General features: G+C 40.2%; 3 protein-coding genes and 1 long non-coding RNA gene across 8 annotated transcripts; 1 reads left to right on the top strand and 3 right to left on the bottom strand.

The window, feature by feature from the left end:
• Positions 1-14,104: 14,104 nt before the first annotated feature.
• LOC144710661 (uncharacterized) lies at positions 14,105-16,384 on the bottom strand. Its single transcript, XR_013583364.1, has 2 exons — positions 15,100-16,384; positions 14,105-15,032 (listed from the first exon to the last, which is right to left on the bottom strand). It is a non-coding gene; the product is annotated as an uncharacterized LOC144710661 (long non-coding RNA).
• Positions 16,385-19,932: 3,548 nt separating this feature from the next.
• On the top strand, positions 19,933-25,477 carry LOC144710375 (uncharacterized). The gene is made up of 9 exons (XM_078584116.1): positions 19,933-20,047; positions 21,246-21,875; positions 22,121-22,222; positions 23,454-23,672; positions 24,069-24,127; positions 24,230-24,330; positions 24,439-24,551; positions 24,649-24,708; positions 25,015-25,477. The coding sequence occupies exons 1-9, from the start codon at positions 20,027-20,029 to the stop codon at positions 25,081-25,083; spliced, it is 1,374 nt and encodes a 457-aa protein (XP_078440242.1). The 5' UTR covers positions 19,933-20,026; the 3' UTR covers positions 25,084-25,477.
• A 3,150-nt stretch (positions 25,478-28,627) lies between these two features.
• Positions 28,628-39,825, bottom strand: LOC144710421 (rRNA processing protein-like protein). Of its 3 annotated transcripts, XM_078584184.1 has the most exons (15): positions 39,667-39,825; positions 39,349-39,581; positions 38,937-39,009; positions 38,365-38,439; positions 38,181-38,291; positions 38,071-38,113; positions 35,154-35,220; positions 32,043-32,145; positions 31,861-31,956; positions 31,721-31,756; positions 31,537-31,633; positions 31,334-31,418; positions 31,051-31,233; positions 30,827-30,906; positions 28,628-28,817 (listed from the first exon to the last, which is right to left on the bottom strand). In XM_078584184.1, exons 1-13 carry the CDS (start codon positions 39,796-39,798, stop codon positions 31,113-31,115), a joined length of 1,272 nt encoding a protein of 423 aa, XP_078440310.1. In that variant the 5' UTR covers positions 39,799-39,825; the 3' UTR covers positions 28,628-28,817; positions 30,827-30,906; positions 31,051-31,112. The 3 variants fall into 3 exon arrangements, with proteins under 3 accessions (XP_078440310.1, XP_078440309.1, XP_078440311.1); XM_078584183.1 differs by lacking the exon at positions 28,628-28,817 and having other exon boundaries at positions 30,677-30,906; XM_078584185.1 differs by lacking the exon at positions 28,628-28,817 and having other exon boundaries at positions 30,677-30,906; positions 31,721-31,753.
• Positions 39,826-54,770: 14,945 nt separating this feature from the next.
• LOC144710184 (protein MOS2-like) lies at positions 54,771-58,065 on the bottom strand. 3 transcript variants are annotated; one of them, XR_013583234.1, is made up of 3 exons: positions 56,624-58,065; positions 56,437-56,488; positions 54,771-55,058 (listed from the first exon to the last, which is right to left on the bottom strand). XR_013583234.1 is itself a non-coding variant. In XM_078583873.1 (2 exons), the coding sequence occupies exon 1, from the start codon at positions 58,038-58,040 to the stop codon at positions 56,655-56,657; it is 1,386 nt and encodes a 461-aa protein (XP_078439999.1). In that variant the 5' UTR covers positions 58,041-58,065; the 3' UTR covers positions 56,321-56,488; positions 56,624-56,654. The 3 variants fall into 3 exon arrangements, 2 of the variants coding, with proteins under 2 accessions (XP_078439999.1, XP_078440000.1); XM_078583873.1 differs by lacking the exon at positions 54,771-55,058 and having other exon boundaries at positions 56,321-56,488; XM_078583874.1 differs by lacking the exons at positions 54,771-55,058; positions 56,437-56,488 and adding an exon at positions 56,507-56,552.
• Positions 58,066-63,749: the final 5,684 nt, after the last annotated feature.

The raw sequence follows: 63,749 nt of genomic DNA, 5'->3' as shown, positions 1-63,749 counted from the left end.
CCAACGGGAGGGGAAGAGGGGCCGCAGTAGGGGAGGCCTGAAGGGAAGACGAGGTGGAGGACACGTCAAAAGGCACCAGAGGAGGAACGGATGAAGAGGAATCAAGGGGAGAGAGATCATGGATGGAGGGTGGAGTGGAGGTAACGGGTTCCATGATCAGGCATGGCCCCACGGGGGGAGCCGAAGGAGCCTCATCCAACGGAAGGCGGGATGAGGTAGAGTAGTCCGCAAAGTAGGGTTCATGCTCGGCAAAGGTGACGTTTGCAAAGATGAAGAAACGCCGAGAGGGCGGATGATAGCACCGATACCCTTCTTGGAGGGAAGAGTACCCCACAAACACACACCCGAGGGCTCGGGCATCGAGCTTCGTGCGTGCTGGAGAGGTGTCATGGACGTAGGTGGTGCAGCCAAAGATACGAGGCAGGAGTCTCGTCCGCAAGGAAGCATTCGGGAAGGCCACCGTCATCCGGTCCCGGGGGCTGGAGAACTCCAGGAGCGGGGTGGGAATACGGTTAACGAGATGAGTGCTCGTCAAAACCGCATCTCCCCAATACCGCCACGGCGCCTTGGAGTCCAGCAGCAATGTCCGCGCCGTCGAGGTAACATAGCCGATCCGACGTTCAGCCATGCCATTCTGCTCTGGCGTGGCCACGCAGGAGGACTCATGTAGGATGCCCCGGTCAGCAAAGAAGGAGTCAAGGTCAGCGTTGAAGAAGTCCCGAGCATTGATGGAACGAAAACACTAGATGCCTCGACCAAACTGCGTCTGTACCATGGCGCAAAAATGGCGAACATTCTGCGCAACCTCCGACTTTGCAGTCAGGAGGTAAACCCACGTATAGCGGGTAGCTTCGTCCACAAAGAGGAGAAAATAGTGGTGCCCCTTCAAACTGGTCTGCGGTGCCGGCCCCCAAACATCACCGTGGACGCGGAACAGCGGAGTCGAGGTGTGAGATAGGGATGAAGCAAAAGAGGATCTGCGGTGTTTGGCTAACTGACAAGCTTCACAAGTAACAGTCTTAAGGTCCACGCCCGAACACAACGACGGAAAAAGATGCTGTAAAGTCGAGAAAGGTGGGTGTCCAAGTCGCTGATGCTCCATCAGAAGGCGTCCCCGACGCTGCTCAGCCACCGAGAGAAGAGTCCGGTGCACCATGAAGCACTGGGAGCGGCCTCCATCGTCCAGCATCAGCAGTCCGTTCTCCCGCCTAATCGGTGTAGTCCGGCCCACCTTGTCAAACAGAAACATGCCGTCAGGCTGGAGGTGGAAGGAACAGGAGACGGCATCAACTAAACGCTACGGAGACATAAGAACTGCCCGCAGGTCGGGGACATGCAGAACGTTGTGGACCACACCAAGGCCGTCCACATAGACTGCCCCGATTCCGGCCACACGGAGACGGCCACTACAATGTCGCTCGTAGGATACAAACCGGGCATTGCTCGGGGTCATATGTTCGGTGGCCCCCAAGTCAAGTACCCAAGTAGTATCGGAGACGACAGGTGAGTGGAAGGCCGTATGACCACAATACCATGCATCTGAAGAGGAAGGAGTGTGAGACGCACCAAAACCGCCGAAGTAGGCCATGGACGGGTTCTGTAGGGTAGCCATCTGGTCACGAAGGCGGGCCAAATCTGCCTGAAGCTGGTCCATGGTCACTGAGGAGGTGCTGGCGGAGGACAAATCAGACTGGGCCACCATGGCCTTGCTTTTTGCGGCCTCTTTCTTCTTTCTCCAATCATTCAGTCGCTTCTTGCACTTGTTCTTCCCGTGGCCCGATTTGCCGCAATACAAGCAAATCGTCGTCCCAACTGGTGGAGCGGCGGAGGTGGGCGTAGGGAGGATCGGCGGTGGCTTGCCGCCTGAAAAGAGTGCAGAAGATGCGGGGGCAGACAGCAGTGCGGTCGACTCACCCGGAGGGCCGGAGGAGGGAGTCCCATGGAGGAGGAAGTGGCTTTCCTCCTCTTGGAGCTCCTTCACCAACTCCTCGAGTGCAGGAGGACCTTCCTTGCGGTACAAGGCACGACGACATACGTCATCATACTCGCGATTAAGGCCGCTGAGGAAGCCCATGATCCGCAGAAGAAGCACATTCTAGTACGTCTTGGACGTCGGGTCGTCGGGCGGTAGGTAGTAATCCACTTCATCCCACATTTTCTTGTGGGCAAGTGCATAGTCAGAGATCGTCATCGAACCCTGACGGAGATTACTGGCCTGACACGCAAGAGAGTAAAGGCGCCACCAGTCGTTTTCCCTACCGCAGAAGGACCGGGCCTGATCCCAGAAGCCTTTCACCGTCTTCTGATGCGGAAAACGGTCGCAAAATTCTGGAGATAGGGTGTACGTATACAGCCAGCCGAGGATGAACTGTTCCTCAACATCCCACGCTGCATGATGTGGGTGGTCGACTGTAAGTGGTTCTTCAGTGCAGTGCTTGAAGAGTTGGCGTGCCTTCAAGTTGGTCTCGACGAAGCGCATCCACCGAAGAAGATTCGGTCCCCGTAGGAGTGTCACCTCCAGGACCGACGGAAGTGCATGAGCCACCATGTATGACAGAGGCTTCTCCATGAAATCATGCTCAGTGAGCGGCATGGTGGCTGCCGCGCGCTGCGGCGTTATGCCGCGACAGCGGCGCGCGCAGCTACGGCTTGTGGCTGCACGCAGCGGCATGCGCCGCGCGCGCGCGGTTGTGGTTGCGCGCGCAGCGCGCTGCTGCCGCGCGTGTGGCGGCGTTTGCGCGGCGACGCGCAACAGTTTTCGCGACGCAGCGGCGGTGGCTGATATTGCGCGGCGGTGGATTGCTGCGCGCGGCGGCGGCGGCGGGCTGCGCGTGTGGCGGCAGCCGCTGCTGAGCGTGCTGCAGCGGCTTGCTGCGGTGCGTGTGGCGGCGATTTGCTGCGGCGCGGGCGGCGGCGGTTGCTGCTGCGTGCGCGGCGGCGATGGCTGTTGCTGCGCGCGGCGCGCGGCCGCGCTGCGTGCACGCGGTGGTTGCCGCGCGCATGCGGCGGCGGGCTGCTTTACGCGGCGGTGGCTGCTGCCGCGCGCGTGGCGGGCCAGCTGCCGCGCGCTGGCGGCGGTGGCTGCTGATGCGCTGCGGCGGCGGTGGTTGCCGCGCGCGCAGCGGTGGGTTGCCGCGTGCGTGCGTGGGGCTGTTGCCGCGTGCGGCGGCGCCGCGCCGCGCGCGCGGTGGGGTTGCCGCGTACGCGGCGGCGGGCTATTGCTGCGCGGCGGCGGTGGCTGCTGCTGCGCGCGGCGCGGGCTGTTGCGGCGCTGCGCGCAGCGGGTTGCCGCTGCGCAGGCGCAGCGCGCTGCCGCGCGCGGCGGCGGGCGGCGGCGCTGCCGCTGCGCGGCGCGCGGGTTGCGCGCGCGTGCGGCGGCGGGTTGCTTTTGCGCGTGCGGCGGCTGCTGCTGCGTGGGCGGCGGCGGCTGTGGGCGGGCGATGTCAAACCCTAGGCGAGCACCAGAGCTCTGATACCATGTTGAGGAGGGAAGGAAGAACGTAATGACATAACTCAACTAGAGTACATAGAAGGGTATGTATACCCTAAGAGGGAGAGAAGGATAGTTGGGCTAATGGGCTTATAGAATAGGGCCCATTAGCCCATGAGGGATACTCTCTCACTAAAAGAGAGAGAGAGAGAGAGAAAGAGAGAGGGAGAGAGAGAGAGAGAAAGAGAGAGAGAGAGAGGGAGAGAGAGAGAGGGTCAGAGTTAGCTAGAAAGAAAAATACGGTGCGTAAGAAATGCGTAAACAAGGGGTATGCGTAAACCGTCCGTTAAGTGTCCGATCCAGGTAGACTAGAGTCCGGGGTTAAATGTCTGGTTAAAAGAGAGCCGTTGGGATTATGAATTCGCGCAAAACAATCCTAGCCGTTCAAGTCTTTCTACTTCTATACTTGGGGTACGTGTTCCAATCCCGTTCAACCAGAGTTAATCCTATCGATTTATTTCTTGCAGAGGGGGCTACGATTTATTTCTGATGGAATTAAGCTTCTGCGAGAGCGCCATGGCGGTGTTGCTTCATAACCTCGTTTGCTTGGTGACGCTTCTTCCTTCTACATTCGAAGGTCTGCCTTCTACTTCCTCTTTCCGTTTGTTCGATTTTCTCCGCATTTCCTTAAGGGAGATTGTTGATTTTTCCATTTTCTCGAAGCCGCTAAAACTCTCGTAATGGCTGTTTACTCTCCTGTTCATGAAAAATCCTCCGACCAGAACCGAAAATTCATGATATAGTCCTCTTCGGAAAATATCGAATTGCGCGGACTTCAATTGGTATATGAATTCAATACCAAGGTATGTCGGATTTACCGAATTACAGTACTCAGAAATCCAGAGAGAATTGATCCCCGTACAATTTACTGAGAAAGGCATCGCCCCCGTACAGTTCATGAAGAGAGAGAGAGAAATAGAGATCGAGAATTGAGTAGAAAAGAGAAGAGATGATGAGTAGGAGAATCTCCCGCAGACAAAGTTCAAGAATGCCCAAATGACTTATTTCCTCCTTATATGTAGTTGCGTTATACGTTGTCCGACGAGGCAGGGGTTAGCCTTCTTTTCTTCTTCCTCTTACAGACATGGCCACTAAGGCCTTCACAGAGATGACGCTCTCTGCCGAAGCCTTCCCTCCTTTGAACACCACTTCATTTTGGTGCAGCCATACCGCCCAGAGTACTGCTAGTATTCTCCTCCATTCCACTCTGCTCCGGTGTCTACCAGTCGTGAATGATGCCCAGAAATCGGCGTCAGGATATATCCACCCCTGAAATCTGCTGCGATGCCCATACTCCCGGGCAATAGGACATGTGAAGAACAGGTGTGAGCAGTCTTCCTCGCCCCAGCCGCACAGAGGACAAAGGACAGGCTCCGTCGGTGCCCATCTACAACGATAGACCAGCATGACCAATCTTCGCCTCCTCAGCAACCAACCAAAAAGTCTCACTTTTAGTGGGAGCTTTTTCTTCATTATTATATGGCATGTATTACCGGTTGTTATGTCGTCCCTCGCCTCCCCTCGGATTTTCAAGTATGTGTCTTTTACTGAGAAAGGCGGCCCCCTCCATACCCACCCGTCCCGAGAATCTCCCGAGGGGCTGAAAGGTAGGAGGATTTCTTGCATCCTCAACAACTTCGCGAACCAAAAATCTGATAGTGTCCCAGAGAGGTTTGGGACCCAAGCCCCGTCCCAACATTCACTGACTGTGACATTGGGGTTCCTTTCCAGAGCAAATAATCTTGGAAACTGCATCTTCAAAGGGCCGTGCTTTGACCAGTTATCGATCCAGAAACGGAAGCCTTCCCCGTCCCCCAACTTGGAGTCAAATAATTCTCGAATGTGAGGGATGGTTTGGCACAGGCTACATCAAAAAGGGAACTCCCCCCTCCTTCATGCCCACCCCCTCTCCCAATCTATCGCCTGGCCATATATGTCTCTTAGCACATTGAAGACCAGCCCCTCCGCCGATGGCATAATCCGTTCAACCCATTTGGAGAGCAATGCCAGGTTCATGGAGTCTAAGTGGAGAATTCCCAGTCCTCCTTGTTTCACAGGCCTACAGACAACGTCCCATGCAACCAGGGTTATCCCTCCTCAAACCCCTTCTCCATTCTCTCCCCAAAAAAACCGTCTCATTAGTCCTTCAAGACATTTTGCCACACCTAACGGCACCTTAAACACCGAAAGGTAGAAAATAGGGATTGCTGAGAGCACCGATCTCAAAAGCACCAGGCGACCCCCTCGTGATAGCAACCCTGGTTTGCCATCCCTCCAACCTCCGCTCCACCTTATCCATCACTGGTTGCCATTCTGCGGCTAAGAGCCTCCTCCCGTGAGAGGGAGGCCCAAATAACTCATCGGTAGTGAACCTCGGGGTGTGCCTAGCGCGCGAGCGCATTGTACCTCTTCCTCCGAAGATAGGCCGAACCCCACGAACGCTTACTTTTCTCTGTTGAGACGTAGGCCCAAGGAGTCTGCAAATAGTTCCAGCAGGGACGATATGGTATGAGCTTCTGTTCCTTGCAGCAACATAAGATATTGTGGGAGTTATCTTAGACATTGATTTTGTGTAGTCATCCATATTTCACCAAAGACATCACCTTGGTTTTTCACTCGCGAATTGATCCACCTACATAGAGTACTTAGGTGCACCATCTCCGTATCCTTCAATCAGAAGAGTATGATTCTATTCTCGTCAATATTGAACGCCTTCCCCAGTACAGTCTCTTCATTTCCCTCAAAAATCCATATTCTTCCAAAGGCATCACCTTGGCTTTCACCAGGGAAGTCATCGGCCAATGCAAAGTCCGAGGTCCACTGTTTCTTCACTATCTTCACAAGAAAATTATACCGAGCATTTGCTACAATGATCTTATCTTTTCCTTTTTAATTGCTTTTTGAATTACCAGGATATCAAGGGGAAACAAGTGAAAGAAGCACAAGTATTCAAGGAGAAATTATTATCATTTCATTAGCTGAACGAGCAGAAGGAATTGTGGTTTGCCATTTATTTGATTTTCTTGCATTTGGTACGATGCATGTTTTAGTTGGGGATGTGAAAACACCATTATATGAGCTACAATTTTTTTATTCCGTGCATCAATTCAAAATTTGGTGGGGAAGTAATTTGTTTAACGTATTAAATTGTTTCAAAGTTTTCCTTGATGAATTTAATCAAACCCCACCTTGGAGAGTCCATTTACTTTACGTCTAAGAAGCATGTGTATAAAACTTAAGCTCTTGTAGCGGATCAAGTGCACCTCTTGATGGTATAAGCCATGGGCCAAAATATCTCTCTCTCTCTCTCTCCATCTTCCTCTGTTTCTCCCTCCAATGTCTTCATTTCTCTGTCCATAGTTTTCTCTTTCTGCATCATTCTTTTCCTGCATCTCTCATTTTGTGCCTATTTTTCACTCTCAATGCACGCGTATATGTGTGCCTTGGTATTCTATTGTGTGTGTCAGTGCATGCAGTCAACCAGGACAGTAGATATTTCTTCCAGATGATGCAGGCGTGTCTTGAATGAGAGGATGGTATCCCTTTCCTTATATCTCTCTAAACTGTCTTCTTCTCTGCCCCTCTCATTTTCCCTTGCTCTCTCTCTCTCTATCTCACTCTCACTTGTTCTCTCTCCCTCACTCTTCCTCTCCATCTTTTTCTCTCTCTGCATCTCTCTTTTTTTGTCCCTCCCTTGGTCTCTTCTTCATCTCTCTCTCTCTCTCTCTCTCTCTCTCTCTCTCTCTCTCTCTCTCTCTCTCTCTCTCTATCCTTTGATTTCTCTCCCTATATATATCTCTCTTCGTCTCTCTCACTCTAGCTCTCTATCTTTCTCTTTATTTATCCATGTCTCCCTGTTTGTGGTTTGCATGTGTTGTGGCCTGGTGTTTTGGTGTTAATGTTGAGGGGTGTGGATTATGTGGGTACGCTCCCGCTCTTTTTTTCTCTTTTCATCTTATGTTCTTTTCATTTTTGTTTTTTTCTTCTCTGATTCTTTTATTCATATTTTTTCTTCTTATGTTCTCCTTTTCTTCTTATCTTATTGATTTATTCTTCTTTTTTTCTTCCCTTCTTTCCATCCTCGTTACGTCTTATTTTATTTTATTTTCTTCTTGTTTTATTTTATTCTTGTTTTCATATGCAGTTCTTTTCTTCCTCAATTATTCATTGTTCATTCTTCTTTTTTATTTTATTTCGTTTTGTTTTTTATTCTTCTTTTCATCCTATGTTCTTGTTTTCTTCTTCTGCTCTTTTCCTTTTATTCTTCTTTTCATCTTCCATGCTTCTTATCTTGTTATTCCATGTTTCTTTTATTTTAATTTTTCTTCTTCATTTATTTTTTTAGTTTAGTTTCTTTTATTCTTTTCATCTTTCGAATTTTTTTTCTTCTTTAATTATTATTTTCTTCTTTGCTTCTTCTTCTCCGTTTCATTTATTCTTGTTTTTGTATTCTCCTTTTCTGTTCTTCTTTTCTCTTTATTTTATTCATTTCTTCTTATGTTCTTCTTTTTTTGTTTAATTCTTCTTTTCATTTTCCGTTTTTTCTTCATATAATTTTATTTTTTCTTCTATTTTCCTTATATTTTTTAATTCATTTTTTATTTTCTTGTTCCTTCTTCTATTTTCCTTTTTCATTATTTCCTTATTTTATTATATTATTTTTTCTTCTTTCTTCTTTTCTTCTTTTATGTTATATTTTTTAATTTTTCCCTATTTTCTTATTTTTTATTTTCTGATTTTCATATTCTCTTATTTTCCTCTTTTCTTATTCTCGTATTTTGCATATTTTTATTATTACATTTTCTAGTTTTTTCTATTTATTTTCTTCTTACTTTCTTATATTATTACTATATTATTTAAATTTTCTTACTTTCTTACTTTCCTATTTATTTTCTTCATATTTTATTATTTATAGTTTCTTATTTTCCTATTTATTTTCTTCATATTTTCTTGTATTACTATTTTCTTATTTATTTTTTCATATTATCGTTTTTTCCTATCTTCTCATTTTCTTATTTTTCTTTTTTCTTATTTTCTTATTTTCTTGTTTTCTTACTTTCTTATTTTCTTATGTTCTTATTTTCTTCTTGTCTTCTTTTCTAATTTTCTATTTTTTTTATTTTCTTATTTTATATTTGTTATTTATTACTTACTATTATTACTTTTTTATTCTTCTTATCCTATTATTTTGTTAATTTCTTAATTTCTTATTTTCTTATTTTTCCTGATTTTGTTATTTTGTTATTTTGTTATTTTCTTATTTTGTATCTTCTGATTTTGTTATTTTCTTGTTTTCTTATTTTCTTAGTTTTTATCTTTTTAACTTCTTATTTTCTTATAATATTATTTTATTATTTACATTCTCTTATTTTTTATGTTCTTATTTTAATTTTTTATTTTTTATTTTGATGGTATTATTCTTATCTACTTATTTTTCTATTTTCTTTTTTGTTATTTTCTTATTTTATATTTATTATTAATAACTTTCTATTTATTATTTTCTTTTTTCCTTTTTTTCTTATTCTTCTTATCTTCTTATTTCGTTATTCTCTTATCTTCTTGTTTTATTTTTTTTATTTTTTTATTCTCTTATATTCTTATACTTATTTTCTTATTCCTGATTTTCTTATTTTCTTAGTTTATTACTTTCTTATTTTCTTGTTTTCTTGTTTTCTGATCTTTTAACTTCTTATCATCTAATTTTCTAACTTTCTTGTCTTCTTATATTCATATTTTCTTATTTGCTATTTTATGATTTTATTATTTATTACTTTATTATTTTTATTATTTATATTTTATTATTTTATTATTTTTCTTCTTTCTAATTATTTTTTCAACTATTTTTTTCTTTTCTTATTTCTTTATTTTTTATTTATTATCTCAATTCATTATTATATTATCTTTTTCCTTTTTATGGTATTATTCTTATATTCTTATTTTTTTTATTCTTATTTTCATTTTTAAAATTCTTATATTCTTATTTTCTTGTGTTCTTATTGTTTTATTTTCTTATTTCGGATTTTTATGGTATTATTCTTATCTTCTAATTTTTTATTCTTATTTTCATTTTAAAAATTCTTATATTCTTATTTTCTTATGTTCTTATTGTTTTATTTTCTTATTTTCTGATTTTTTGTGTTCCTATTTTTTTTGATTTTCTTATTTTCTTATTTTCAATTTTTCATTTTTTCTCTATTCTCTAATTTTGTTATCTTCTTATTTTTCTTATTTTTTATTTATTTTTTATCTTTTCTGTTTTTTATGTTTTTTTCTCTTTTCCTTTTTACTTTTTTATTTGCTTATTTTCCTACTTTCTCATTTTTACAGTCTTATTTTCATATTTTCCTTTTTCTTTCCTTGTTATTTGGTAATCTTTTTAACTTTTTATTTTCCAATTTTCTAACTTTCTTATTTTCGTAAATTCTTCATTTCTTTATCCTACTTTACTATATTTTCTATTTTTATTTCTTTCTTGTTTCTTGTTTTCTTATATTCCTAGTTTCTTTTATTTCTCTTTCCCTTATTTTATTTTGTTATTCTTTTCATTTTTCTTTTTTCTTATTCTTCTTCTTATTTTCTTGTTTTCTAATTTTCTTATTTTCTTATTTTATTAGTTTCTTATCTTCTTATTTTCTTAGTTTCTTAGTTTCTTAGTTTCTTAGTTTCTTATTTTCTTAGTTTCTTATTTTCTTATTTTCTTATTTTCTTAGTTTCTTATTTTCTTATTTTCTTATTTTCTTATTTTCCTTTTTTCTTATTTTATTATCTTTTCAATTTCTTACCTTTTAAAGTTCTTATCTTCTAATTTTCTAACTTTCTGGTTTTGTTATATTCATATTTTCTTATTTTGCAAATTTTACGATTTTATTACTTGTTAATTTTCTTCTGAATTTAATATTTATATTTTCTTATTTTCATTTTTATTTTTTTGCTTATTTCCTTATATTATCAATTTATTATTTATATTATCTTATTATTTATTCTATTTAATTTTTATTTCCGTCTCTCATTTCTGTCATTTTATTATTTATTATTTATTATTTAGTCTTTTCTTTTTTCTTTTTTCTTATTCTTCTTATCTTCTTATTTTCTATTTTTGTTTTTTTCTTATTTGCTTATATTTTTAACTTGTTATCTTCTAATTTTATGACTTTGTTATTTTCTTAACTTTTTTATTTCTTATTTTCCTCTTTTCCTAGTTTCCCTTTTTTCCATTTTTTATTTCGTTCTTATTTTTTATTTCATATCTTCTTATATTCCTATTTTCCTTTTTTTCATTTTCCCCTAATTTATTTTATTTTCTTCTTTTCTTCTTTTATTTTTTATTTTTGAATTTTTTATTATTTTTTATTTTTTGATTTTCGTATTCTCTTATTTTCCTCTTTTATATTCTCTTATTTTCCAAATTTGCTTATTTTATTATTACTTTTTTAGCTTTTTCTACTTATTTTTATTCTGATTTGATTATAATATTATTTTTTTATATTTTCTTATTATCTTATTCTCTTATTTTCCTATTTACTTTTTTCTTATTTTCTTAGCATCTTATCTTGTTACTTTTATTTATTCTTCTTTTTATCTTCGTATTTATTTTTCTTCTTACCTTTTTTTCTAATATCCTTATTTCTTATCTTTGTCACTCCTTACCTTCTCATTTTCTAATTTTCTTATTTCCCAATATTTTTCTTTCTAGTTTTTCTTATTTTGTTTTTTTCTTTGTATCTTATCTTTTATATGTCTTATTTCATACTTTATTCTTATTGTTTTATTTTCTTATTTTCTGATTTAATTTTTTCTGATATTATCTTATTTTCTGATTTTGAATTTTTCTATATGTCTTATTTTATTAATATGTTTATTTTTCCTTATTTTCTTAGCATCTTATGTTGTTACTTTTATTTATTCTTCTTTTTATTTTCTTATTTCTATTTTTTTATGAATAACTTGTAATTTATTTTTTGATTTTTTACCTTGTATTCTCTTATGCTTATATTTTCTTTTTCGTTTATTCTTTTAAAGTCTTATTGTATTGTTTTCTGGTTCTCATTTTTGTATTTTCTGGCTTCTTATTTTCTTATTGTCTTATTTATTTCTTTATTTTAATTTTCTTATTTTTTTATTTTGGTGTTTTCCAAGTTTCTTTTTTTCTTATTTTCTTTTCTTTATTTTCTTATTTTTGAACTTTCTTATTTTTATTTATTTTATTTTTTCTTACTTTCTTATTTTCTTTATTTCCTTTTTCTATTTTCCTTATTTTCTAATTTTTTCCTTCCTTTATAGTTATTTTCATCTTTTCCTATTTTTTCTATTTTCGTTTTTTTAAATTTTTTTATTTTTTCTACTCTTTTCTTATTTGATTCTTTCATTTTTTCCTTAATTATTTTATTATTTTTTATATACTTCTCATATTGTTATTTTCCTACTTTTGGTTTTTTATTCTCTTATTTTTAATTTTCTTTGCCTCTTATCTTCTTATTTTCCTACTTTTGGTTTTTATCTAATTTCTTTTTTTTATTTTCTTCTTTTTTGTTTACTTATTTCTTATTTTATTGTTTATTTTCCTTTTATTTTTTAATTTTTATTTTTTTATTGCCTTATGTTCTCATCTTTTATTTTCTCATTTTCTGATTTTTTCTCATTTTCTGATTTTTTTCTCATTTTCTTATTTCCTTATTTGTTTATTTTCTTATTTTCTAATTTTAGATTTTCTCATTTTCTTATATTCATAAATTCTTATTTTATGATGTTTTATTTTTTTATATCTTATTTTTTGTTTTCTTATTTTCTTATTTTTTTTCTTATTTTCTTATTTTCTGTTTTACATATTTTCATAAACTCTAATTTTCTAATTTTATAATTCTCATTTACTCTTATTTTTCTCTTATTATCTGATTTTTCTTATTTTCTTTTTTTATATTCCTATTCTCTTGTGGTCTTATTGTTTTATTTTCTTATTTTTGATCTTTTATTTTTATATTTTCCTATATTCGGATTTTCTTATGTTCTTTTTTATAAAATTTTCCTATTTATATCTTTTCTTATTTTTCTTATTTTCTTATTTTATTTTTTTCTTGTTTTCTTGTTTTATTATTTTCCTTTTTTCTTATCTTCTCATTTTCTTATTTTCTTATTTTCTTGTTTTCTTACTTCCTTGTTTTGTTATTTTCTTATTTTTCTGATTTTTTTGCCGATTTTCTTTTTATTTATAATCTTCATTTCCTATTTTCTTTTTATTATTTTATTATTTTATTATTATTTTATTATTATTTTCTTATTTTCTGTTTTCGGAATATCTGATTTTCTTATGTTCTTATTTTCTTATTTTCTTATTTTCTGATTTTATTTTGTGTTCCTTATTTCTTATTTTTATATTTTTTATATTCTGATTTTCTTATTTTTATTATTCTTTATTTTCCTATGTTTTGTTTTCCTATTTTTTGATTTTCCTATTTTTTTATTTTTCTTATTTTCTTGTTTTTTTTATTTTCCTATCTACTTAACTTGTTATCTTCTCATTTTCTGACTTTCTTTTTTTCTAACATCTTATCTTCTTTTTTCTTATTTTATTATTTTATTTTTTTCTTATTACTTTACATTTTCATATTTTTCTCTTTTTTATGTTTTTTTTCTGCTCGGGTTATTTTATTATTATTTTTTGTGTAATCTGTTATTTGCATTTTCCATTGTTGTTTTACTCTTATTTTTTCTTCCCTTATTATTATTTTATTCATTGTTTGATATTTTATTTTTTTGTTTTTTCTTTTCTTTGTCTTGTTGTTCTTTTATTCTCATATTTTTAGTTATTCCTTTTTCATATTGCTTTATTTTATTCTTCTTCTTTTTTAGTTTTATTTTTGTTCTCTTCTCAATTATTTATTTATTTTTTCATACTCCCTTATTTTTTGTCTTCATTTTTTTTCATCTTATTCTTTTTGTATTTTGTTTTTCTTTTCATATTCTGTTATTTTCTTCTGGTTTTATTGTTCTCTTCTTCTCTTGTTTTAATAATATTCTTCTTGTCATATTACACAATCTTCTTCTCTGACTCTTCTTCTTCTAGTTTTATAACATTTCTTCTTTTCATCGTGTTTTCTCTGCTCTTCTCCATCTATTTTTCTTTGTTTCTTTTATTTTTTCTTGCTTCCCTTGTTCTATTTTGATTTTATTCTTGTTTATTTTTTATTTTCTTCTTTTATGTATATTTCATTCTTTTTTTAATCTTCCATGCTTCTGCTCATCTGCATCTGTTTTTCTTTTATTGTTGTGTTTTCTTCTCTTCCTGTTTTATTCTTTACTGTATTCTTCTTTTATTGTTCTTTAGTTATTCCTCTGTTCTTCTTTCTTGTATTTTTTTTATCTTCCTCTCCTTGTTTCCTCCTTCCACTTTATTTTTCATTCCTTTCTCTTGTTTTATTAGTACTACTTATTATGTTTTCTTTTGTTGTCTCACTTATTCTTATTTTACATTTCCTTTCATATTCTGTTCTTCTCTTTTCGTTTTATTTTTCATTTTATTAGTATTTTTTTTTCTTCTTTCAATATTTTTTTTTATTTTCTAGTCTTTCATTTTTCCTTTATTCTTCCTTTCTCTTAATGAATAAATAAAAAGATGAGGAGACCAAGACCAGGTAAAATACTTTATAAAGAATAAGAATCTGTACATTTTTCAATTTTTTTTTTTTACTTGCAAGCGTAGAGAAATTTAAAAAATAAATCTCTACATGCGAGGCAATCCATCATAATATTTCTCTAACGTGGGATACAAAACTCCTAATTTAGGACTTATGAAGAAAATAAAAACGGTGAAATATAATATGAAGATGGCTAATTTCTGTCAATCCACTAGTTTAACCTTTAAAAAAATTAAAAGCTCTGAAATGAAAGTTACATATCTTTGAAACAGTAAGTAGATGATAAAAATTAGAAGTACATAAAAACATAACTGCATATAAATAAAAATAAATAAGAAATATTTAATATATAATGTTGTGTCTTCATTCATTTCTTACATTTCCAATTTTAGAAAAACATCAAATCAAATTTCTACCACCATGTGTATCAACCAATTACTTGCCCTACATTAATCAAAAAATAAATTCCCGTATTTAATCAAGTAGAAAAAACATTAAACATTTTTATGAAGTCCAGTTTCAAATTTTCACTTAAAATCTTAAAGACAAGAAAATGCAAGAAGAGAATAAGAGCACCTAGAAGAATAAAAGTTGAATGAAAGAAGAAATAATGTACGAAATTCCTAGAAAATTATTGCATTGAAAATATCATTAATTATTAAAAACTGCAACTAAAATTTAAATTTACAATAACAATATAAATCCCCTATATCTGGACTTAAATAATAATGCAAAATAAGAACAGGAGTACATGCACAGAAGATAATGAATATCAAATACATGAACATGAATAAAAGGAATACATGCAAGAACTGTAATACACAGAATAATAATAATAATCTATGAAAGAAGAATTGGGGGCTAGTTCCTAACACATCTAGTTCACTCGAGGCAACAGAAGAGTCGGTGATCTGCATTGGAAGAAGTAATGTAAAGCTGCTAGAAAATGGGGGAGGGGAATGAGTGTTGAAGCATAACCTGGAATACTGAACCCCGCCAGATCAGGTAGTCCGATAGAGCCGGCTGCAACAGGATAGCGATAGAAAGATTCCAGCAAAATCACAGTAGAGATTGATCGCCAGGTACAGACGGTGGGAATTTATCACCGAGTAGAGATCGCACGAAGCATTCGTTGCCGTATGAGAGAAAGATTCAAAACGCCATTGCTCGCACGATAGAGAAGATTCCAGGATTGGTAACCCGGGAGCAGAGTGGAGGACAATCCTTTGTTTTCCAGAGAGCAAGTAACATGGACGAATGGGCAAAGTGGAGTATGATCAAATGAGAAGAAAAATCGCCCACAAATAAACCATTTTTCTGTCGACCGTAGGTGGGAATTCTGATCAGCTGCCTTTCTTCGACTAATTGAGGCTAGAAAATGGTTCTCGACTCCTCTGGCAACATCAAACGCGGAAAATCAGTAGTACGATGATCCTCAATGTTATCCCTCTTCTTTTTTTTTATCCAGAGGAAGGAACATCGAAGAGGAGAGATACCGGCGGTAGCTCCCGTTGATGGTGGAGGGTCTTCATCAATCATAGAGAATCCAGCAGAAGAGTCGAGCATTCATTGAAGAGCACCCAAACGATACGACGACCGATCGGTTCTATTACGGTCGTGAAGACAACAAATTGTCTCTGAGAATTGAAATACTCGCGACGGTGATGCAGCCGACAGCAATTAGAGTCCCAGATCGAATTGCAATTGGCTGATAGCTCTTCAATTCTCACAATGAACAATCAACACTTGATTATTCAAACAGCGCAGAGGGAGACCACGATGAGGGAAATGAACACCCAGAACTCTTCTCGATAGAAACACGATCAGTCTTCCTTCTCCTTCTTCAGACAAAAGACTTAGTTTTTCCACACAAAAGACTACTTGGCCTCCACGTCCACTCCTCCCTCTTCTTTATAGAGGGGGAAAGGGGTGGAAGTTATGGAGGCTCAATTGGGCCTCTCTTTCAAGGAGAAGGCCTATTGGGCCTTCCCCTTAAAAGTGATCTTTTGCGGGAGAAGAAGCCTAATATGGATTTCCTCCCCCTAACGATCACACTTAAACATGATTAAAAATAAAACACTATTGCGGGGGAGGCCGATACTCACGCAGGAGGGGCCTCCCGACAATCCAAAGACAACGAGAGAATAAAAGAATGTAAAGATACACGACGCAAAGCGGTAAGACGATGTCGCTTCTCAAGCTTGGTAGTGGAACTGTAGATTCTTCGCGTCCGCCCGGGCTTCAAGATGTGGCTGGCGACGGGTCGGGGCGTGAACGACTGGATGGTCCTGCATCAAAAAATTTCAATGTATTAATCCCACATTGAGAAATGCCAAAGACATTATATAAATCTCATATTGAGAGACGCCATAAAATGCTAAAAAAATCCATGTTGAAGTAACTTTTAAATTGAAAAGGTCAAACCTTTACATGTCTTGTAGTCTTAGCAACATGTGATGCTGCATTAGGAGGTGCATCTTCTGTTGCATGTGCGACAAGGGCTAATGTTGTTTTATAACCCTTTTCCTGATAGTTTCTTCTCTATTAATCCCAAAAACTAGTGTATTACCAAAAATAATTGAAACAAGATTTGGTCAAAGAAGACATTCTTGGGTTCAAAACGATCTGCACTGGAAGACTTACTAGAACACCATCATTAAAATAATAAAACGAAGCATCTGTCCACGGATCGCATCTATGATTTCTTTGATCCCATAGTGAGACGACTCAAGCTGCTTAAGTGTATTCACGCGATCCTTGACACGTCGAATCTCCACTCACCCTCCATCATCCCAATCACACCGGGAGTGGATAAGAGGTGTGGGGAGAAGAGAGAAGATGGGGAAGTCCCCTGAACAATTCAGGCCTAGGTAAATTTTGCTCAAAGCCTTCCCCTATTTATACCAAATGGGTATTTTTTATAGAAACCCTCAAACTTAAGTAGTCGATCTTCTGACATCGAAAGACTATTTACATGTGACCCTCTAGGCCCATGTATCAGTTTATTTAACGATTCAGGACTGGATAAATTTCGCTCAACGCCTTCCCCTATTTACACTAAATGGGTATTTTTTTAATAAAAATCCTCAAACTTAAGCAGTGGATCTTCTGACGTCAAAAAACCATTTGCATGTGACCCTCTAGGCCCATGTATCAGTATATTTAACAATTCATGCCCAAGTAAATTTTGCTCAAGGCCTTCCCCTATTTAAAATAAATGGGTATTTTTTATAAAAACCCTCAAACTTCAGTAGTGGATCTTCTCACATCCAAAGACAATTTGTGTGTGACCCTCTAGGCCCATGCATCAGTGTAGTTAATAATATTTATTGACCTTATAAATTAATTAATTATATTATCATATAGATTAATTAATGTCAGATCAATTTAACCCAATCGATAGGTTGAGTATCCAACACGTGGGTTACCAAGCTACAATTCATGCTCTAGAAGATACAAAGGAGTGTATATCAACTCCCTCATAGAGCCTATTCGTCATTGGTTACATGTACGTATAGTCCCTCATTCACTTGAAGCTCGTAGGACTCTGGTTATGGGTCAATTGTCAAACCCTAATCAATCATCTTAGTTTTGATGTGTTTGGGAATTATTGGAGAACTCTTCTCCTGGTGGTACATCCACGTTCTAGGGTGGCAGTGCCTCCTACTGCTCATGGTGGTGCAGATGGCATTCAAATTCAATGCCAAACTAGGCACCCTGGTCTTAAAACGATGCCTGTCCCTGGTGTGCAACGACCGATAGTTGTGAAATCTCATAACTTGGCTCATGTAGTCATCAAACTCCAAAGAAAATGATTAATTCACAAAAGGCTTGACCTTGCAAAAGTCCAAACCTGTAAATCACATCATATAAATGCTAAATTCACAAAAAGAGCAAAAAAGTTATGAAATGCAATGAATGCTCAAATGATGAAATTATAAGATAACATGAATCAAAATCACATGAATTTTAGAAGTTAAATTTGGTTATAATCGGCATTAATGCATGTCATGATAGCACATTATCATGTTTCAACATGTACAGTTGAGTCTTAAATATTTCCTGTGAGCCTCTAATCAGGGAATTCTGAACTTATCTATCATAGATGCAACAAGTCCATGAATGTGATTTTGTGGTCAAGATGGAATTATATGCCATCAATATTAGAGGAGATTGGCTCAAGGAAGATGATGTAGTTATATCCCTAGTCTGGATGGTAGAAATATACCAGAGGTTGTTCCCCGATAATTTCACCACACATCAGTACTAACCATAATGACCAATTTGGGTTGATAGTTAACCATGCCTCAAGTCATTTGGAAGTCTGAATGCATGCTTTTTAAAAAGATGCAACTTCAAATATTGTTACTTTAATATTATTTATTGAATTGTGGACATTGAAAAGAGCATAAGTCAGATGGAAATTGATGCACCATTGTGCAAGTAAGGAGGCACACAATTCTATGCTTTGGGCACATAAAAATGGGCGATATATGGAATGCAGCTGACAATGTTAGAAAATTTGTTTGGTCATTAGTGATGATGCAAATTGAAGGTCTAATCAATGATTCAAAATCATCTAACTTACGGACACAATATTTGATGATCAAGAAATATTTTTGGATTAAAACTTTGGGGGTTTCCCTCTCTATCCAAACAATATTCTCTTGAATTTACTTAATATTTTGGGCCGAGTAAAAAAGTTAGGTTTGAGTTCCATCAAGTTTTATTGGTGTTTTAATTATAGTGAAGGCTAGGATCCACTAAGAGGATTCATCATGGAGGAGTGAATCACCTAATCTAGCAAAGAATAAGGACCTAAGTCTGGGGCTCCATTACATCTTCTTGAATGTTTCTCAACAATCCAATAATTAGATCATCCCTTTATTTATATCAGTACCATTAGCCATCAATCCTTGATACTAACTCATCTCTATCCATTTTACTCACTGATCTATTTGTAACCACACAACGATACACTAACCCCTTATCATATCTATACCTCCATATACCCACCTCTATACAAATCTATATCATATTCTCACCTGATCATTTCTCCCTATTTTATTCATTCTCCTCTCCATTTGATTTCTCAGTACTTAACTTCCTCATCACTCTTCCTTTACTATACTCTATAACCCTATCTTTTTAGTCAATTTCAACTTAAATATTTGATTATTATTTTTTATTTTGATTACCGACAAATTATCACATATTCCTTCCTTGAATGAGTTATTGAAGGGGAGCATAAATCTGATCTTTCCTAAGAATAAACATAAACTTTAGGCAATCATTTTCTCCCAAATATTTTCCTGGATTTTTGTTATTATTTTTCTTCCCTTGCTATACTATATAACCCTATCTTTTTAGTCAAGTTACAATTTAAATATTTGATTATTATTATTTATTCTGATTACCAACAAATAATCACATATTCTTTCCTTGAATGAGTTATTAAAGGGGAATATAAATCTGATCTGTCCTAAGAATAAACATAAACTTTAGGCAATCATTTTCTCCCAAATATTTTCCTGGATTTTTGATATTATTTTTCTTCCCTTGCTATACTATATAACCCTATCTTTTTAGTCAATTTACAACTTAAATATTTGATTATTATTATTATTTATTCTGATTACCAACGAATAATCACATATTCCTTCCTTGAATGAATTATTGAAAGGGAATATAAATCTGATTCGTCCTAAGAATAAACATAAACTTTAGGCAATCATTTTCCCCCAAATATTTTCCTGGATTTTTGATATTATTTTTCTTCACTTATTTTTCATTCGATATAAAGTTGATTGTGTTTCTTTGTTCAATCAAAGCCAATAAGAGAGTTAAACGCCGAGAGGGCCTTCGAGACACTTTGAGAAATCCGGCCAACAGTTGGAGAAACGCGATGGATTCCAGCGAAACCAAGGTCGATCTCTTCTCCGATATGGCATCCATGCGTTGTTCATGCCTCTTTTGTCGTTTGTATTTCCGATGGATGATTCATTATTCTCGTGAAATGCTCCCCGTCCTTGTAACCCTGAATTGATCCGATGGGAGTTGGGCTTGACGTGATTGATCTACATGTTTATCGAAATGTTGGGTTTTGTTCGTTCTACGCTGTAATTTACTGTTTAAATCAATTTTTGTTTCGTGATCTGAGGACAGGAAGAAGAAATTCTCCTGGGGAGTTGGCCTCCATGTGCTAGTTCTGTATGATAGCGTCTACGGCAATCGTTTTTCTTTTTCTGCTTATTTTCATTCTGTAAAACATCGATCTGCGGAGTGAGAAAGTTTTGGGGGCGAAATGTTTGGGTTTTTGGGGTGAATCGCCTGTTTTGACGTACATCACTTGGATAAACCCATGAGTTGGTACCTTTGAGTTGACAGAGGAGATAGTGAACACAAAAAAAATGCACTCTCCTTTATTCTCTTGCTGAAATAGAATCATGTTCTGTCTCTTCCCCATTGATCTTATTTGTATGTTGGAGACTGTTGTCGTGTTTGCTAGAAATGACTGCTCAAGCTTGTGGTTATATCTATTTCCTTTTTTACAACTTAAAGATGTGAACAAAAGCCATCATAATGTCGTTGTCTTGGATTGTATTCTGTCTCCTTGATCATCCGTGTTTTTATTCGTTGTGGTGTTCCAACTTTGGTGAGATACTTTGCCCCAAGTTCTGCAGCTAGAGATTCTTCTGTAAATGTGTAAAATACATCTGCTAGTGACAACGAGAATGAGACACAATAAATAGTTGAATCTTATTACTAGAGAGCCCTTTTTGCATCGTCTTTTAAAAGGATTGGCCCCTTCTGATTCATGTCTGATAGTTTGTTGTAAACTTTTGAGGTATCTCCCAATCAATACGTCTTACACTAATGCCCACAAATAAGGGAATGGGGACTCATATTGTCTTTTGATAATCAATGGCGGTACCTTTTTTGTTTAATGTCCAAAAATTTAAAAGAAGTTCTTGCCCCAACACCATCTGACCAAATTGTCTTCCTAGCTGGAGTTTTTAATGAAACCAGTTCTATAAATAATGAAGGTTTTCCTACCACTTTTGCCATCCATATTGAGCATGATCATCCTCTGTTTCTCATGTTCTGGCACCCTTTTTTTGTAGAAACCAACTAGCTTCTATTGTGAGAAAAAAGATGATAGAAGGATAGAGAGGCTTAAAGAGAACGTTAAAGAGGATGTGTATTTAGAATGGTCTGCCCGTGAGATCGATTTTCTCAGGTTTCCTTCCGGCCAACCCACCATGTTCACCAACCCCATGGCAGACCGCGACAGCGAGAGCAGCGGTGGCAGAGGGGGCTATGATCAGGCTAATGCTGGCATACACCCCTATTCCATGTACAATCATCTTGGGGGCGTCGGGCTTGATCAACAGATGAACGCCGCGCTATTGTACTCCTACCCTTACTACTATATGGCACCGCTGGGAAGGATGGGCGTCGGTGGGATTGGGATGGGAGGTATGGGAGGAATTGGGGGCATGGGAATGCATCATCAGTTAGATCTCCTGCGAAAGCGTGGGCGAGATGGGGAAATCGGAACTGGGGAGCACCAGATGGTGGAGTACGAAGAAGGAGGATACCCTTATAAGCGGAGGGCATCTATGCACGATGTTATATTCCGCATGATCGTGCCGTCAAAGCATATTGGGAGGGTCATTGGCAAGGAAGGGTCTCGGATCCGGCAGATTAGGGAGGAGACTGGTGCCACCATCAAGATTGCCGATCCGATTGTTGTGAGTATTTTTTATCAATATCATATTCTCGTTAATGCTGTCTAGAATATCATCATCTACTCTGTTTATAGAGTTGGGTTGTGGTATACAGACTTTTGCCAATTCCTTGAGAGAAGACATAAATTTCAAGTGATATCATTAACAGCATAGTATTTATCCATGTAATAACAATTGTAATAATTTTGGTGATCTTGTGGTTATGTTGCTTTTGTCTATGTTCTTATTTCTGTTTTCTTTTTTCTCAGCAACACGAAGAACGGATGATTATAATAAGTTCTAATGCTGATGAAGATAGAATATCAAATGCAGAGGCAGCTTTAACTTGTATAGCCAAGGCTATTCTTAAGGTCAAGCTTGATTTTATTCCGGACTGCCATCATAGTATTTTTTTTAAAACAAGACCTTTTTTCTGTGAGTTTCATGATTCGTTAGATAGTTCTTAATCGGTTTTTACTGACATGAGAAATTACTATCAGTTTTGAGCTTCGATTGTGAAAGGAGGAAAATAGATGATGACTTGTCATCACCATAATCTTCAGGAAAATAGATGACTTTACCTGGCGTGGAAGAATCACGAGGACAATGAAAACTTGTCATCATCATAGTCTTCTGGAAAATAGATGAGTTGACCTAGCATTGAAGAATCACGAGGACGATGGCAACTTCTCATCATCATAGTATTCAGGAAAATAGATGAGTTTACCTGGGATTCCTGATTAGGAACGATTTGTGGAGTAAAGGCTTTTAAAGAGATGCTTGCATAAATCTGGCAGGACCTGTGAATCTGACATTCAAGGTGCAAAAATCAAAAGCAATTGCCTGCACATGGGTACCAAGACTGTCACTGCAGAAAATTCTGCCGGAATCATGATTTCTGTGACTTCAAATAGTGATTTGCCCGAATAAATGTATATCTGCTAGATATATTTATGTGCTTAAAAAAAATTTTGAAAAAATATTTATGTGCTTAAATCCGAAACAGAGAGGATTTCTGATTTAGGTGATGGCATTCAGATTTTAAGGTTGAACTGTGAAGGATGCCTCTTTGGATTTTCTTGGGCTACATTATTCCCTTTATCTGCATGAAACAAGACCTGATTATTAGTTGCCATGTTTATGATACATTATGGTGAATCTTTTGGTTTTCTTATCTTTTAATTTCTTACATATCATGGTGAGGCATCCTTGTCTATTTTTTCCCATTTATAGTTATTCTAATAATTTGTTTGTTGATTTTTCTGGTTTGCGCTTATATTTGATTAGATTCAGGGTTCTGAGTCTTTACTAGATTCTCGTATATTCTTACTTAATTTCTTCCTCATTCATATTAGACCCATGTATATATTCCCAAATTATTATTTTGGTTAAGATAGTGTGGTTATCATGAGGTTGAGTATATCTCAAGAAATCTATAGCGAACACAAGTTTTCTTAGACTTTCAGCGGTGTCAGAATCTTATTTTTATTCTGAGAAATTTTGGAACACGATGGGATCCTGGTGACCTAGAAGCAAAAAAATCAACTAGAGATCCTATTGACTTTAAGGCAGGAACCTATTGAAAGTTTATGTTGTGGACAGGACGATGATGTTGGAGATGCAGCAACAGTTGGCAGTGATTATGGTGCTACCAATGCAATCCGACTCTTGATCGCAGGTTCTCAAGCTGGTTGTCTGATTGGGGTATCCGGTCAAACCATTGATTATATACGGAATTCGTCAGGCGCTACGGTCAATATTCTTGCTCCAAACCAGCTGCCTCTTTGCGCATCTGCCCATGAATATGACCGTGTCGTTCAGGTAAGCTTCATAAAAAATTTCTCACACACTACTGGATTATGATTGTCTATGATAAACCAAATCATATCGTTCAACAAAAAAACTTGTTGTAGTAGTTTTGTTATTTTGGGATTCCGTCCAAGATATATTTGTGGGTTCAACGTTTTTGGAGAGATGAGTTTTTGTTTGGGTAATTCCAGGACATGAATGTACTGACAAAGTTCTTTGGCTTTTTTGCGTGAGGAAAATACTTTTAGGGTCTTTTTGCTCCCCGTGAAATTAGACTAGGGTTTTTTTTTCTGGACACAAATATGCCGTTGTCATATTTAGAAATTTAGTATAAAAACAATTTTTCTCAAAATTTCACATCATGTAATTTGTCTTTTTGCTTATAACAATGTGTTCTTCCTGTGGTAGCTTTCAGGTGATGTCTCAGATATTCTTGCCGCATTGGAGCAAATTGGCAACGTGCTGAGGTATTCCTATAGAACTGGCCGTCCACTTGCTTAGATCTTGTTGGAATGACTTCATGTAGTGTCTTTAAAATTTTTAATTTGGGCATTAAATTTTGAATGTAGAGAAAACCCATGTACAAAGGTCATCTCGACCAGATCATCCCATCACCATTTGGGGATGTCGTCGTCCAATCTACAGAACTCACACTTACAAGTGCCCCCTGGTTGGTCAAACATGATCTGGCTGCTGTCGGTCTTTCACATTTTTTTTTCTTTGATTTCAATTTCTTCTGACCCCTTCGCATTTCACTGTTTTCCCCATTTGTAATCAGACGAGTACATGACTTCAGAGATGACTATCATGGAAAAGTTTGTTGGTGGGTTGATTGGCAGGAACGGATACAACATCTCTAGGATACGAAATGTGTCCGGCGCAACAGTGAAGGTGAATTGGCGACCTTGTGTCTATTTTCTTTCGAGGATCATTCCCCATTTGCATGGCTGGGAATGTAAATATGTCCTTCTGTGTTGGTGCATTGCAGGTAACAGGCCAGAAGGGCGAGAATACACGGCAAGTCTTTTTTGGCGGTAATGCCCAGCAGGTATTCATCCATCTATCCATCTTATGTATATCTTTCTTGTGTCCACCAGCCATCGGTCATCCTACATGTGTTTGTATGTATGTCCACCCATTAATCCATTTTCTGTCTATTTATCTGTGTCTATCCATTCATCTTTCCATTGATCCTGTTCATTCGCCAGTCTAACATCCGTCCATCTATCCATCCATCTCATCTCTCTTACCTGAGAACACATCTCTTTAACCAAGTTCCATCGATTATCTGCTCATCCATCTATCGTGATGTGTTAGATACTTTTGCAAGTGATCTGACGGTCAAAAAAATCAGGTGGCCATGGCAAGAATGCTGGTAGAGAGCTACATGTACTCGCAGTTGGTGCCACAGAATGTCTTGTAGCAGTAGCCCATACCTGGCCAGGGTCTTTCCTGCCTCTGCCTCTGCTGCTGTGCATTCATATCTTGTGTCTGCACCGCCGGTTACACGATGACAACCCACAAATTCATCCTGGGGACCATCTTCAGAGGCGTGCTTCGGCTCTACCTGCTGCGGTACGCATAGGTTGCTCCATCCCATGCTTATTTGACTCTTGAGCATAATAAGTTTTGAGGTATAAAAATATATGAAAAAAGGAAAAATGACGCGTTCATTCTTGCTTTGTGTGGGTGGAACCTTGTAGAGGTTGCAGACTGGGCCTCTTTCTTTGTTTGGTAATGATACAAGGATGATATTATACCACCACGAAACTGTGTTGGTTCGTCATTTAAGAATAATTTATTAAGTTTTGGGTCAATGCATGTTTATGCTCCAACCCATTTTTCAGGGGATGCTTTTTTCGTATGTTTCGTCTTGAAGTGTGACCCAATTGGTATGTATCAAGAGTGATGTGTTTACGAACCTTAACCAGGTTAGGAAACTAATCTTGTGGTAATTTCTTTTTTTGACTCCATTAAAATGTGAGTTGAAGTACATTGTGGATTAGATGTCATTGTCTCCAGCCTGAGTCTGATCCCAGCTCGAGAACTATATCTGACCTTGATCCTATTGATATAAAGTTTTCTTTGAAAAGTCAAGAAGCCTGTAAGTCTACTTAATAATTCAATGTCATTGGTCTGTTCTCTGAAAATAAATTATGTGCAGACCAGATTTCATAAGTACAATGTAGCAACTGACAAAATCAAACAGGTGTGAAGCTTGATCATTTGCGAAAATTCTAGACCTTAAAAACGAGAAAGAAATGCAAGACCAAACTAAAATAAAATGCATAATAAGCGGTATGCTCATTGGAGAGTAAAGCCGAGTTCCAGCACTTGAAGACAAAAAGAAGTGCTGGTGTCAAGCTTCAGCAAAAGTTAGAGTTGCTAACTAGCCTCAATTATAATTAAGCTGTTCTTTAATGATTATGAAACCTGCTGTTGTTGGATCTGGAGATCTAAAATTCCTGATTTTTTTCCAATATAGGTGTGATTTTTGTCCTTGTTAGGCTTGCCGGTTTAATCTTTCAAAATTAAAATGGGGAGGTTTTATGCAACAGTTAGTGATGAAGAGAAGAGATTGTTCCAGTGATTCCATCATTTATTCTTTGGCTTAAAAGTTTATTTAGAAAGTTTCATTGTAAAGGTTCCCTCTGAAAAGTTGGGTCAACTCGGGATGAAAAGGACATCAAAGGTGAATTGGGAGATCCTTTTATCAATAACCAAGGAGTTAACTGGGTTATTTAGTATCAAGCACAAGGACTAAACATGGGAACCTGGAGAAGAGGAATGATGAGATGTTAGTAGATTTTGCAATGAAGTTTATCATTGTAGTTTCTGAGTTGAGAAACTTTGGCGACGAGATTATCTAGGCGGTATTTCTGCAAGCTTTTGCAGTTTATTGCATCAAAGGTTGTTTTCCTTACACTATCTATGGAGAAGTAGGAAGATATCTGAAAATGACCTTAGATGAGCCAATAGGGTCATTGAACATCCATTAAAAGAGGATTTTTGCACGTGATTGACGAGATGAAGAGTAACTGCTCTTGGTTCTCTCCATGTGCAAGACAAATATCTAAACTGATGAAAAATATTCATCTTGTGGGCACAGTCAAGAATGCAACGGAGGTCGTAGAAGAGGGTGAGACACCAACAGAAATTTAACATTCAGTGTTATAATTATAACATATTTTGTACACCATGATGAGGGGAATATCAACCTAGCTGATAGCACAATAATATCATGACATTCCCCGTTTATTTGCACTAAAGTATTTATATATGTGATTCTTAAAGGTAAAATGATATAAATATATTTTTGGAATGATAATCTGGATTGTGCGGATTTATCAGGGTTTTTATAGAACTTTATAACATTACATTCATTTATAAAATTATTTCTAAGTCAAAATTTTTCAGACGTCTTAAATGCGAGATTCATAAATAAAATAATTTCTATGTTGAAATATTTTTATTAAAATTTTCACAGATTAAAGTTGTAAATAAAATAAAATTCTAAGTCAAGATATATTTTTTAAAAAATATGCTTATCAATTAAAATATGTTCTATGGGACTTTTCACAGGGCACATACTATTTACTGAGGCTTTCCCGGAACTGATTTTTGAATATTTTGTGTCCGGCTAGCAAATTATTTTAGGGCTGCTTCATCTCTCTCCTCTTATTATCCATACCCTTTGATCTTACAATATGCCGAATTATCAATCATTCTCAAATTGCTGCCACTTTAGTAGGTCAAGTGGAGAAAAAGTGATTTGTCATTGAACGAGAAAGAGAAGTGGAGAGGCTCTCCCACTCACAAATCATATTAATCATGGATGAATATAAGGATATCTAATCAATCTTATTGTGCTTACTTTGTCATCTTTATGAACCTTCATCCATTCATATCCGTCGATCCACTTCCATGTATTCATATCCATACATGACACTCATCTATCTGCTTGGCATTATAATCCAACCATGCCCAACTATATACATTCATTATTACATATATTTATTATTGTAATCCTTCTCATATGTCCGCATTTCTTATTTTACAATATATCTCTTCTCGTCCTCCAATTCCCATCTCAAAAGGGATTCAATTCCTAAGATATATTCCATGTGCAGATGACACTTGCTCATCACTAAATGATCAATTTTTTATGAGTCTAATTTCATATATTTTTACTAGTTATGTCGAAAACAACAACAAATTATTACACATTTGAATACATCAACTTGATAAAGTTGTACAACTATCTGGGTAAGAAATATGTGGCCTCCAAGTCAATCACACATTCCACATATTCGTCAATATTCCAAAGTGCAGTATTTTCATTCTAACCAATATGTGATGCTAATAGTTGAAGTCCAAGAAAATATACATTTATTAGGGACTTCAATGAAAATTTCTCCGGAGAAGTATTAATAGAGGAGGGCACCCTCATTTGATACCAGCATGAGAAACCAAGAAACCAGAAATTCCATTCATTCCAAACGGAAATCCAAGGCATCAATGCATTGTATTTAGATTCTGGAGTTAGTATACATGATTGGATATAATTTGTGATTTCGTGAGCTCGGGATGAAAGTTGGAAAAGTTAAGATAAAAAATGGGTCAATGGTGGAGATCAAAGGATAAGGATATTTTGTTGTTCAACCCAAAGGCGGAGAATTATTAACTTTTGAGTAATGTTCTCTATATGCCATAATTTTTTTTCTAAAATCTAAGTATTGGGTAGCTTGAAAAATAAGGATGCACCATCATTGTAACAGATGGTGCACACAAGACTCCCCATCAAGAAGGAATACTTCTACGTCAAGTAATGAACACGTGGACATCATTACAAGATGAGATTGCACCACATGAAAAAATGTATGTTTTGCAATTGATTGCTTACCTGTGTCTCAATTTTAGCATGAGAAGGACAAGAAAATTGATATGATGGGTGGCAATTCAAGACATGATGGTCTCCGGCAAGAGAAGAAAAAGAAAGACACATTTTGACAATTCTAAACTCAATGATCGTCATTTCGAGCTAGGTGATACTGTGCTGAAATAATAGGCAAAAATACCACTGTCTTACTCATCAAGTATCTGCCTGAACCTCCCAAGTAATCCGGATAGCCTCGCGAATAATTATTGTCAAGGTTTCTGAAATTTTGCAAGAAATTTGTGGAATTTTGCAGGGCTTCAGGATTATCTTATTTTTTAAAAAAATAAAAAGGAGGGAGGTTACAAGCAGCAGTAATTGATGAAAATAAGCGATTGTTATAGTAATTCCAAGTCTTAAACTTTTATGTTGAGAAGTTCTATTGTAAAAGTGTTTTGAAAAGTTATAAATGTACATGACATATTCTGATGGATTATGTGCAGTTCTTCTATTTCTCCAATCTCTCTCACTAACATTCCAAGGTTACCTCAAGTCTTAAATTCCTGAAACAAGGGCGTCTAGATCTGATGTGTAGGCCAATGCCGGATGCAGTCATCCATGGGCAGTCCGTTGTCGATAATTCACCAAACTAGGATTGAGAGACCTGATAAAGCATAACTAGGTTCCAAGTTGATATGTTCTTCACAAGAACATATCATCAGCTTTCAAATAGAAGAACGCAATAGATCGCAGATGTGAATGTTCACACATGTGAATCGATTTAAAAGAGAGGAGCAACCCGGGCCAGGAGGGGGGAGGTATTTTCTTGAAGGTGTATTGGAAACCGGGAAGAAGTGGTGGAGCGACGGAGGCCAGAGCAGCGGAGGATCCATCCGCAGTCGGAGAACTCGTCCATCAGGGGTTCCATTTCTGCATTTCTTTTCATCTCTTTATCTCTCTCAAGACAGATTCATAAGAACGTTCTTGGACATTTCATGATTTGATGGCAATTGAACTTAATCGTGTTATTCTTGGTTAATTCCTTTTGTGATAGAAGCTGGATGTATCACAAATTTGCCTACCTCTTACGTCTCTGGAGAGCATGCTAGAAAGGTTTCTGATGAGTAGTTGCACCAGAATATTCCATTCATGAATATCAACCGGTCAGCGGCCCTTTAGGCAAGTATTCTAAGGGGAAGCCTATGTTTTCGTCATTTTGCAAGGTGTGCACTACAGGTAGATGTGTTGATGTGGGATGAATGTTGTGTCCATGTGTAAGGTATGCCTACTTGCGACCAGCACAGTATAATGCAGGGACGCAGACGGGACGATTTTTTCATCCCGGGAAGAAAAAATGGTCCCGTCCAAAGGTTTAAACGAAAATTCATCCCGAGGACCACCAGACGGGACGGTTTTCGTCTTGTGGGACAAAAAAACCGTCCGTCCAGTGTCTCCGATGATGGACGGGCAAATCTGAACAAAAACTGTCGGATTCACATCTGACGGTTGAGATGTAGCCACGTGGCCTTGCTATGACAATTTGCATCAAAGTCCCTCTATCTTCACGTGCGCGCAAACTGACGCCGCTCAGAAATAATTGTGCATATGCCCTTTGCATTCTCTCACCTCTGTATTTCCCTAAAAAACTTTGAAAAATCTATATTAATATACTAAAAATATATAACAGGTTTTTTGTCCTGGACGAGGAACGGGACGAATTTTTCCCCGGACGGGACAAAAATTCATCCTGGGAGGACTGGACGGGACGATTTTCGTACCGTCAGACGAAAAATTCGTCCCATCCTTTGTCCCTGCACTGAATCTGGACGTAGGATGGGACAAAATTCGTTCCGTTCCGTCCATCGTCCACGTCCGGGATGAATTTAGATGCGTATGATATTACATACAAAAATATAAATGCTTATGATATCATGAATGACCGTTCAACAAAGTATAAATTCTTTTCTGAAGAGAATGAAAAATATGGATACATGACAAGGTTGGGACATTATCATCATCAATGAACGTCAGCTCACCACTATTTTAAACTGACTGAATCGCTGTTTGAATTGCCAGAGGGTTTTTCTCTTTTAGTGGAACATCAATTTCACATTTTTGGTCACCATTTTAATGCGAGTCATACTACTACTGGATCATCATTCATCATTGACACAAGAATTCCTAGAAAAAGTTTCTCACCATAAATAGGGAGATTGAAAAATGAAAAACAGGTGTTTATCTATTTTTTATCCCTTGCTATTTTTCTTAACATTATCAAAAAAGAGCATACCTTCGATGCGAGGTGCAGTGGAGTTGGGGAGAGATTCAGTGTGTGGCGCAAGGTTCAACAGGTCATAAAAGGCCACAGACCTGAACCACACCAAATGTTTGTCAATCCCTACCAACAACTCCGAACCCCACGAAAGATCAATCACTCTAAGGCAAAGATAATTCAAGGAAGATTTGCAAAGATCGCAAGAAGAATTAGGAACCAAAAGCGGTGTGAAGAATCACCTTATCAGGAACATGCTTTGGATCAACCTGGATAACCTGATAAACCCGACTCCATTGGCAAGTTAGACTTTTGCGGTTTTTCTTCGCAGTCCGAACAGATTCTCAAATAATTGGGGAGCCATAGGAGGAAGAATCATCGGCTTCGGTGCCATGAAGTTCACAATCTTTTCATGAACGTGATACCTGCATATCAGGAAAAAGACAGAAGGGTCTAGGGGTTAAGTTTCTTGCCAAGTCATCTGCTCCTGGAAAGAGGGGAACTGTTCCTGAAAAAGATTCGCACCGTATTTTCCGACTTTTTGATGCGCGTCTGTCCACAATTTTGCGCTTCTTTGTCTGCCCTTTCTTCAAGGAGTAAAGGGCAGGGTCTGAAACACAGCGAGAATGTCCACAATTAAATCATAAAACACCGTATAACACATGATTTAAATAAAAATAGAAGCCTGCAAGAAAGACATAAAACTCGATGATTTTGATAAGGCATACCAGTGGAAAGATCATAAGTCTCGAAGAACTCCTTCAGGAGTTGCTGATAAAACTCTGAGTCGTCGATGAGTTCAGGATCTCCTACAGGGGTTTCGCTCTGAAGAGCAGACATGCCATGATGTTTTCAAACAACATATTATCTAAGATCACATTAATAAATAAGATAAAAATAAAAACGCCAAACCTCTAGTCCTGATGCACTCGCCCCTTCAGCACTCTGCTAAATGACATCCATCAAAAAGTAACTTTTATCGTCGTTAAAAAAACAGGAAAAATGATAGAAACTAACAAAGGTTGATCGCAAGGAGATTGAGAAAAACCAACCTCGCCAAGGATATTGACAGAGGATCTATGCAGCATCATCCGATCGATCATTCGACTTGGATCTCTCATAAGCGCGGCAACTTGGTCCCCGATATTCTGAAAAATTAAAAATATAATAACACATACGATCAAGGGGGATAGCTTATGGTATAAAGGAACCGGAAAAGGGATAGGTAATAAACCTGATTGAAAGCCTGCAGTTTGCTTTTAAAAGCAGCTGCACCACTAGTCACTTGCGTCTTCCTCTGCCACCGGTCTATTGAGTTATTCCTGAATGAAGCAAACCTGATGGCAAAGAACTACAGAGTCAACAGGATTTCCCAGAAAACCACTGATCTATGAAACGAATATGAAGCATACAAACGTTTCTCCCCAAGAAAATAGTTCGTTCATTTCACAGATTCTTTGTAAGCTGATAACCAAAGATTTTACTCAACAATGTCATTAAACGATTCCATCAATCCTATACAAGAGTAAGCCATTATCTTTAGCCTTACATCATTTATAGATGATTGCACGGAGAATAAATTGCTGAGGACTGAGGGGAAGGACCAAGACAAAGAGATGGAGTCTGGAGATGGATAGAATAATTGCCTCCATATCATCTCAAATTTCTTGTCAGCCCTCCTAAAGGGAGGCTACAACTATTTTAAACAAAAACATTCAAGCCGGAAATGACAAAAATACCCTTATGAGGGTAAAAGGATGTTCACACCCATGGAGGGAACTTATGATCTTATCAATAATCCCCCGTCAGACCAGCTTATCCCCAAGCTGAATAATCATTTCTACAGTTACCTTAGAGTGGGCCCTGCGTAGCCTCATTGACCTGAGGCCGGGCCACATCAGAGTCATGGTTGGACTGGCAACTGGACTGAGATTGGACCACGCCTAGACCACCAGCAGGGCAGTTAATTGAACCGCAAGTGGACAGTCGATTGAACCATGGCTTACTGGTAGACTGCATCATGTCCTTTGTTAGTGGGCCCCAACTTATAAGTCACCCAGCCCTATTATTCTGTTCCTTTAAGTAAGTCAGGGCCAGCTAGACTTCTTACGTTGGGCATGGCCTGCCTTCTCGTACGCTGGTTAAATGCCAGATCAGGAAATGACTAAAGTCTAGTTTTCTTCTGTTTCAGTCCTAACCCTAAAAGTATCACTCTGTCTGGAGTGGAGCTTGATTCTTTCGAGCACTCGGCTACGATACTTAATGTATAGCCAACGTGTGACTCTGTCAGAAACCTTACGGGATTTTGGACTTCTAGATTTGGAGAGGGTATTTAACTTTTAAACAAATTGACATCAGTCAGAATTCACAGTAAAAGTAGTCTTGGTTTAACATTTACAGAAAATAAATTGTGAACAACTTCTCAAAGACCGATCATTTAAGATGATCCTTTCATCTCTACTTCAGTAGTCATGCAGTATGATTCGACCCTCATGGGATCTTCAAAAAAAAGGACACGACCATCATGGGCATCATGCATAAACTTAAGAAATAGGAAAAGAGAGAGAGAAATGGGAGAGGTAAGAGAGAAAATAGATCGAATGGTGAACAAACCCTCAAGAATTACCGGATTGGTGATTCATATGTCTTCACGACGCCGGAATCCAGCACATATGCCCAAACTTTACTGTCATTTTCCCTTTATCTCCTGTGGGTGCATTAGGAGTATTTTATAGAACCCCAGTTATTTCAGCAGGCAAATATTTCCTACCAAAGGTTCAGCCAATCATCAAGCTGTCTTTGACCTGAATGATACAGTCCGTATTCAGGACTGTATCAGATTAATAGACAGAGGATATAGAGAAGAAACCCCATCCTTTATTCTTTGGGGGTGGGGGATGGCAATTGTATTGTGGGGCATAGTGTGCAGACCAATCCGCTTGGGCTAGGGCTGGGAGTATTGGAAATGAAATATTTTGACATAGCTTTATTGGCCAAGAGGGTGGTCAGGCTAATGGGACCGAAAACAGATATTGTTACAAGGATTCTAAAGGACATCCATAGATCCATCTTATACTAGGAGAGTTGCATTGCTCTGGTCTGTTGGGTGACACCTTGTCCGACCAAAGAACAGAAGAATATACGAGGCTGCAGCAGATCCTGATCCACCTACACCCGTCGGGAGGGACACAAGACATGAGGGAGTGGATAGGCGCACAATTCTCTGTTCAAGATGCCAATGCAATACTCTGCCGCAAACATATAAAGGAAGAATGGAAGATCCTCCACTGTGGCACATCATATGGAGACAAAGTTCCCCCTTAAGGTGAGATTTTTCTGTTAGCTGCTACTTCAACGAAGACTAGTAACAAAGCTCATCAGGAAGAGATGGCTCCCAGACGTGTCAACAAAGTGTGCCTTGTGCGCAAGTGGGAAAAAAAACTGTGGCCATCTATTCGTTAGCCGAAGCCACGTGGAACCATCAGCCACTCCTAAGGGTGATGTCTCCTCAAAAGAGGCCTTTTGGGACTCTGTATAAGGCTCAGCGCGCGTGTTGCGAGAGGCATGGATGACCTATTCTGGGTTTTACAGCTGCACAGGAACGAAGTCATCGATGGACGCTGTTTTACAAGCAGTGGCCGGTTTTACCTCTGTGTGGTTTAAAGGCTCATCGACAGGGCACAGGGCGGCCGTGTGGGCCATTTATGCACTTAATGTTCAAATGTATATATCACAACACGAGGGTCACTGATTTTGTGTGATTTCTCCCATCTTTCTTCAAAAAAAAAAAATCATTCTCATTCTTGGATCAGTAACAGAAAACTAACCCAAAAAAAATTTATAAAAAGACGAGAGAAAGAATTTCTGATGTTCACAAGTAATCCACATCAAAGAGTTTAGTTAATAGAATTTCAAGAAAACTTTATGAAAGAGAGCACCATAAAGTCACCATTAAGCACACAGTCCGCATGAACATATGATAAGAACCAGGGTGTTCTTATCAGGGAAAGATAGCAATTGAGGAGAACAGATGGTAAGAGCCCCACCAAGCACTCAAGATAAAGAGGGAGAGGGTCAGACAGATCATCGGCGGAGGGAGGTAGGAGGGACACGCATCGCCAAAGAATGAGAATTAGGAACCAACCAACTTTCACATACTTCTTCCCAGAAATACATGTAGAGTGGAAATAATAAAAATACCCCAAGGGGATAAAATGAGAATGCCCTTGATGCGAAGGGGATTGTATCAACATATGGCCAAACCAAATTATAGGATGAAAAAAAAATCAAATGATGAGGTATGATAAATGAAAAACTAATGAACAAGATGAACATGCGTCTTAACCTTCTCTGTACGCTTATAATTCGCCACCAGATGTCGTCACTCTCAAGGTCCACCTTGTTAGATGTACCTGCAATGATTATTGCAGCAAAAGTCATGACAGACCTATCAACCCCAATGTATTAAATAAAAGATCTAAAAAATACAAAGGTTATCAAATAAGTAATTTGGACTATATCGAATAAGTAATATCTATAAAAAAATACAGTTGTCGGACCAAAGCGCTCATCATGTATATGGAATGTATATATATAGCATCTGGTTGATCACCACTTTGGGTGGTCTTCCTTTTTCTCTTCAAAATAAAAATCAACAAGTCGCAATCCTGGTACGATATCTGTCCGACGACTGACATCCCTCTCGAGGTGCATAGAATTTTCCCTGCTCATTAAAGGTAACATGCGCCAAGATATAAAGTTTCTTGGAACTGGGGTGAAAGTATTTATACCCCGTTTCCCTTTCCAGGCATTGCACAAACACGCACTTGATGGATTTGGACTCAACTTGTCACCAGGCTGGTGTAAATGAACATAAGCCATATAAAAATCCAAGATGTTACCCCAGAAGCAATTCTCACAGTGGGAAAGAAATTATACATCAATGTCACTGGGATCTCATATCCCAGAATCTTGGGCGGCAATAGACTGATTAAATGAGCTGCAGTCAGCAGTACTTCCCCCACTTACTTGGGTACACCTTGATGTATAAGTAACGTCCTGACAGATTCGACAACATTTTTTACCTTTCTTTCTGCTATGACATTCTGTTGCGGGTGTTAAAACAAGAAGACTCCCGCAACATTGCATGTTTCTAAAAGGATGACGTAGATTTTCTGATCTCAACGCTTGAAGGGTAACCCCAACCTGGGTCTGTACCATAGTACAAAAGCTGAGAATGACAGAAGTGATCTCCGATTTTCTTGAAGCAACTGAATCCATGTAATGTGTGTAAAATCATTAACTAAAATGACAAACCATATGGCACCAGTAATCAAAGCAACATTTAATGGTCCCACACATCACAGTGTATAAACAAGAAAGGCTCCAGACTTTCAGTGTTTTACACATAAAAGGATCAGTGCTTGTGTTTTTCCACACGACATTGTCTCACATAACCATCGACAAATAAATGTTCATAACAGGCCCTACTCAGCAAGAGGGAGGAAATGATCCAAAGGAGCCCATAATTGCAAAATACCTTTCTTCATATAAAACTTCCAAAATACCCAACCGTAAGGTTCACAAACTCCCCGAAAATGCATTGCCCTTGGACTAAGAGGGAAAGGAGGATATGCCCCACTCAGCCAGAAGTAGAAAAATATCCAAAGGAACTCACAATTCCAAAATACCCAACTGTTAAGGTTCACACTCTCCCAAAAAACTAGAACAAGCAAGGAATCTGTCAGAGTAATGCGTTCCCAGTGGACGCAGATGGGAAACAGAGAAGAGAAAAGGGAAGTCGTTCGTGGAGCATCCTTTGATGCACAGCTCATGATCACCCTTACGCTGTTGTCTCTTCCATAGTGTTTTTTTAAAGTAAGATAGGAAAGTTCACACAAAATCAGTTACCCTCCCAATGTGATAAATAAAGATGATCGTTAAATAAGGCCGAAAGGGTCACATTATTCTGTCTCCATGCGTACTCCTCAACTGGGTCCCCTCCTCAATGTCCAATGATTCTAATAGGCTTTCCAAACTCGGATTTATCTTAATATGCATCAGAGCGGCTCAAGGAAGAGGGTCACTCGTGACCCTTAAGGCCACACGTGCCTCACCCCTTCAAATCAGATGGGGGAAAAGTGAGATCCAAGAAGTCAGATTCTGGAAGTCAAGTCAGGCGGCTGCATGGGGTCACTGTGCAGGCGCATCCTCTGGAGTAATTAGATCCATCTCAACCACCTCCTATTATGGGCTCTCATAATGGGTGCAGTGCCTTAGCAAACGAAAATTCTCATATGGTTCATTATGCTGAGAAAACCAAATTAAAAAACCTTAGTTCGACAGATAAAACCAAGAGACTATACCTAATCCTCTGACCTGCCATTAGGGATTGACTGTCCCCAAAAACCATCACAGGGACAGATTGGAATAATGGTCAGCTTAGGATGATGCTTGCAGTCTGATTGTCCTCCAAACAATCTGTTTTCACATAATCCAATGATGAATAATGTAACGGTGGCTTACTGTTCTGTTATCTGTATCCATATCGAGTAGCATTCCAGGCATGATACTGATGAACCTGACACCGGCAGCATACGCTTCCCCATTTCCACACTTGCCTGTTGATGCATAATATAATCGATACCAGATAATCTGTTATCAATAACGGTGTCCTCATCGTCATTCTCTTAACGATCAATGATGTACCATTCCAGGACAACACTATCGCTGTTTCCATCATGTCTATTATCCGTTGTCAGCAGCAGTTTGTTGGTGACAATAACAGATAATGGTAGTCAATCCCTTCCTGTCATCATATCTACCTCACCAGATCTTCAGCTAGTTTTCCTCTAAATAGATCCCTGCCACCTCAGATCAATCTCTCTTATCTTCTTCCCTTGATATGAATTATTGAGTTCATACCAATTTCACAGCACGTAAAAAATGGCACAACAATTTTCTTCCCTATTGATGTAAGATGTAACCGCAATGAAATAATACTGATATAGATTGAAATGAAATGTCCACATGTATTAATGTTCGCTCATTTTGCATTATGCCAAGCAGGTGCTAACAAGTTGAATCTTAACTACCTGCAAGAAGCAATTTCTCTTATTTTGCAATGCCACTTGACAAGTTATGGGAAAATTAGGAACATGATCTTCTACGTAACATGCAACGGATTTTTATGTTGTGTAAGCTTCCAACTAATTCAACAAAAGAAATGGACCACGTGTACGAGTAGAACTAAATATCAGTACCATCATCCTCCACAGGTATGGAAGCATTGCTTTTGATTAAGGCCTGAAAAGAGAACAAAATTTCAGAAACTAGCTCCAGAGCACAGCATTTGGTTAATATCATGTCTAACCTCTTGCAAGTCCAACATACTATTTAGCGTCTGCTCAGATGACAATATAAGCTCCTCGTATGCTGTGTTGATTGCTTCATCATGCTGAGAAAACTGAGATCGTAGGGGCTCCTGAAGTCAAAACATCTCGTGAAACTTTTGCATATATTTTGATCCATCCAATTAAAATTAATTTAAAACTGACCCGTGGAAGGTTGTTTGAATTTGAGAAAGGTTTCTGCAGAAGAAATCTGAACTCCAGATTCTTGTTCCATAAAGCCTTCGAAAGAATTGGGGTAAGCAAATGGATGGCAAGGAAAAATAACAGCAATAAGAAGCCATTGCGTGTGATAAACAAATAATATATGTTTTCGTGACTAATTTTTTTTGAAAATTTTCATGAACTAAAAATATAATAATTAAATGTCAAGATCAGCGACGTTGCATCCTTACGAATAAGGATTCATAGTGAAGCTCTTTTTTACGTTAAATCCATAACTTTACATGTGAATAAGACTCAATGAATAAGACTAACTTTTTATCGGAGAGAAGGGTTAGCAACAACAGAAAATCCCTAAACTCATCTTCCACCTGATGATAGAATTAAAGTTGAAAGTATTCTAGCTTTAAGTATTTCTTCGTTTATATCACGGAAGAAAATTTCTCACTACCAACTGTCAAATATATAAGTAGCACAAATTGATAAAAAAACATCGAAATGGAAATCATTGTTCTCTATGCGTAGCTCAGCCCCTTTGAAGTCCGCCACCAACATACCTTCTGGTTTCTTATGGACTGTCCTTTCATGAAGTCATCATCCTTTTGGCGTTTCAAACCACTCAAAATAGTCCTATAAATAAACATGAAAGGCAGTTAGCGGCATTTCAAATGAAAAAAATGTTTTTCACATAGTTATGTCTAATGAAAGAAAATCATACTGCGGTTGAAAAACAATGCACATTTCAAATTGACAACAAATGATTTATATGAATGGATTTACCAAAGCACTCTACGCTACCAAGATGTAATATCCTAAGATTCTCCGAGAAAACTAAATCGAAAGATGAAACTAATGACGCGCCAAATTGCGCTTGATGCAGCAAACAACGAATCCCCGAAGATTATCGCGTATTCGACCTGCTTTTGCAACAAAAAATGGTACAAAACGAAGCGTAATACGAGTTCATACTGTTCTTGATGCCTCAGATTCTCGTATTCCTTCTCCAGTTCATCCATCTCCGCCGCCCCGCCGTTGGCCTTCAGCCTACCAATACCCTCTGCATCCACATCATCGTCCACCTCTCCGTACGCCTCGTCCTCAGAACTACCATCGCTTTCTCCGCCCTCATCTTCCTCATTTTCAAGGGGTAACTCACCGGCCCAATCATCCTCATCTTGCGAGATGAATTCGGCGGCGATCAGCTGCACGAACAATTTCCCGCAGAAATATGCTCAGATTGAAGCCATAAAATCGAAAAAATGGAGAAAAATTGCAAAAACCGCGAACCTCGAGATCACTCTTGTCTCTGGAGGAAAGATCTTCGTCGTCGCTCGGCCCGCCTTGAGCGGAGAGGAAGTCTTCCTCGTCGGTCTCTTCAGGTTCTTCGCGGAGGCGCTTACTCTTCGTTGCGGAGCCCATCTGCCAGTAGAAAGAGGAAGAAGAAAATAACAGTCTTGGCCCATATATATAGGTTTCACCTCCATCTAGGGCTCACGGGTCGGCTCGGGTCGGCTCGGGCCGGCTCGGTCGGACTGAGCCAAACCCGCCAAGTGGCTCGGTCGGGGTCGGACCCGCTGGCTCAGCAGTACAGTACACCGTCGTCATGGACGGGGGACGAAGGAAGGGAAGAAGAATAGTGCTGCGTCTTACGTCCCCTTTGTTAGAGGTTCGTCTGAATCATCCCGTTTAGAGTTCGTCCCGTCCCAAATATTTTCGTCCATGTCCGATTCTATCCCAAAAATTCTCGTCCCATCCTACGTCCCATTTTTTAAAGCTTCGTTTGAATCGTCCCGTCCCAAGTATTTTTGTCCATGCCCCATCCTATCCAAGAAATTCTCGTCCCGTCCTAAGTCCCATTTTTTAGAGCTTCGTCGGAATCGTCCCATCTAGAGTTCGTCCCGCCCCAAATATTTACTTCCATGTCTGATTCTATCCAAAAAATTCTCGTCCCATCCTACGTCCCAATTTTTTGAGCTTCGTTCGAATCGTCCTGTCTAGAGTTCGTCCCGTCCCAAATATTTTCGTCCATGTCCCATCCTATCGAAGAAATTTTCGTCCCGTCCTACATCCCAGTTTTTAGAGCTTCGTTCGAATCATCCCGTCTAGAGTTCGTCCCATCCCAAATATTTTTGTCCATATCCCATTCTATCCGAAAAATTCTCGTCCCGTCCTAAGTCCCATTTTTTAGAGCTTGTCAGAATCGTCCCATCTAGAGTTCGTCCCGTCCTAAATATTTACTTCCATGTCTGATTCTATCCAAAAAATTCTCGTCCCATCCTACGTCCCAATTTTTTGAGATTCGTTCGAATCGTCCCGTCTAGAGTTCGTCCTGTCCCAAATCTTTTCGTCCATGTCCGATTCTATCCAAAAAATTTTCGTCCCCTCCGACGTCCATTTTTTAGAGCTTCGTTCGAATTGTCCCGTCTAGAGTTCATCCCGTCCCAAATATTTTCATCCATGTATGATTCTATCCAAGAAATTATCGTATTGTCCTACGTCCCATTTTTTACAGGTTCGTTCTAATCGTCTCGCCTTGATTTCATCCCCTCCCAAATATTTTCGTCCATGTCCCATCCTATCCAACGCATTCTTGTCCCATGCTACATCCCATTTTTTTGAGCTTCGTTCGAATCGTCCCGTCCAGAACTTGTCTTCCCAAGTATTTTCGTCCACGTCCCATCCTATCGAAGACATTATTGTCCCCTCCTACATCCCATTTATTCGATGTTCGTTCAAATCGTCTCGTCTAGAGTTCGTCCCGTCCAGAATTTGTCCCATCCCAAATATTTTCGTCCACGTCCCATCCTATCCATGACATTCTTGTCCCGTCCTACATCCCATTTTTTGACGTTCGTTCGAATCATCCCATCAAGAATTCGTCCCATTTCAAATATTTATGGCCGCGTCCCATACTATCCAAGACACTCTCGTCGTGTCCTACGCCCCATTTTTTAGAAGATTTTCCGAGCCATCCCGTCCAAAGTTGGTTCCACTCCAAATATTTTCGTCCACGTCCCATCCCATCCAAGACATTCTCATCCTGTCCTACGCCCCATTTTTTAGAGGATTGTATGAATCATCCCGTCCAAAGTTAGTCCAGCCCCAAATATTTTCATCCACGTCCCAGCATGTCTAAGACACTCTCCTCCCGCGCAACGTCCAGGACGGAAAAATATGTCACCCTAACTGATTCCTTGCTTCAACCTTGTGTAGTATTAGGCCATTCAGAATTTCACAGGTGGCACAGAGCGTACATCGGCCAGATGGAGCTCGCAGGCTCCTACTTGACGCCCACGTGATGCATAAACCTCCCCGTCTGCCATCCAAGATTCTATGTCTTGAGATTTGCAGACTAGTCTACGCCCTGTCATTCGTCTAAACTCCTTGGCACCATGTTTTTTTGCACTATGCTCAGCAGATGAGTTGGGTTATGAGACCTGGCTGGCCCAATCGATCCAATCTTTTCCTTCTAAAGCATTGCATCTTGGTATGAATAGTTCTCTCATTGGTATTCATTTTTTAATAACTCTACTCAGAGTCACCATTCCAATGGATTTCTTTGAGGATATATTCCTATGTGGTATAGAACTTTGTGATTGAGGGATGCCATGGAACTTCATCTTGGCATTTATATCTTATCCAATGAACCATAAAAATGTCGCATCATTGTAATATACTCTGATTATCTTCGTGCGACACATTGTTTTTATAGCCTCATGACTGGACGTTGTAGTTGTGTTCCTTCTGTGTGAATTTGTGCAAATTGTGCGTTCTGTTTGGTTTTCTGAACAAAACAAAAATGAATTCGAACAGAACATCACACAGACCCGTGTGAATTTTCTTCTAGTTTTGTGCGACTATGTGAATTTGTGCGAATGTGTGAATCTTGTTCGTCTTTTTTTAAAAAGAACATAACAAAGAACAAGGCCTTGTGACGTAGCCTTAGCACACGAACGGTGTGGGAACACAACTTGAGTCCACAAGCCTTGCTCTACTTGAAGTAGCCAAGTCCTGAATCCATAGAACTAGCTTCTCCAACCCTTGAGTCCACAAGGGGTTGCACTTGAATCCACAAGCACACAAGCACTCTCTAACAAAGAGAACACTCAGAAGGGAGAAACAACAGTTTCAACAAAACAATAGGTTTCAATAATGCCTCAGTCAGGGGTACATGGGGGCCTTATATAGGCCACAAGGAGTGCAGGGTCGTCCATAATGACTGTACCCATGACAAGACAAGTCAAAACATTGAGAAAAACAAATCTGACAAGCTAAAAAGAGGATAAGCAGCTTGTCAGGCCTGAGCAGAGATATCATGTAGATTCTGGGCCTGTAGAAGCTGTCAGGAGATATTTGTGTGGCTCAAGAAGATCCTGATGGGACAAAACAGAAGATTTGCAGATCTGACAAGTTAGAGCAGAGATTCTGGCAGAAGAAGAATCTGGCAGAGGATTCAGTCAGAAGATCTTGTCAGAGATAATCCTGTCAGAAGATCTTGTCAGAAATAATCCTGTCACAAGATCTTGTCAGAGATAATCATGTCAGAAGATCATGTCAGAGAAAATCCTGTCAGAGGATTTTGATGGGCTCTAAAGATATTTCTGCAGATTCTGTCAGTTCTAGAAGAATCTCCTTCTTGGGCCACAGCTTGCTAATGGGCCTCAGAAAATGGGCTTCTAGGCTACATCACCTTGTGTGATTCTTTTGTGCGATTTTTTTTGTTTCAAATGAACAGAACAGAACAACGATGTCTACTCCTGACTTATTGTAATATATTCTGATTACTTGGTACAAAGACCCTAGCCCCAGGACCTCAGACCAAAAGTATTAAAATTAATTATAAATTTATAGTGTCCCATAACTTTAACCTAACTCTTGGGGACACTTACTATGAAATGTACTATCTATTTAGAAATAAAGTTGGCCCCTTACTAAGTGAATGTATTTTATTCACACAACTGTTGGGTTTATGTGACTTGGTTCATCCATGAAAACATGATTCCATGGACGCGGAAGCGTGTTGATTGATTCATGATCAAGATTTAAAACATACATTGGATATACCTTTTGGGGAACCCATTCCACCATTGACTTTGTCGCTCTGAGATCTCTCTAAAGCCATTCATGTGTCCCGCCCCCAGAAGTATCCACACAATCACTTGGTGCTTGGATCTCCACCGCGTCTTCTTCAACTCGCTTTGAAAATCTTGAAGATCTTCTCACTATGAAGACACTCTCGTTGGTTAGTGGAGAAGAGAGTAACAAGGAAAACGGGGGGCTCCCAAATCTGGCTGACCAGGGTGCTTGAAAATGAATGTCTCTTCCCTATTTTACTTAAGTTCTTCTAAAAAACCCCACAAATTAAAATATATTCACCAATGCCCTTATGTTTCTTATGTATGTGACCCTCTAGGCCCATGTATCATTCTAGTTAATGAGTTTAGCAGTCCCATAATAATTATTAGAGAACCTTATTAATTAACTATATCATATAGATAAATTAACTACGAATCGATTTAACCCAATCGATAAGTTATGTTTCCAGCCCGTGGGGTGTAAATCTACATCTTGTGTTGTATAAGATACCGAGTAGTGTTGAACTCTCTCATAGAACCTTTGCCGTTATCATTTTCTATATATGTATGATCCATCATCCGCTTGAGACTCTCGAACAACCTGGGGTATGATTTATCGTCAAAACCTACTCCCTCGTTCGATTAGTACTGACATGTAACGAGGATCATTAGAGAATGTCTTCTCCAATATCTGCATGACCCTGACCAGGGATTTGCGGCATCGTCTTCCTTGAGTCAATCTCCTCTTAAACCAAGGGCGAATGATCCCATCTTGACCACTCAATTATCTCCTTGAGCTTCTCATTACATCTGATATATGACTTGTTTGAATCTCATGATTAGAGACTCATAAGTCGTAGTCAAAATGTAGTCATCCATCCACGAGATGTCTTTGGTATCTCAGGTCAGTGGATCACTTATACAACCGTGACATGAATCAACCTGATTAACGTTTAGGTATAACACCATTCAGGGATTCGTACGGATCAATTCATTAAAATATTTCTCCAAAGAGCACCCACTATCTATCCTTAGTGTCGCTAAAGTAATAGCCACAAGATCAGCTATACTTATCCTATAAGTAGGATCAGCTAGTGTTGTTCTATCCAGATAATTCGATATCCGTCTCGACTATCTATCAAATAAGAATATTTAGAATACATGTTTGAAGACCAATTATCACTGTATTATGATCTCATCATAATTCACTTTGTCATTGCGTATATTCGTGTACTTCATTACAAATATCACACTGGAATAATAATGAACGTAAATATTTTACTTAATCAACTTAAATGAACATAACTGTGTGATTGACTTAATGGCCACATAATATCCATCAGCATTAATTATATTCATATATTATGTATCTAACACTAAAAAAAACACGATTAGACCAATGTTTCAGAATATTTATGTCCCAATAGGTATGTGAAAATGTAAAGAGATTAAAAAAATTGTGTCCCAATATTTTTCTATCAAAAATTGAATAAACAAATTAATAATGTTTTAGAAATATAAAATAATTCTCAATGTTCAATGTTAATAGTGATTAAAATATCATCAAATACTGAAAAGATATATTAATTAAAAAAGATAGAAAATGGCATTTGGTGTTAGACCAGTGTTCATTACATATTTTGAGTATGCATTAATAACTAGACAATGCAATATATTCTCTCACTCCATCCATTCATATGCTACGCAATGTGAATACACCACTCAATGGTAGGGGCATCCATGATTTTTTATGATTGTGCTTACTCTTTATGATTGGCTACCTCTTTATTCAATTGTTCTTTTATGATTGAATTATCAGCTAATGGTGTCACACTACTTTGGAAGAGGGGACCAGACTTTGATTTATCAAACCAAGACATGTCCCCTACATCAGAAACTTTGAAGTTGATACAGAAAAATAAATTCATTTTATCATGGGTGGGGATAAGATCACAAAAGTCCCCATCGTTCTTTCTGCCAGAGACAATCACATCCTCTAGATTCCTCAATAGGGACTCTAATACCCAATTATAAATTTCTCATTTAGTGCCTGGGGAATGGTATTCACACTAGCACGTGTATCCAAAAGATCTGTTTAAAGCATTCCAAAGTTCAGATTTAAGCTATGGAGCCTATATGTAAATTTTATTTCTATGAATTTGATTTTAAAATATATAGGTAATGCTTTCAGATAATTGAATCATCTTATACTTCATATATAGAGTTCAAAAAAAAATTATGACTTGGGTAGTTACTGCTTTGTTGGTAGACCACTTGATTCAATCATCTTTAAAAAAAAAAAAATCAAAAACTTAGACCAAGGGATATCTGAATATCATTTGCTCGAGGGATTCAGTCAGTCACTTCCAGGTTGGTTCTGTGTCGGTGTGTGATTGTCAAAATTAGATGGATAAGAGTCACTGCTCAGTGTATCAAGTTTATTATTTCACTGAAGAGTTGAATTCTTGACAATGTCTACAGTTGGGTCATCCAATGAGGCTCCAGAGGAAGAGGAGGAAGACTCATCCAACATCGAAGTAGATGCTAATAAATTATGAGTCATCTTTGCATATTTCTTAATATATTATTTTTTATAATGATATTCTTATTATGCACAGACCAGACATTATGGAGCAGGTGGGGAAGATTGAACATAATGGCATTTTTTAATTTGAGTCCAGTCAAAAAACTGTTTTTTTTTTCTTCCAAACTCTCGACCACATTGATCAGAACATTCTTTTTTGCATTTGCAAAGGGCATAATGAAACCGCAGAAACACATTTTTAAAAATCTCTGTCGCCCATATTTCTTTAAAACAATATTTTAAGCTTGTGTGATGGCAATAAAATATTTTATAATAACTGTGACACCTAATCCTGCTTAAACCCCCCATTTATAGAATTTAAATTCAGCATAAAATAAAAATGTGGTATCTATGGGAAATGAATGATTAATGTTCCAAGAATTATGATTTATCAACTCAATGAAAAGTTCGGAAAAGAAATTCTAAGCGTGAATCTTGGCTCCCACGCAGAATGATCATTCATTTCGAAGAGATACCACATTTTTTACTGTATTTTATGCAGCACAAGGAAGAGCAAGGTCAGCATTTTATGAGGGTCTTAAGAGACATACACTACGAACCAGCTAATTGATAGAAAAATAACCTAGCTTCAGATCAGGGATAGTATATCATTTGACGGCCAAAAGAAACTCAAGAGCAACAGTAATTGAGAACCAGTCAATTGTTGATATGCATGTAGTTTTCGCCTTGATTGATAAATTGGAGTATAATATCGTAAAGATGATGATCAACTGGTGAATTCAGTTTGAGGGTTAGCTTAGCAAATCATGAAATAAAATAGTCAGGAATCGGGTTAGCCAACCCATCTCTACCCTTGGATCAACTAACCTGACCCAACAAAGCAGGCAGGTCTGGGGTCGGTTAACCAGAACAGCATGTCAGGTTGGGTTACTGAACCTGGTTGTTCCAGTAAGCTCATTTATTCATTTAATTCCGCTGGGTTGGCTGGCTATGCAGGTCAGACCAGGTCCACTAAGATGTATATTATATAAAGTACAACAAAGCACACAAGTCCACTAAGCTCATTTATTAATTCAAAAATAAAAACAACCAAGAACAGATGCAATTCAAAATGAGTAACTAATAGTATCAGCCTACCTGACCAGACACAGAAGATGGTTGCGCAGTCAGTTCAATCTGGGTTTGTGCCAGTCACCTCGACCCAATTCATGTTCATTTACTCGACCCGACCAAAAGACCGCGCACAAACTAAGGTCTGGGTCTACTTTGGGTCAAGTCAACTGACTAAGGTTTGGGTCTACTTTGGGTTGAGTCAACCAGCTGACCCGTCTCTGCCTCTGGTTGTGCAGAACCTTACTGTTGAACAGAGACATCTAGACACATGCATCCTCCAAAAAATGAAAAAAAATGCAGTCGCAAATCGAGGATTCTACACCCGTGGACCACCAGAGAACTTTTCCCCTTTGCTTATAGGGAACGACATTACAAGATCAAGGAATCTAACCAATGTTCATGTCGTTACGATGAGATCCTGGGCCACAGTCTGAAAACTGTATATTCAATGCAAATAATGTGGCCCAGTCCTCTCCCAAGAAAGTTAAGAATCAGGAAGCATATAATAGGGGCATCATAAGCAACTGCATCTCAGATGGGATTCCCTAAGTATCTACGGGTATTCTCATAATTTCATCCTCTATGGGCATTTCCATATATTTATGTTTACAGCTTTCCCTTCAAATAGTTGTCATCCCCCCAGTCTCCTACGTGCGATGCCCATCCTGTCAGTGACCTAATCTAGGTTTGTATCGGAAGGAGGTTGGGGGATGCGGTAAGGTAGAAGTTCCCAGGGTAGAGAGGTGAAACGGGAATGGTAGAGGGCGGGGTAGGGATTGACCCGGGACGAGCAGCCTGGAGATGCGGTGAGGAAGAGACGATCTCGGGGGATGGGGATAGTGAAGGGAGAGGGGAGGCCAGACCTGGACTTGGAGAGGGGGAGACAAGGCACTACTTCATTCTTCTTCTTCTTTCTTGGCTGCCCTCCTAAAGGGAGGGCATCCCTATTTAAAGGGAAATACATAATAGCAAATGACTAGAACGCCCCTGTGGGCTAACATGACTAAACTACCCCTAGGGTCCTATCACCTAACCTGATGTTTCGTCTTTTCTGCCAATAAGGTATGTTTTCATCCTCTCTGTCAGGACCTCACCTCTCCTCTAGCCAATGTCCGTCCCAACATTCCATCCCTTCCTGTTCTCTCCCTGATAAGAACTTTTGGATTCTTATTAGGCCATCGTCAAGGCCATTGTTCAGGGTTTGACACATAGTCCCAGTCATTAATTATGATGAGATCCAGCGCGCTAAAGTCTGCGAAGTTTATGAGATCCAGCATGCCATATCCAAAGCAAATAATAAGCCAAGTGTCTTCTGCCAAGAGAGTTCATAATCAGCAAGCACAGACTAAAAGCATCATAGACAACTACACCTCATTGCCTCGGATCCAAGTCTAATGTATAATATACAAAATTTATCTTTCTCTAAACAGATTAAAAACAATCCAAATCGATCACCAAAAACTTTTCTTCATAAAAAACTCTTCAGTGGGGAATCTCTTTATCTTTGACGTTGTCTACCGAACCCAGATAAAGAGAACAAATTTCATTTCACGGTACAATTGAGCCACCAGACCCTCCATACTAGGGAAGTTAAGCGACATTCTTTCCAGACTCTTGTTCGCCATCTGCTCCTAAAGGAGATTCACCATACAGACTTGGAAACTCAATGATGCCTAATCTGGTCGTGGATATGTTATAGCATGATCCCCAACAGAGGGATTTCGAGTACATGATTGCTGTCAAGGAGTTATGGGATGAGATCCTTAATACAATGCAGAACAGCATCATCAGTCATGCATCAATGAGTTGAGTACTAAGGTAGCTCAGGCCAGGCAGGGAGACAACACTGTAATGACATGAGATTACAAGTCGAAGGGCATCTAGAGGGAGATCGATTATCTCTGCCTGTGCTGACTCGGGGAAAGGGGAATATCCACTAAAGCCGAGACTCATCATATTCTTCAGGGGCATTAATACCAGAGACGAAAAAAAAAAATCAGCAACCGATTTCTATAAAGGGAAAATGAACCTACACTAGAGAAGGTCATAGGGAAAATGACCAAGGAGGATGACCTCCTAAAGCTCACTCCAGAAGCACCTACAAACAATTCTGCTTTGTTCGTAATGCCAAAAAAAATGAGATGCAGCCAGCTCAAGATGATTCTAGGTCAAATCGACCTAACTCGTCAACTCAAACCCAAGGAGATGACCCAAAGGAGGTCGTGCGGTATGCATATAGCATGAGAAGACGGCACACAAAGGAGACTTGCTAGAAGTTCGCCAACAACAACTAGTAGCAACCGAAGAAAGCATTTGGGGTATGGCATGCTCGAATTCACTGGATTGTGGTAGAAGAAAGCACAGACTTAAAGCACTGAATATACTCGAATTCACTGGATTGTGGATTCTGGGATGATAGATCATGTCTCCACCACACATTTTTGGGGTATGGCATGCTCGAATTCACTGGATTGTGGTAGAAGAAAGCACAGACTTAAAGCACTGAATATACTCGAATTCACTGGATTGTGGATTCTGGGATGATAGATCATGTCTCCACCACACATTTTTTCTTTCAATATTCATCTATTAGTGAACGACACTAAGTTATAACGGCTAAGGTAGGACTTTTCTCTGTTGCTGAGGTAGGTGAAATGAAATTATAAACTATTGGGACATTGAAAGTGCAACACATGACACATCTCTTATCTATGCAAAATTAGTCTGTGATACGGGATTGCAATTTGTGCTCCATGAGCATAACTCATGTTTTTTGTGACAAGTTATGCGAGAGGAAGATTTTATATATCAGAAGTGAGGGTGATCTGCTGCTTTGGGATGATGGCCCCAAGAAGTGTCTCTTGTTTGTGAAGCAAGGTGGAATGGCTGGAGACAAGACTTTCTAGTTGCGCAGGCTCATGGCTGGTGGCAACGGGTTATACTCGATTGCCCTACAGTGATCATAGCGCCAGAACGTCCAAGAATTGTCATCCTTTGGAAGCCCTGCATACGCCTGTGATCACTACACTCCGACGCCTTGCCGCGCCCACATCCTGCCGCGCGACCGCCCATCCTGTGCTTGCACTCTGCCACTACCAAAGAGCCCTTGTCTAGTCCAAAAAGCCTCTGAATCGATGTCTCTCCCTCCTGCTCTGTTCGGACGGTCCTGTGCTTCCAATGTCACATTGAAGTCACCTCCTATTAGTAGAGGGCACCCTTGGAAGATGCACACTAGATCGGCCAACTCTCTCCATAGGTCGTTACTCCGTGAGGCACTGGTTGGACCGTAGACCGAAGCTACGACCATTTCAAAATTGTCATTCATGCGTATTAATTTTACTGCCACAGCAAACTGACCAGTCCGCGTGTCTATTTCTGAAAAGATTCGCTCGTTCCATGCCACCACTTCACCCCCTGACCTCCCAATGGCGTTGACCACCAAAAAACCTTCAAGAAAGCCCCTCCCCAGTGTATTCCATTCTCTTGGCTCACACTTTTCAAGCATGGTTTCCTGTAGGCATGCCACAATGGCTCCCCATTCTCTCAAATACCTTCCCACTACTCCGCGCCTATTTTCATCGCGGAGTCCACGAACGTCCCATGAGATACACTTCATGGAGGACGATCTTCAACCCCTTCGCTGCCCTGTGCCAGCTTTAGTCCGATCTTCAGTGCTATCTCTTTAGCCCTGTGGTTTATCACAGGGTCCTCCATTGCTGTTTGTCCTCCAAAAGGCTCAGTGGAGTCACAAATTGGAAGGTCCTCCGCGATTGTTTGATTGCCCACTGGCTCTGCTGCAGCACAATTGGGAGGGGCCTCCGTGGTCCTTTGTTCCATCGCCGGTTCTACTGTGACGTGGTTGGGAGGTTCATCATGGTTATTGCTTCGTCAGCTGACTCTACTATGGCACTACAGGGATGGCAGAGAATCTCTTCGCAATTGCCATGGGGTTCGGCTGCCCCTTTCAATCCTCGGGCCTCTCGATTGTTACCTCGGGCCTTGTATTCAGCAGCTAGCAGCAGGTGGCCACTTTTCCTGGCCTTTACCCATGCAACTATTTTCCGCTCATGATGGTTGCCCAACTTCTTACGTTTGTATACAAGCCTTTCACTACGTTGGTGACCCTTTTTGCTTAGCCGCGCGCGCTGGCTTACAGTTTTGTTGTTTCCTTCACTAATTGTTGCCCTTCTACTTGGTGTGTTTCCTAGTTCTTGCACAATCTCTTGGCTCTTTGGTTCTCCCCCTTTCCCTAAGCCTGCCTTGCGTGTCTCATTTGAGGCAGATGTCTGTTGCATTTGGTTTTCCTGTCGTACCTGCATTGTGTCTCCTTGATTGTGTGAGATCCCTTAAGGGTCATCCTCCTTCCCTGAGTTGACTTTTGGTTGCTGTCTCTTTGGCTCTAGGGTGATCGTCTTCATTCTGGAAACTCACGTCTCCACGGAGGGAGTTGCTACTTCTTTGCCTTTTTCTCTCGCAGCCCACTGTCTATTAGCCGATTGCAGTGGCGGTGGCGGTGGCAATTTTGTTGTGATTTGAACCTCAAAGATTCCTTCTGGGCCCCAAAGTTCAGGATGAGCGGAGGCGTGGTTGCTTGGATGCGCTCGACTTCCAGCACCACTATGTTTGGGTCCCCCGACTCCAAGCCATAAGAAAAGACACGTTTGAGAGTTCCTAACGGTCTGACCAAACCCTCCAGCGCCAGTCTGGTCCGGTATCCCATTGGGACGCCTCCAGCTTCCATAATGTGTGAGACACTGGATCCCCTAATTGAACCATCGCTTGGGAGAACCCGGCGCCATCTCACTAGTGCACCCCCGCTGACTACTTGCTCCCAGCCGATCAGTGATGTGTAAGCTGCCATTGATGCTCCCAGAAAGAAATTACCGCTTTTGAGGGTCCATACCTCTGCCTTGGCGAGGGCTGTAACTTTTATATGTAGACCTTTCCAAACCTCATCTGTTGTAGGGGAGCCGCTCAAGACCTATCCGATTAGGCAGCCCATCAGGGTTCCCTGGTGGTCTGCCGGTGCTCCATTTTGCCAGATGTTGTCATCTTTTGGTTGAGGTTGAGGGCCCTTGGGACCGTGAGTTTTCCGGTTGAAGTATGTCTGTCTGACCACTTCTCTATCGTCTCTTGGGCATTCCATTTGACGATGGCCTGTCATCCGACATCTAAGGCAGACCAGCTGGCCCCGACATTCCCTTGCCCGATGGCCGCTCTTCAAGCATCGATAACAGTGCTCTTCAGTCCCTCCCACTCTATATAACTCTGGCCGACAGGTAACTCGTTGTCGTCGTGGACCGATTCTCACCCACCCGTCCACTTCTTGTACCTCTGGCACTTGGTCAACAGTGCATATTCTGCTAGACCCTGGGAGAGGTTCTGACCGCCCCATTCTGTTACGATTCTCTTCCCCCCGTGACGCAGAGCGCTGTCTAAGCATCTTCCTGGCTTGGTGAGGGAGACTGCGACTCCATCACATTGTATCTCTCACTCCCCCATGCGGATCGTCTCCTGTAGGTCTGTTCGACTTTTTCTGCAGGTTGCCAAGGGTATGGTGCAAAGAGCCTGCATAGCGTGTTGCTCCACTATCCTCCCTCCATGTCTTTGGGAGCATCCTCCCGGTCCTCTCATCCCACTAACCCCTCTCTCTTCATGTGGCTATAACCACCATTGTGGGGTTTGCCTCCTGATGATCTTCGCATCCCACCAGACCGCTGGGCATGGGCTGAGCAACCCGGGACTCATGCCAGCCTGGGGTCTCCTTGCAACTACCAGGCCACCTAAACTTTACTGTTGTCTGGCCTGGGTGCCTTCCCACCTGATACCCTGACCTCTGCAGCCCCTCGGTCCTTGTGTAGCTCCCCTGATTATGTGGCCAATAATGTTGTCTCAAGTTGCTCTCGCCCAGTGAGTGTCGTCCTGGCTCCCCCCTCCTTGTCCCGGACCCTGCTTTGAAGCATCCTCCGTAGTTACCTCCTTGTGGGATCTTTGCGTGCTTGCCGTCTTCACCTTGTTGGCGCTGTCGCATTCTCCTGAAGCTAGAACCACCACAAGGCGGAGTAGAAGGCTGCAGGACGGGTAGAGATCATCATTAGACGAGCAGATGATGGTCTCGTTGTAGATTTCCCTTGATTCAGAGACCAGGTGGATGAGGTGCGGGGGAATTCGGGTTATGTTGTAGAGATGTTGCTTCAGGGTCTCGCCAGAAATAGGGGCTCGGGGGATTTGGATGCATCGCGTCTTTCTGTCCAGTAACTTGATAAGCATTCGGTTGTTCCCTAAGGCTGTTCCCCGTTCGACATGGGCACTGCTATTGCTGGGGGCCCAGGATTTGTATCTGTCTATGTTGATCCTCGCTTCCCTCTGCTTCTTCCGCTTCTCGAGGAAATCAGCTATTAGTTGCAACTCCTGGTCCTGTATCTTTGCGTACGTCCAGAGATCTCTGGGTTTGCCATACGCGGAGATTATTATGCCCAGAGATCTCTGGGTCTGTAGCTGAGCAGCCGGGTCCAGGCACTCCACAGATGATATGACAACCCCAACGATGCAATTTATCTTCAAGCAATCATCCTTGAGAAAATCAGATGTTTCAAGGGCAGCTCGCCTGAAAAATCGTTTGTAGCCCCACATGCTACCCCGGTACTTGAGGGTGTAGCTTTCCAGAGAACGATCAAAATGGCTGCGAACCTTGTGATTCCCCTTACCGCTCTGATCTACCAGAGTGAGTTCAAAGAGCGCCCTCACGTCTGTTCCCTCGCTCGCAAGCGCGATGAAAACCAATACATAAGCCGCATTATCTTCTGGGTTCTTGCCATCGGGGTAAAAATACACAGCCCAGTGAAATCCTGCCACCATGAACGTATTGCGTGCGATGTGCTTCCAAACATCCATACCCTTCGCCAGAGAGTAGCCCTTGATCGCGAATTTGTGAGACCCATTGACCGTTTCCGTCACAGAGCGCGAGCTCGACGGCGACATCGCACGACCCATTTCTTGTTGGGGAAGAGCCATCACATTAGGCGAAAATTCCTCGATCACCGATCCTCCGAAGAACTTGTGATCATCAGACGCCCTCCCACAGCAACACGGGATCTTCAATTCCTCGCGATCTCTTAGCAAGCTGTTGTCTACAAAAGACACAGTGTAACTGGCAAATAGCCCGATGGACGAGGGTGGCTGCGACTGTAGAGTCCACACCGCCGGATAAGGCACAGATGACGTGGTCGTCAGGTTCGACTGTCTCCCTCACAGCTTTGATTTCTGTTAGGTCATGGAGGATACTTAGTAGGGTTTAAGCTAACTAATGGGCCCGAGGCCTTGTACTCTGTAATAGCCTAACCCTAGGAGATATTAATAAAAATAACTACTTCAGGCCCAACATGGGCCGCCTAACTTCCCACTAAGGGCCCATTAGTGTAGGCCCAGTAGGGCCCATATATTAGGCCCAGTAGGGCCTAATATATGTTGGGCCTGACCACAGTCAGGCCCAACTCTCCAACGGCTGAAACCCAGCCGTTGGAGAGTCCAGCTGCTTTAAAAGCAGCTGGACCTCTCTGTTTCAAACAGTCATATATTCAAAATATATGACCGTTGGAAACTAGGAATATTCCCTTTCTAACAAGTGAAGTTTTTCTTCTATAAAAGGGGGCCCAGTTCAGCAATAAAAATTATTCCTTCTTGCCCCAAATTCTTCTCTCTTCTTTTTTCTCTTTCCATTAATCACAATTTCTTCTTCGAGGATGTCTTGCATCTTCCAGTCCGGCGCAAGTCCGCAGACATCAAAGAGGAAATGCCGCAGGGTGTCCATTCCCTTCGGCGAGTGTGTCACCTCAGGATGGTACTGCAGGCCGAAGCATCTCTTCACGCAATTCTCAATGGCGGCCATGGAACCCTGCGTGCTCCTCGCGGCGACGACCATCTCCCAACGATAGTATAATTTGGACCTGCTCAAGGATACATGCATGCTTAGCTGTAAACCCTGGGTACTCCTGTGGATATCAATGTGAAAATTGGAAAAGGTGACGAGAGCTGTCCAGTAGACAAAGATTCTTTTCAGAGGCTGATACGCATCCAAAAAGCTTTTTTGCAGCCAGCTCTCTAAGCCAGTTTATGCAAACACAATCCATATTTTAGCATGATGAGGAGATTGAGAATCTAACTAAAGAGTCTAAAATCATAGTACCCTTTGAATTATTTATTGGGAAAACTTTTCAAGAAAAAAAATCTTATTTATTGGGAATCAGAGCCGCACACTTCAAATCAGGCATCAAATTTTTTTTTGAAAAGTCCAAATCAGATATCTTCATCTTCCAACAACAGTATAATATGGACTTGCTCAAGGATACATGCATGATCAGGTGTAAACAAATGGGTAATCATGTGGATTTCAATGTGAAAATTGGAAAAGGTAAAGAGAGCTGTCCAGTTTACATAGATTCTTTTTTGGAAGACGATACACATCCAGACATCTTTATCACAGTCAGCTTTCTAAGCCAGTTTATGAGTGGCCCTCATGAGACTAATTTCCAAGGAGATCATAGGGTACAATTGGAAAGGGTCTTCTATTCATATTGACTGGAGGTTTATCCATTGAAGCATACACCAGTGCCATTTTCTTTTGACTATTTACATCAATGCTGTTTATGCCAGCTAGATAGAGGACAAGAGGTCCTCGTCTAGATCACACTCTTTTATCGAGGGCAGTTTGATCACTGCACAGTAAAAAGAAGAAAGTTGTAGCTAGGTCAAATGCAATGGCTGAGCTTCGATTGCTGGCTCATGGTATAAGTGAAGGCCTTTGGGAGAAGAGAATATTAGATGATCTGAAATAGTTCCCACAGAAAGGTATCCGGCTATATTGTGACAATCAATCTGCCATCACCTCATCTAATACCCCGATCAGAATGATAGAGCCAAATACATTTAAATAAACCTACACTTTATGGGAGAGAAAATTGGTGCTAAGATCAGGATACATCAGATCATCTAAGCAGGCAAAAGATATCTTTACCAAGGGGCTGGCAGGTCCACAATTTCAGAAGCTGGCACCCAGGATTGCCATGACTGACAGCCATACCAGACATGCAGGGAGGAGTTAGTCTTAGCTGTTTTTTAACTAAATCTTATAAGTGGGCGGCCCTAGGAAGAAGACAAGGCGGATCAGCAGGAGATCAACATGGCTTCACCGTATTTTCAGACTTTCCCAAACGCGTAGTCATTTTCTTGCTCAATTTTTCCGGATTTAAAGCATTTTTACAGTCCCTCAACTTCGTAGCAAACCCAAAAAAAATTGATGGATACCAGAGCCCAGAAGGGACGCACCTGAAATATAACTTTATCCCGAGAAAGGATCTGAGAAAGGACATCAAAGCACCTTCCCAAGAAGAAGATATCGGTTAAGCCCACAACATTTCATAAATTCATTTACAAATATAATCCTGACAATTAAGACGACCACCAGCCATTACATTAATTTTCAAGACTGTAATCAAATTTCCACCATGTTTACCTGAGTTTCATCAAGCCTTGGACAAAAGAAATCAATAGCCAAGAACACTCGGATCACCAACATACTCAGAAATTTGATCCAAACGAACTTTAATCAGTTCATGGTTATCCGCATCTCGCACAACCGCTGTCTCTTTCTCGGAGTTCTTCTCCATCAAAGTCCCAAAGCAGCCTTTATACCTTCCGAAGAGCACAAGGACTGACCCTCCTCGCCTGGGCAAAGCAGTTTCAAGCATCTCCTGATCTACTCCCTGGAGAAGCTCCCCGCTCTCATCCATTGAAATATCACAAGTCATCGGCCCAACCACATCCACAACCGTGCCCTTCTTCAGGTACATTCTTCCTCGTCTGATGTCTTTGCTGATCACTCTAACTCTGATCTGACTTCTAAGCCAGGAAATGGGCTCTCTTTTACGCTTTCCATTGCCAATTTCAGCTCCCTCTACTCTCTCTTTACTGTTCTTCTTCACTTGCTCTTCGCTTCTCCCTGATTTATCCATCTTCCTCAGAAATCTCTGCTCTTCCGCAGAACCCACTTCTGCAATCAACTCTTCTGCGACAATCACCTTGGCCCGGCTCCCAAGAAGACGCAGATTAACCTCCCCACGTCTCAAACTTTGAAAAACTTCAGCTTTCTGACCAGCGAACTCCCCAGAAATGACCCGAACAGTCTTAATCGGCAGCTTCTCGGAAGCGCCATTGTCAGAAACGGGGCGAGAGCTTGCCGGGGGAGGAACGGGGAGAAGGTCTTCACGCCCCTTCTTCTTCTCCTTCTCCAGGGGCGCATCGGATTTGAACCCAAGTCCGCCGTTGCCTACCCACCTCTTGTATTCTCTAACCTTGGTGTCTTCCTTGGCGTTTCTCCCAATTCCCTGGCCAGTCTTCCATCCGTACCCGGCCAAGAGCGCCTTGCTGAAGTCCTCCACGGCGATCTCCTCAAATTCCTCGAACCCACGGTCCTCCGGGAGCTTCTCAATGTCCTCCCGCAGCTTCTGCTCCGCGGAGAGGGCGGGCTCCGATCGAACTCCCAAATCCGAAGAATCGAAATTCACGCTGACCTCGGCGTTGCTCCCGTTCCCGGCATGGCGAAGGATGAGGCCGTAGGTGACGCTGCCGGAGTCGGGCTGGGAGGAATCTAGCTCGAATCGATCGGCGACGGCAGAGGAGTTGGAATCGAGATCGAGCTCCAGATTCTTCATCCGCTTCGGAGCCCGCCATGAATCGGTGTTGGGAAGCGGCGCGATCGCGGAGACGATCGAAGAAACTGCGGAAATACTGGCATTGGGATCGAATTCGGTGACGAATTCGACCTTCCTCGACGCGGAAGCGATCTCCCCTTCTCCGCCATGGCCGTTCCTCGCGACGGCCCGGGAAGAGGACGAAGGCTTGGAAGAAGCGAGAGAGAAGGAAAGCTTCATCTCTGCCCTAGCATTTGCTAGACTTGAGCAGGAAAGATCTTAAAAAGGCTTCGGAATATCGTTCAGGGACGCGGACGGGACGATTTTTCGTCCTGGGACTGAAACATCGTCCCGTCTGAGGATAGGGACGAATTTCGGGACGAAAAACCGTCCGTCCCGAGGTCTCACACGATGGACGATTTGATTTTCGTGTCGCCACGTGGCCTCATTATGACAATTTGCATAAGGTCCCTGTATTTTTTTGCACGTGCAAACTGACGCCAGTCAGAATTAATTATACACATGTCCATTTGCATTATCGCTCCCCCATATTGTCCTTAAAAAACTTAGGAAAATCTACATTAATATATTAAAAATGTAAAATGGGTTTTTTCGTCTGGGACAAATTTTTGGGACGAAAATTCATCTCGGGAGGACTGGACGGGACGAAAAACTGTCCCGTCCTTCGTCCCTGAACTTATTCTGGACGTGGGACGGGAGGAATTTCATCTCGTCCTGTCCATCGTCCACGTCCGGGACGATCCTGAACTATACTTCGGAAGAACAGTTATTGGGCCCAAATTATTTATATTTTTGGGCCCAAATTAATTTCTCTTTTAAATATTTTATGAATCAAGTTGTTGTAAAATTTATAAATTTAAAAGAGCATGATGTTGTTTGATCCTCTGTGAAATCAGCTACCGAAATATAAAACTTTCACTCTCAGTCATATAGTCAAACTATGCTACTTGGAAGAATCCAATAAGTTCAAGAAGAGAAAAAGGAAGACGAGACGGAAAAGAGAGAAAGGAGAGACGCGAACCCGTCGATTCACTTGATTGATTCAGCCAGAGGGCAAGTCATCAGTCAGGTATATTTCAGATAAGGTATGCCTTGGTCTGTTGGTCTCGCGCATATTATCATAAATAGAAGGCGCTTGTGGCTTTCTTTGATTACTGATTCTGATTTTATTCTGATTAAATTTATTTACTTATGAATTTACTTGACTTTGTGACCTTTGGATTACGAAAGTAAATGAAAGAGCCACTCCTAAATTGCGCCTTTTGCTCATCGCTTCGCTCCCTCCCCTGGTCATAAAACTGAGCCTTTACTTTGCTCCTGATCTGTTGCTTCTATCTGACTCAAGGTTGAGTAAGCCAAACTGACCAAAATGTGAGTCAAATAGTAAAGTTGAATTACTCGATCTGGTCAATTCAGCAATCTCATTATGATTTTTTTTTTCCAGTGTAATATGAATCTTGAGAAAGGAGGGAGACATTGTTCCAGAGAAAAAAGAAGAAATTTAAATTACAATCAATGCGGATTTGGCAATTGAAGTGCATCCACATGGCACTTTTTGACTCAAGGAGAAAAAAATACGTATTACAATGTGGGGAATTCAATGAGGCTTTATTCAGCTAAAGAACATGTGCCTGTATGTGATAGACGAGGCTTAAATGTGAAAATCGATGCTGAATCTTTCGAAACTTTAAAGATTGTGTGCAACGTAGGCAATCTGTATGTGTGGGGGAGACAAAATTGGATGATTCCTAAGGGTTTAACTTCAAATCAAGATATCTGAAGAAGTGACAATCTAGGAGTTTAGGGCTGAAATTTTGAGGATGGCCTCATCTCTCTCTTCTTCATATTAGCCATATATTCACATTCACCCCACCCCCCAACATCGCTCCATCTACATCTACCCATCCACATCAATCTCATCCATTACATCCATAAAGACCATGCACCCATCCCTGGTCATCATTTCCCATGAACTCTAATTTATATGGATTAATTATTCCATATATGTGTCCTTATTTATCATCCTTACCATCTCATCCTTTTCTTAATTTGTAAAATATCTCCTCTCATCCCCTAATTAACATTTTAAAAATATTAAATCCAGAATATTTGTTCTAGGTGGAGATGACCCTTGCTCATCACTAGCTGGTCAAATTCTCTTACGAGACGCGGGTTATAATTTTTATTGATTTACTCAAATAACAATCACAGCAAGTACCCCTAAAGGTATATGACAGTGTGACTATGATACATACATGTGTTTAGCCCATCTCTCTCTATCTATCTTTGGCTGTCTCTCTGTATCTCTATCTCTCTGTCTCTCTCTCTCTCTATCTCTCGCTCATTCTCTCTCATTCATGCTATCTCTCTCTCTCTCTCTTGTTCTATCTCACTTGTTATGTCTCTCTCTCCCTCATTGTCTCTCACTTGTTCTCTCTCTCTTTCATGCTCTCTCTATATCTCTGGCTCTATCTCTTATTGTCTCTCTTTCTCTTGGTTGTTTTCTCTCTCTCTCTCTCTCTCCCTCTCTTCAGCGCTCTCTCTTGTTCTCTCTCACTTGTTTTTTCTCTATCTGGCTCTCTCTTGTTGAAAAAACTTGAGATCTTACACAAGAACAAGGAGAAAGAGGAGTAGAGAGAGAGAAGTTGAGACGGTTAGCCAATGATCACTGTTAATCCATCAACGAATCCATTAACATTGGTTCGTATTTATCCTAATAGCTAATAACCGTTAAAATAGTTAGTTTCTATAACTTAATCATAGATGTTATAATGAAGCATAACGGCTATGTTAAGACAAATCATGGCCGTTGGATTATCTCCTATCTCTCTTTGATCCTAGCCGCTAGATTATTTCCTATCTACGTTTAATCATGACCATCTATCTTTGAACTTATATTTAATCCTATCTACTAATTTCTCATAATGGGTATAAGGTACGTGGCTTATTTTTACTAACTAATCTTTTATTTTAGGTCCTATTTGTCCCCTTGATGCTGATCTGGAGGCTGACTTGTCACCAAGTTGTCACTCGTTCTCTATCTTTCTCTCTCGTGTGTTCTCTCTCCCTATGACGAAGACATGGTTGTTAAGTTCTCTTTGTGAGAATGAGTGCATTCTGTTCGTTCTGTTCGCTTTTCCGAACATAACATTAACAAATTTGCACAGATCATCGCACACACCTGTGTGCGGTTTGAATTGTTTGCTTTGTGCAAATTTTTTTAATCATTTTATAAAAAAGCAATACGATTTGCCCTCTCCCTACTGCTATTATTTGTAAAGGGTTGGCGATTAAATGTCGTCGAGCCTGTCCTTCTCGGTGGGGATGAAGTCGCAGTCGGGGAGGGGACGGGGTAGCGGAGAGAACCGTAGCAGGTCCACCGCACCTCTCTTATCGCCGTCTCATCCACGTAGCAGCTGCTCAAACACCGCCAAGAGAGGGCAAAAGGTCAAGAAAGTCTCTCCAGCAAGATGGATCATGATCTTGATCACGGTTATCATCATCATCATCATCGTCATCACCATGAATAGAGAGCATAGAAAAAATTATAATATCATGGTCGAGGACTTGATGTCGCAACAGTAGATGATGATGATGATGATGAAGATGATTAGTCACAGAAAAGACGATCATGGACAAGGCGAGGGTGGTGTTCTCGATTCCTTAGAGGATAGAGTTCAAGAGTTTAACAGAAAATAAAGACGATAATGATCAAGATTATGCAGAAGAAAGCGACGACGGTAATCGTGATGTCGATGATAAACAAGACGTCAAATGAGTTTGTTTTGATGAAGAAAATAATATGACGATGATGACGGTACTTGAGATGATGAAACCGATACGATGGAGGAGAATAAGAGGAAAAATAATCGTTAGATAAGGATGATGATGATGATGATGATGATGATGATGAATATGAATATGTAGAAGAACGTGTGATCGATAGGATGGGGAGGATGGTTAGATGACTGATACAATGAAGGAGTAGTTACATGATGATATCCGGAGACCAAAAGATGAAGCAACGGTGGGCCTCGAGGCTAGGGGTCAAAGGGGAGGAGATATCGCTCCTCGTGGACGTGCTGGGTGGAACCATTGCCGTAGATATTGGTCTGTAGCTTCCAGCTCCCGCTTCTCACGCTGCCCAAAAACTCAAAGTCCAGCTCATCATGGTTCCTCTTGAAAATATCCCCGTTCAACGTCTACATGCACGCCCCAAACAACCCATCATCTCAATCCAGAAACCCTTCAAACACATGTCATAGCCACCCAACCAGAGAGCTCTCTCTCTATTACATAAAAGTGATTTGTAGCAATTTGTGCGAATTTTACAAACTGTGTGAATTTTGTTCGAATTATGCGAATTTTGTTCAAATTGTTCTAATTGTGAGAAGGAAAGAAGGAAAGAACAGAACAGAATAACCACGTCTACTATGATGCCCTCTCTCCCTCTGGCTCTCTCTCGCTCTCTCATTCTTTCTCTTCCTCTCTCTTCGTCTGTTTATCTCACTCTCTTCCTCTCTTGTGCCTCTCGCTCTCCCTCCAGCTCTTTCTCACTCTCTCTAACTTGTTCCCTCTCCCTCTAAATCTCTCTCTTTCTCTTCCTTTGGCTCTCTCTCTCATTCCTTCTTTTTGTTTTTCTCAGTTTATTTGTTTCTCTCTCTCTCTCTTGCTTGTTGTCTCTTTTTATCTCTCTCTCTCTCTTGTTCTCTTTCTCACTCGGTATCTGTCTCTCTCATGCTCTTGTTCTCTCTCTCTTTCTCTCTATCTTTTGTTCTCTCTCTATCTCTCACGCGCTCTCTCATGTTCTCTCTCTTTCTCTCTATCCTTTGTTCTCTCTCTATCTATTACGGGCTTTATCACATTCTCTCTCTTGCTCTTATTCTCTCTCACACGCTCTCTCACTTTCTCTCTCATTCTCTCTCTCACGTGCTCTCTCACTTCCCTCTTGCTCTCACTCTCTCTCACGTGCTCTCTCACTTCTCTCTTGCTCTCATTCTCTCTCACACATGCTCTCTCACTTTCTCTCTCTTTCTCTCATTCTCTCTCTCACGTGCTTGTTAGATCAGCAGGAGGCTTGCGTCGATTCTAAAGGATGATGAATATCGTACATGAATGTAAAACATACCTCGATCTATCGCGTCTTCTCTTAGTTGAATCGAACAAGCTTGAGGGGAGGCCTTTTGGATCGATACTGGATGACTTCCTGAAGTCTCTCTGAGTAATGGGATGCTCAGGAGAAAACTCAATTACCTTATGACCCAAGGACCTGGCCCCTATTTATAGGAAGAGGAGATACTTAAGCCTCTTTAGCCTATCTCAATTAATCCCATCATTATAATTAAGACAAGCTTAGCCTCTACACAATTAATTACCACACTTATTGTTATAAATGTCTTAATCTCGTCATTAAGTGAATCATATATAAATTGGGATTTATAACTGACAGCTTAACAATGTGCAATTATACATACACATATATAATTGTCCATAGATTAAGAAATTAATCGAACAGTGCTCTCTCACTTCCCTCTCGCTCTAACTCTCTCTCATGAGCCCTCTCACTTCTCTCTTGCTCTCATTCTCTCTCACACATGCTCTCTCACTTCTCTCTCTCATGCGCTCTCTCATGTTCTCTCTCACTCTCTCATTCTCTCTCTCTCGCACTCTCACATTCGGTCTCTCTCTCTCTCTCTCTCGTTCTCTCGTTCTCTTATTCTCTCATTCTCTCATTCTCTCTTTTGTGCTCTCTCTCGCTCTCGTTCTCTTTATCACACAACCTTTTTTGCGCGATCTCTCTCTCATTCTCTCTTGCTCGCTCCGGTTCTCACTCTCTCATTCTCTCTCCCCCTTTGGCTCTTACCTTTCCTCTCTCCCTGGCTCTCTTCTCTTTTGTGCTCTCTCTTTCTCTGGTTCTCCCTCTCTCCA

Source organism: Wolffia australiana, chromosome 12 (assembly GCF_029677425.1).
Source record: "Wolffia australiana isolate 7733 chromosome 12, ASM2967742v1".
NCBI lineage: Eukaryota > Viridiplantae > Streptophyta > Magnoliopsida > Alismatales > Araceae > Wolffia > Wolffia australiana.
Note: the sequence above shows the minus strand (reverse complement) of the source record. Positions and strands in the feature narration are given on the sequence as shown.

Bases quoted from the DNA above. Each gene is read 5' to 3' on its own strand.
- LOC144710375 (XM_078584116.1), top strand. From the start codon at position 20,027: ATGGATTCCAGCGAAACCAAG. The intron at 21,876-22,120 runs GTGAGTATTTTT...CTTTTTTCTCAG, and splicing joins AGATTGCCGATCCGATTGTT to CAACACGAAGAACGGATGAT. The intron at 24,128-24,229 runs GTATTCCTATAG...TTTTGAATGTAG, and splicing joins CAAATTGGCAACGTGCTGAG to AGAAAACCCATGTACAAAGG.
- LOC144710421 (XM_078584184.1), bottom strand. From the start codon at position 39,798: ATGGGCTCCGCAACGAAGAGTAAGCGCCTCCGCGAAGAACCTGAAGAG. The intron at 39,582-39,666 runs GTTCGCGGTTTT...TTGTTCGTGCAG, and splicing joins GAGACAAGAGTGATCTCGAG to CTGATCGCCGCCGAATTCAT. The intron at 35,221-38,070 runs GTACTGATATTT...TAATCATTGCAG, and splicing joins CATACCTGTGGAGGATGATG to GTACATCTAACAAGGTGGAC.
- LOC144710184 (XM_078583873.1), bottom strand. From the start codon at position 58,040: ATGAAGCTTTCCTTCTCTCTCGCTTCTTCCAAGCCTTCGTCCTCTTCC.